The 71,204-nt window shown below is 47.8% G+C and overlaps 17 non-coding genes and 1 pseudogene across 17 annotated transcripts; all 18 read right to left on the reverse strand.

Annotated features, from left to right (window-relative positions):
* Positions 1-30,291: 30,291 nt before the first annotated feature.
* On the reverse strand, positions 30,292-30,454 carry LOC135027082 (U1 spliceosomal RNA). Its single transcript, XR_010223620.1, has one exon. It is a non-coding gene; the product is annotated as a U1 spliceosomal RNA (small nuclear RNA).
* A 152-nt stretch (positions 30,455-30,606) lies between these two features.
* On the reverse strand, positions 30,607-30,770 carry LOC135027069 (U1 spliceosomal RNA). Its single transcript, XR_010223607.1, has one exon. It is a non-coding gene; the product is annotated as a U1 spliceosomal RNA (small nuclear RNA).
* A 671-nt stretch (positions 30,771-31,441) lies between these two features.
* LOC135027075 (U1 spliceosomal RNA) lies at positions 31,442-31,598 on the reverse strand. The gene has a single exon (XR_010223613.1). It is a non-coding gene; the product is annotated as a U1 spliceosomal RNA (small nuclear RNA).
* A 152-nt stretch (positions 31,599-31,750) lies between these two features.
* Positions 31,751-31,914, reverse strand: LOC135027066 (U1 spliceosomal RNA). Its single transcript, XR_010223605.1, has one exon. It is a non-coding gene; the product is annotated as a U1 spliceosomal RNA (small nuclear RNA).
* Positions 31,915-32,586: 672 nt separating this feature from the next.
* On the reverse strand, positions 32,587-32,749 carry LOC135027087 (U1 spliceosomal RNA). Its single transcript, XR_010223624.1, has one exon. It is a non-coding gene; the product is annotated as a U1 spliceosomal RNA (small nuclear RNA).
* A 152-nt stretch (positions 32,750-32,901) lies between these two features.
* On the reverse strand, positions 32,902-33,065 carry LOC135027073 (U1 spliceosomal RNA). Its single transcript, XR_010223611.1, has one exon. It is a non-coding gene; the product is annotated as a U1 spliceosomal RNA (small nuclear RNA).
* Positions 33,066-33,736: 671 nt separating this feature from the next.
* Positions 33,737-33,899, reverse strand: LOC135027079 (U1 spliceosomal RNA). The gene has a single exon (XR_010223617.1). It is a non-coding gene; the product is annotated as a U1 spliceosomal RNA (small nuclear RNA).
* A 152-nt stretch (positions 33,900-34,051) lies between these two features.
* On the reverse strand, positions 34,052-34,215 carry LOC135027054 (U1 spliceosomal RNA). The gene has a single exon (XR_010223593.1). It is a non-coding gene; the product is annotated as a U1 spliceosomal RNA (small nuclear RNA).
* A 671-nt stretch (positions 34,216-34,886) lies between these two features.
* LOC135027084 (U1 spliceosomal RNA) lies at positions 34,887-35,049 on the reverse strand. The gene has a single exon (XR_010223621.1). It is a non-coding gene; the product is annotated as a U1 spliceosomal RNA (small nuclear RNA).
* A 152-nt stretch (positions 35,050-35,201) lies between these two features.
* Positions 35,202-35,365, reverse strand: LOC135027055 (U1 spliceosomal RNA). Its single transcript, XR_010223594.1, has one exon. It is a non-coding gene; the product is annotated as a U1 spliceosomal RNA (small nuclear RNA).
* Positions 35,366-36,036: 671 nt separating this feature from the next.
* LOC135027085 (U1 spliceosomal RNA) lies at positions 36,037-36,199 on the reverse strand. Its single transcript, XR_010223622.1, has one exon. It is a non-coding gene; the product is annotated as a U1 spliceosomal RNA (small nuclear RNA).
* Positions 36,200-36,351: 152 nt separating this feature from the next.
* LOC135027064 (U1 spliceosomal RNA) lies at positions 36,352-36,515 on the reverse strand. Its single transcript, XR_010223603.1, has one exon. It is a non-coding gene; the product is annotated as a U1 spliceosomal RNA (small nuclear RNA).
* A 671-nt stretch (positions 36,516-37,186) lies between these two features.
* Positions 37,187-37,349, reverse strand: LOC135027077 (U1 spliceosomal RNA). Its single transcript, XR_010223615.1, has one exon. It is a non-coding gene; the product is annotated as a U1 spliceosomal RNA (small nuclear RNA).
* Positions 37,350-37,501: 152 nt separating this feature from the next.
* On the reverse strand, positions 37,502-37,665 carry LOC135027059 (U1 spliceosomal RNA). The gene has a single exon (XR_010223598.1). It is a non-coding gene; the product is annotated as a U1 spliceosomal RNA (small nuclear RNA).
* Positions 37,666-38,336: 671 nt separating this feature from the next.
* LOC135027092 (U1 spliceosomal RNA) lies at positions 38,337-38,499 on the reverse strand. Its single transcript, XR_010223629.1, has one exon. It is a non-coding gene; the product is annotated as a U1 spliceosomal RNA (small nuclear RNA).
* Positions 38,500-38,651: 152 nt separating this feature from the next.
* Positions 38,652-38,815, reverse strand: LOC135027062 (U1 spliceosomal RNA). Its single transcript, XR_010223601.1, has one exon. It is a non-coding gene; the product is annotated as a U1 spliceosomal RNA (small nuclear RNA).
* A 673-nt stretch (positions 38,816-39,488) lies between these two features.
* Positions 39,489-39,624, reverse strand: LOC135027094 (U1 spliceosomal RNA; annotated as a pseudogene).
* Positions 39,625-39,776: 152 nt separating this feature from the next.
* LOC135027071 (U1 spliceosomal RNA) lies at positions 39,777-39,940 on the reverse strand. Its single transcript, XR_010223609.1, has one exon. It is a non-coding gene; the product is annotated as a U1 spliceosomal RNA (small nuclear RNA).
* Between the last annotated feature and the right edge of the window lie 31,264 nt (positions 39,941-71,204).

Raw genomic sequence — 71,204 nt, forward strand, 5'->3', positions numbered from 1 at the left:
TCCGGACCAGATGTCAGCATCAGCAGTCGCTCCAGACTGCCCTGCATCACCGCCAGCGGGTGGGCTCGGAATTCTGAGCCTTTTCCTCGCACCCCCAGTTGCGGGAGAATGTGAAGGAGGAGATGTTGACAGGTCGCGTTCCGCTTGACTTGACAATTTTCTCACCAGCAGGTCTTTCAACCCCAGCAGACTTGTGTCTGCCGGAAAGAGAGATCCAAGGTAGGCTTTAAATCTAGGATCGAGCATGGTGGCCAAAATGTAGTGCTCTGATTTCAACAGATTGACCACCCGTGAATCCTTGTTAAGGGAATTAAGGGCTCCATCCACAAGTCCCACATGCCTAGCGGAATCGCTCCGTGTTAGCTCCTCCTTCAATGTCTCCAGCTTCTTCTGCAAAAGCCTGATGAGGGGAATGACCTGACTCAGGCTGGCAGTGTCTGAACTGACTTCACGTGTGGCAAGTTCAAAGGGCATCAGAACCTTGCACAACATTGAAATCATTCTCCACTGCGCTTGAGACAGGTGCATTCCACCTCCTATATCGTGCTCAATTGTATAGGCTTGAATGGCCTTTTGCTGCTCCTCCAACCTCTGAAGCATATAGAGGGTTGAATTCCACCTCGTTACCACTTCTTGCTTCAGATGATGGCAGGGCAGGTTCAGTAGTTTTTGGTGGTGCTCCAGTCTTCTGTACGTGGTGCCTTTACGCCGAAAGTGTCCCGCAATTCTTCTGGCCACCGACAGCATCTCTTGCACGCCCCTGTCGTTTTTAAAAAAATTCTGCACCACCAAATTCAAGGTATGTGCAAAACATGGGACGTGCTGGAATTTGCCCATATTTAATGCACACACAATATTTCTGGCGTTGTCCGATGCCACAAATCCACAGGAGAGTCCAATTGGGGTAAGCCATTCCGCGATGATCTTCCTCAGTTGCCGTAAGAGGTTTTCAGCTGTGTGCGTATTCTGGAAACCGGTGATACAAAGCGTAGCCTGCCTAGGAAAGAGTTGGCGTTTGCGAGATGCTGCTACTGGTGCCACCGCTGCTGTTCTTGCGGCGGGAGTCCATACATCTACCCAGTGGGCTGTCACAGTCATATAGTCCTGACCCTGCCCTGCTCCACTTGTCCACATGTCCGTGGTTAAGTGGACATTGGGTACAGCTGCATTTTTTAGGACACTGGTGACTCTTTTTCTGAGGTCTGTGTACATTTTCGTTATCGCCTGCCTAGAGAAATGGAACCTAGATGGTATTTGGTACCGGGGACACAGTACCTCCAACAAGTCTCTAGTTGGCTCTGCAGTAATGATGGATACCGGAACCACGTTTCTCACCACCCAGGATGCCAAGGCATCAGTTATCCGCTTTGCAGTAGGATGACTGCTGTGATATTTCATCTTCCTCGCAAAGGACTGTTGAACAGTCAATTGCTTACTGGAAGTAGTACAAGTGGGCTTACGACTTCCCCTCTGGGATGACCATCGACTCCCAGCAGCAACAACAGCAGCGCCAGCAGCAGTAGGCGTTACACGCAAGGATGCATCGGAGGAATCCCAGGCAGGAGAGGAATCGTCAGAATTGCCAGTGACATGGCCTGCAGGACTATTGGCATTCCTGGGGAAGGAGGAAATTGACACTGAGGGAGTTGGTGGGGTGGTTTGCGTGAGCTTGGTTACAAGAGGAAGGGATTTACTGGTCAGTGGACTGCTTCCGCTGTCGGCCAAAGTTTTTGAACTTGTCACTGACTTATTATGAATGCGCTGCAGGTGACGTATAAGGGAGGATGTTCCGAGGTGGTTAACGTCCTTACCCCTACTTATTACAGCTTGACAAAGGGAACACACGGCTTGACAAATGTTGTCCGCATTTCTGGTGAAATACTTCCACACCGAAGAGCTGATTTTTTTGGTATTTTCACCAGGCATGTCAACGGCCATATTCCTCCCACGGACAACAGGTGTCTCCCCGGGTGCCTGACTTAAACAAACCACCTCACCATCAGAATCCTCCTGGTCAATTTCCTCCCCAGCGCCAGCAACACCCATATCCTCCTCATCCTGGTGTACTTCAACACTGACATCTTTAATCTGACTATCAGGAACTGGACTGCGGGTGCTCCTTCCAGCACTTGCAGGGGGCGTGCAAATGGTGGAAGGCGCATGCTCTTCATGTCCAGTGTTGGGAAGGTCAGGCATCGCAACCGACACAATTGGACTCTCCTTGTGGATTTGGGATTTCGAAGAACGCACAGTTCTTTGCTGTGCTTTTTCCAGCTTGAGTCTTTTCATTTTTCTAGCGAGAGGCTGAGTGCTTCCATCCTCATGTGAAGCTGAACCACTAGCCATGAACATAGGCCAGGGCCTCAGCCGTTCCTTGCCACTCCGTGTGGTAAATGGCATATTGGCAAGTTTACGCTTCTCCTCCGACAATTTTATTTTAGGTTTTGGAGTCCTTTTTTTACTGATATTTGGTGTTTTGGATTTGACATACTCTGTACTATGACATTGGGCATCGGCCTTGGCAGACGACGTTGCTGGCATTTCATCGTCTCGGCCATGACTAGTGGCAGCAGCTTCAGCACGAGGTGGAAGTGGATCTTGATCTTTCCCTAATTTTGGAACCTCAACATTTTTGTTCTCCATATTTTAATAGGCACAACTAAAAGGCACCTCAGGTAAACAATGGAGATGGATGGATACTAGTATACAATTATGGATGGACTGCCGAGTGCCGACACAGAGGTAGCTACAGCCGTGGACTACCGTACTGTACTGTGTCTGCTGCTAATATAGACTGGTTGATAAAGAGATGTAGTATGTATGTATAAAGAAGAAAGAAAAAAAAACCACGGGTAGGTGGTATACAATTATGGACGGACTGCCGAGTGCCGACACAGAGGTAGCTACAGCCGTGGACTACCGTACTGTGTCTGCTGCTAATATAGACTGGTTGATAAAGAGATGTAGTATGTATGTATAAAGAAGAAAGAAAAAAAAACCACGGGTAGGTGGTATACAATTATGGACGGACTGCCGAGTGCCGACACAGAGGTAGCTACAGCCGTGGACTACCGTACTGTACTGTGTCTGCTGCTAATATAGACTGGATGATAATGAGATGTAGTATGTATAAAGAAGCAAGAAAAAAAAACCACGGGTAGGTGGTATACAATTATGGATGGACTGCCGAGTGCCGACACAGAGGTAGCTACAGCCGTGGACTACCATACTGTACTGTGTCTGCTGCTAATATAGACTGGATGATAAAGAGATGTAGTATGTATAAAGAAGAAAGAAAAAAAAACCACGGGTAGGTGGTATACAATTATGGATGGACTGCCGAGTGCCGACACAGAGGTAGCTACAGCCGTGGACTACCGTACTGTACTGTGTCTGCTGCTAATATAGACTGGATGATAATGAGATGTAGTATGTATATAGAAGAAAGAAAAAAAAACCACGGGTAGGTGGTATACAATTATGGATGGACTGCCGAGTGCCGACACAGAGGTAGCTACAGCCGTGGACTACCGTACTGTACTGTGTCTGCTGCTAATACAGACTGGATGATAATGAGATGTAGTATGTATAAAGAAGAAAAAAAAAACCACGGGTAGGTGGTATACAATTATGGATGGACTGCCGAGTGCCGACACAGAGGTAGCTACAGCCGTGGACTACCGTACTGTACTGTGTCTGCTGCTAATATAGACTGGATGATAATGAGATGTAGTATGCATAAAGAAGAAAGAAAAAAAAACCACGGGTAGGTTTTATACAATTATGGATGGACTGCCGAGTGCCGACACAGAGGTAGCTACAGCCGTGGACTACCGTACTGTACTGTGTCTGCTGCTAATATAGACTGGATGATAATGAGATGTAGTATGTATATAGAAGAAAGAAAAAAAAACCACGGGTAGGTGGTAAACAATTATGGATGGACTGCCGAGTGCCGACACAGAGGTAGCTACAGCCGTGGACTACCGTACTGTACTGTGTCTGCTGCTAATATAGACTGGATGATAATGAGATGTAGTATGTATAAAGAAGAAAAAAAAAAACACGGGTAGGTGGTATACAATTATGGATGGACTGCCGAGTGCCGACACAGAGGTAGCTACAGCCGTGGACTACCGTACTGTACTGTGTCTGCTGCTAATATAGACTGGATGATAATGAGATGTAGTATGTATAAAGAAGAAAGAAAAAAAAAACCACGGGTAGGTGGTATACAATTATGGACGGACTGCCGAGTGCCGACACAGAGGTAGCTACAGCCGTGGACTACCGTACTGTACTGTGTCTGCTGCTAATATAGACTGGTTGATAATGAGATGTAGTATGTATAAAGAAGAAAGAAAAAAAAAAAAAACCACGGGTAGGTGGTATACAATTATGGATGCACTGCCGAGTGCCGACACAGAGGTAGCTACAGCCGTGGACTACCGTACTGTACTGTGTCTGCTGCTAATATAGACTGGATGATAATGAGATGTAGTATGTATAAAGAAGAAAAAAAAAACCACGGGTAGGTGGTATACAATTATGGATGGACTGCCGAGTGCCGACACAGAGGTAGCTACAGCCGTGGACTACCGTACTGTACTGTGTCTGCTGCTAATATAGACTGGATGATAATGAGATGTAGTATGTATAAAGAAGAAAGAAAAAAAAAACCACGGGTAGGTGGTATACAATTATGGATGGACTGCCGAGTGCCGACACAGAGGTAGCTACAGCCGTGAACTACCGTACTGTGTCTGCTGCGACTGGATGATAAATAATGATATAAAAATATATATATATCACTACTGCAGCCGGACAGGTATATATTATATAATGACGGACCTGCTGGACACTGTCTGTCAGCAGAATGAGTTTTTTATAGAATAAAAAAACACCACACAAGTCACACGACGAGTGTTTAACTTTTTCAGGCAATCACAATATAGTATACTATACTGGTGGTCAGTGTGGTCAGGTCACTGGTCAGTCACACTGGCAGTGGCACTCCTGCAGCAAAAGTGTGCACTGTTTAATTTTAATAATATGTACTCCTGGCTCCTGCTATAACCTATAACTGCTCCCCAGTCTCCCCCACAATTAAGCTGTGTGAGCACAGTCAGATATTATACATAGATGATGCAGCACACTGGGCTGAGCACAGATATGGTATGTGACTGAGTCACTGTGTATCGTTTTTTTCAGGCAGAGAACGGATTATATTAAATAAAACTGCACTGGTGGTCACTGGTCAGTGGTCAGTCACTAGTAAACTCTGCACTCTCTAGTACTCCTAAGCTCCAGTAAATCAAGTGTCTCTGTCTCAATCTCACTCTCTCTCTTCTAATCTAAATGGAGAGGACGCCAGCCACGTCCTCTCCCTATCAATCTCAATGCACGTGTGAAAATGGCGGCGACGCGCGGCTCCTTATATAGAATCCGAGTCTCGCGATAGAATCCGAGCCTCGCGAGAATCCGACAGCGTCATGATTACGTTCGGGTTAACCGAGCAAGGCGGGAAGATCCGAGTCGCTCGGATCCGTGTAAAAAAAGCTGAAGTTCGGGCGGGTTCGGATTCCGAGGAACCGAACCCGATCATCTCTAGTTAGCGCATGTATGTATAGATGTATATATACACACACATACGATAGATAGATAGATAGATAGATAGATAGATAGATAGATAGATAGATAGATAGATAGATATTATAAGGGCACGGTCGTGCCCTTATATTAAGGCTGAATCGAACAAACGGAATTCTCCCATAGGGAACTTCTGAGATGGGGGCATGGTGTTTGAGGGGCTACACCTCAAAACTGATTGGACGTACTGAGCTGAAATTTGGCATGGGCGTGTAGAATCGTCACCCGGTGCTGCATGCCAAATTTCAGGGCAAAATAATAAAAAATGAGGAATTGGGAGTAACCTAAATTTCCAACTGTCAGTTTTTTTCTGTGACTTCCTTTGTGGCTTTTTGACACCGTTTTCCTATAGAGTGAATTAGATATTTTTTGGGAAGGCATAACTCCGGATAGAGGACGAATTAAGACTTGGGGTTTGTTTTACTAGATAGAGTATGCCCCAGTCTAGTGCCTTTTGGGGTTGTGGTTTTTCAGAAAGTTATAGGGTTTTTTTAATTAAGAGAAATATGCCCCATTATAGAGATAGGGCTTTTCAATTTGTTGTGGCTGCGCAGTGGCAGCCAGGAGAGCGAGAGTGAGTGAGGGAAGGGGTCTCGTGCAGGCTGAGGTTATAAAAGTAGCTGCTGGCGGCGGGAGGAGAGCCAGCGGTTCCTGGGTGTGTGCACCTGCGGTCCCTTACAGACTGCAGCGACCCATTAGTACTGTGGAGGAGAGGGGTAGCGGCATAGCAGCCGCAGGCTTACCGAAAGTGCTCACTACTGAGCAATATGGTCCCCTTACCCGAAGTGGGAGCCGCAGCGGGAGGAATAGCTGGAGTTGCGCCGCAGGAGAAAGTCAGAGGACATCCAGAAGAGACATCCGGTGCAGCGCTGACTCCTGACTGACAGCGCTTGCCTACTGAGCGGTGTGGTACCCCCACACCTGAAGCGGGTGCGGGAGCGGCAGCCGGAGAAGACAGCTGTGCTGCACGGAAGAAGTCAGGCAGCAGCAGCACCAGCGGGCTGAGGTGGGGAGGATCAGTATGGTCCCTTACGTGCGGCTCACATTCAGATCCATCCAGCTCCCTTCCCCTCCTCCCCTGCACCCTTAGCAGCCTGCCCCCACATCTCATTCACCCACCGCCGCAGACTCCTCCCCCACACGGTTATTATAATAAGGCCACCCCCCTACCCCCTTCCCTCCCTGCTGTGTGTCCAGCCACCCCCCCCCCCCTCACCTGCTGTGTGTCCGCCCCCCCCTCACCTGCTGTGTGTCCAGCCCCCCCCTCACCTGCTGTGTGTCCGGCCTACCCCCCCCTCCCTGCTGTGTGTCCAGCCACCCCCCCCTCACCTGCTGTGCGTCCGGCCTACCCCCCCCCCTGCTGTGTGTCCAGCCCCCCCCCTCCCTGCTGTGTCCGGCCTACCCCCCCCCTCCCTGCTGTTTGTCCGGCCTACCCCCCCCCTCCCTGCTGTGTGTCCAGACCCCCCCCCTCACCTGCTGTGTGTCCAGCCACGCCCCCCCCCCTCACCTGCTGTGTGTCCGGCCTACCCCCCCCTCCCTGCTGTTTGTCCGGCCACCCTCCCCTCCCCTGCTGTGTGTCCGGCGGCCTACCCCCCCCCTCCCTGCTGTGTGTCCGGCCTACCCCCCCTCACCTGCTGTGTGTCCAGCCCCCCCCCTCACCTGCTGTGTGTCCAGCCCCCCCCTCCTCCCCTGCTGTGTGTCTGGCCTAACCCCCCCCCCTCCCTGCTGTTTGTCCGGCCACCCTCCCCTCCCCTGCTGTGTGTCCGGCCACCCTCCCCTCCCCTGCTGTGTGTCCGGCCACCCTCCCCTCCCCTGCTGTGTCCGGCCTACCCCCCCTCCCCTGCTGCGTGTCAAGCCCCCCCCCTCACCTGCTGCGTGTCCAGCCCCCCCCTCACCTGCTGTGTGTCCACCCCCCCCCCTCACCTGCTGTGTGTCCAGCCCCCCCCCTCACCTGCTGTGTGTCCAGCCCCCCCCTCACCTGCTGTGTGTCCAGCCCCCCCCCCTCACCTGCTGTGTGTCCAGCCCCCCCCCCCTCCCCTGCTGTGTGTCCAGCCACCCCCCCTCCCCTGCTGTGTGTCCGGCCTACCCCCCCCCTCCCTGCTGTTTGTCCGGCCACCCTCCCCTCCCCTGCTGTGTGTCCTGCCCCCCCCCCTCCCCTGCTGTGTGTCCGGCCTACCCTCCCCCCCCCCTCCCCTCCCCTGCTGTTTGTCTGGCCACCATCCCCTCCCCTCCCCTGCTGTGTGTTCGGCAACTCCCCCCTCTTCCCGCTGTGTTCGGCCACCCCCTACCCCCTCCCCTCCCTGCCGTGTGTCCGGTCACCCTCCCCTCTCTGCTGTGTGTCCAGCCACCACCCCCCCCCCTCTCTGCTGTGTGTCCGGCCACCCCCCCCAGACACGCAGCGCCTGACACACACAGACATGCAACGCCTGACACGCATACGCATATGCAGCGCCTGACACACACGCACACACACAGCACCTGACACACACACACACACACACACACAGCACCTGACACACACGCACACACACAGCACCTGACACACACAGCACCTGACACTCACACGGACCTGACACACGCGCACACACACTCACACGCAGCACCTGACACACACGCAGCACCTGACACACAGACGGACCTGACACACACGCACACACTCACACGCGGCGCCTGACGCACATAGACATGCGGCGCCTGACGCACACGCGGCGCCTGACTCACACGCGGCGCCTGACGCACACGCGGCGCCTGACGCACACGCGGCGCCTGACAGACACGCGGCGCCTGACAGACACGCAGCGCCTGACACACACAGACACGCAGCGCCTGACACACACAGACACGCAGCGCCTGACGCACAGGCAGCGCCTGACACACACGCACACGCACAGGCAGCGCCTGACACACGCAGCGCCTGACACACACACGCACCTGACACTCACATGCTCCTGACACACGCAGCACCTGACATACTCACACGCAGCACCTGACACACACGCAGACACGCAGCATCTGACACACACACACACACGCAGCACCTGACACACACACGCAGCACCTGACACACAAACACGCAGACACGCAGCGCCTGACACACACGCAGACACGCAGCGCCTGACACACACGCAGACACGCAGCGCCTGACACACACGCAGACACGCAGCGCCTGACACACACGCAGCGCCTGACACACACGCAGAGCCTGACACACACGCAGCGCCTGACACACACGCAGACACGCAGCGCCTGACACACACGCAGACACGCAGCGCCTGACACACACGCAGCGCCTGACACACACGCAGACACGCAGCGCCTGACACACACGCAGACACGCAGCGCCTGACACACACGCAGCGCCTGACACACACGCAGCGCCTGACACACACGCAGCGCCTGACACACACGCAGACACGCAGCGCCTGACAGACACGCAGCGCCTGACACACACGCAGACACGCAGCGCCTGACACACACGCAGACACGCAGCGCCTGACACACACGCAGACACGCAGCACCTGACACACACGCAGACACGCAGCACCTGACAGACACGCACACACACACACACACAGCACCTGACACAGATATGCAGCGCCTGACACACACACGCAGACATACAGCGCCTGACACACACACACGCAGACATGCAGCACCTGACACACACATGCAGCACCTGACAGACACACCCACCCACAGACATGCAGCACCTGACACACCCACACACACACACATGCATCACCTGACACACCCACACACACAGACATGCATCACCTGACACACCCACACACATATACAGACATGCAGCACCTGACACACACACACACACACACACACACAGACATGCAGCGCCTGACACACACACACACATACAGACATGCAGCACCTGACACACACACACACACACATACAAACATGCAGCACCTGACACACACACACACACACACACACGCAGCACCTGACACACATATATACATGTGGCATTTAACGCACACACGCACAGCACCTGACACACAATCATATACACTCAGAGCACCTAACACACACATACACTCGCAGCACCTCACACACACTCGTATACACACGCAGCACCTGCCACTCACACATATATACACATGCAGCACCTGCCACTCCCACATACATGAACAGCACCTGACACACACATACACGCGCAGCACCTGACAGTCACACACATACAGATGCAACAGCTGACACAAACACATACACGCTCAACACCTGAAACCCACGTGGCAGCTGACGCATACAAATGCAGCACCTGAAATACACACATATACACGTGCAGCACCTGAGACACACACATACACGTACAGCACCTGAGACACACACACACACACATGTATGTACACGCGCGGCTCCAGGCACACACATACGTACGTACACACGCGGCACTTGACACACACACGTACACGCGCGGCACCTGACACACACACACGTACGTACGTACGTACGTACGTACGTACGTACGTACGTACATGTGTGGCACCTGACACACACACGTATGCACACGTGTGGCTCCTGACACACACGCGCGTTGCTCCTGACACACACACATGTACGTACACGCTTGGCTCCTGACACACACACGTATGTATACGCGCGGCACCTGAAACCTACACGTATGTACGTATACGCGCGGCTCCTGACACCCTCACGCATGTACACGCGTGGCTCCTGGCACACACACACACACACACGTACATGCGCGGCACCTGACACATACACGCGTGTACGTACACACATGCACAGCACCTGACATACACACATGTAGGTACGCGCCACCTGACACACACACACACACACACACACACGTACACGCACGACACCTGACACACACGTACGTACGTACGTACGTACGTACGCGCACGGCACCTGACACACACGTACATACTAGTGATGAGTGGGTTCGGTTCGTCGGAATCCGGACCCCCCGAACTTCACCCATTTTACATGGGTCCGAGGCAGGTTCGAACCTTCCCGCCTTGCTCGGCTAACCCGAGCGCGCCCGAACGTCATCATCCCGCTGTCGGATTCCCGCGAGATTCGGATGTCTGCATTCGTGGAAAGGGGTCCCATGTGTAAACATGGGACCCCTTTCAGTCCGTCTGGTCCGGGTGTTCGGTTTGTTGTTTTGCCAAGTACGTGGATTTAATCTGGAACCTGGATCAGGTGAGTATAATTATCTTTCTCTGACGTCCTAGTGGATGCTGGGACTCCGTCAGGACCATGGGGAATAGCGGCTCCGCAGGAGACAGGGCACAAAATTTAAAAGTTTGACCACTAGGTGGTGTGTACTGGCTCCTCCCCCTATGACCCTCCTCCAAGCCTCAGTTAGGTTTTTGTGCCCGTCTGAGCAGGGTGCAATCTAGGTGGCTCTCATAAAGAGCTGCTTAGAGTAAAAGTTTTGATAGGTTTCTTATTTTCAGTGAGTCCTGCTGGCAACAGGCTCACTGCAACGAGGGACCTAGGGGAGAAGAAGTGAACTCACCTGCGTGCAGGATGGATTTGCTTCTTAGGCTACTGGACACTAGCTCCAGAGGGACGATCACAGGTACAGCCTGGATGGGTCACCGGAGCCGCGCCGCCGACCCCCTTGCAGATGCCGAAGTAAGAAGAGGTCCAGAAACCGGCGGCTGAAGGCTTTTCAGTCTTCATGAGGTAGCGCACAGCACTGCAGCTGTGCGCCATTGCGCTCAGGCACACTTCACACCAGCGGTCACTGAGGGTGCAGGGCGCTGGGGGGGGCGCCCTGGGCAGCAATGAGATTACCTTTCTGGCTAAAAAGAATACATCACATATAGTCCCTGAGGCTATATGGATGTATTTCACCCCTGCCAGGTATCAGATAAACCGGGAGAAGAGCCCGCCAAAATAGGGGGCGGGGCCTATCTCCTCAGCACACAGCGCCATTTTCCTACACAGCTCCGCTGCTAGGAAGGCTCCCAGGCTCTCCCCTGCACTGCACTACAGAAACAGGGTAAAAAACAGAGAGGGGGGGCATTTTTTGGCGATATTATATATATTTAAGCAGCTATAAGGAAACAACACTTATATAAGGTTGTTCCTATATAATTATAGCGCTTTGGTGTGTGCTGGCAAACTCTCCCTCTGTCTCCCCAAAGGGCTAGTGGGGTCCTGTCTTCTATCAGAGCATTCCCTGTGTGTCTGCTGTGTGTCGGTACGTGTGTGTCGACATGTATGAGGACGATGTTGGTGTGGAGGCGGAGCAATTGCCGGTAATGGTGATGTCACCCCCTAGGGAGTCGACACCGGAATGGATGGCTTTGTTTATGGAATTACGTGATAATGTCAGCACGCTGCAAAAGTCGGTTGACGACATGAGACGGCCGACAAACCAATTAGTACCTGTACAGGCGTCTCAAACACCGTCAGGGGCTGTAAAACGCCCTTTGCCTCAGTCGGTCGACACAGACCCAGACACGGACACCGAATCTAGTGTCGACGGTGAAGAAACGAACGTATTTTCCAGTAGGGCCACACGTTATATGATCACGGCAATGAAGGAGGCTTTGCATATCTCTGATACTGCAAGTACCACAAAAAGGGGTATTATGTGGGGTCTGAAAAAACTACCTGTAGTTTTTCCTGAATCAGAGGAATTGAATGACGTGTGTGATGAAGCGTGGGTTACCCCTGATAAAAAACTGCTAATTTCAAAGAAGTTATTGGCATTATACCCTTTCCCGCCAGAGGTTAGGGCGCGCTGGGAAACACCCCCTAGGGTGGACAAGGTGCTCACACGTTTATCCAAACAAGTGGCGTTACCGTCTCCTGATACGGCCGCCCTCAAGGATCCAGCTGATAGGAGGCTGGAAAATACTCTAAAAAGTATATACACACATACTGGTGTTATACTGCGACCAGCAATCGCCTCAGCCTGGATGTGCAGTGCTGGGGTGGCTTGGTCGGATTCCCTGACTGAAAATATTGATACCCTGGATAGGGACAGTATTTTATTGACTATAGAACAATTAAAGGATGCATTCCTTTATATGCGAGATACACAGAGAGATATCTGCACTCTGGCATCAAGAGTAAGTGCGATGTCCATATCTGCCAGAAGAAGTCTATGGACACGACAGTGGTCAGGCGATGCGGATTCCAAACGGCATATGGAAGTATTGCCGTATAAAGGGGAGGAATTATTTGGGGTCGGTCTATCGGATTTGGTAGCCACGGCAACAGCCGGGTAGTCCACCTTTTTACCTCAAGTCCCCTCCCAACAGAAAAAGACGCAGTCTTTTCAGCCGCAGTCCTTTCGTTCCTATAAGAACAAGCGAGCAAAAGGACATTCATATTTGCCCCGAGGCAAAGGAAAGGGTAAGAGACTGCACCAAGCAGCCCCTTCCCAGGAGCAGAAGTCCTCCCCGGCTTCTGCAAAGGCCTCAGCATGACGCTGGGACCTTACAAGCGGACTCAGGGGCGGTGGGGGGTCGCCTCAAGAATTTCAGCGCACAGTGGGCTCACTCGCAGGTGGACCCCTGGATCCTGCAGGTAGTATCTCAGGGTTACAGGTTGGAATTCGAGAAGTCTCCCCCTCGCCGGTTCCTAAAGTCTGCTTTGCCAACGTCTCCCTCCGACAGGGCGACGGTATTGGAAGCCATTCACAAGCTGTATTCTCAGCAGGTGATAGTCAAGGTACCCCTTCTACAACAGGGAAAGGGGTATTACTCCACGCTATTTGTGGTACCGAAGCCGGACGGCTCGGTAAGACCTATTTTAAATCTGAAATCTCTGAACCTGTACATACAAAAATTCAAGTTCAAGATGGAGTCACTCAGAGCAGTGATAGCGAATCTGGAAGAAGGGGATTTTATGGTGTCCTTGGACATCAAGGATGCTTACCTTCATGTCCCAATTTGCCCTTCACACCAAGGGTACCTCAGGTTCATGGTACAAAACTGTCATTATCAGTTTCAAACGCTGCCGTTTGGATTGTCCACGGCACCCAGGGTCTTTACCAAGGTGATGGCCGAAATTATGATCCTTCTTCGAAGAGAAGGCGTATTAATTATCCCTTACTTGGACGATCTCCTGATAAGGGCAAGATCCAGAGAACAGCTGGAGGTCGGAGTAGCACTAACTCAAGTAGTGCTCCAACCGCACGGGTGGATTCTGAATTTTCCAAAATCCCAACTGATCCCGACGACACGTCTGCTGTTCCTAGGGATGATTCTGGACACTGTTCAGAAAAAGGTATTTCTTCCAGAGGAGAAAGCCAGGGAGTTATCCGAACTAGTCAGGAACCTCCTAAAACCAGGGACAGTGTCTGTGCATCAATGCACAAGAGTCCTGGGAAAAATGGTGGCTTCTTACGAAGCGATTCCATTCGGCAGATTCCATGCACGAATTTTTCAGTGGGATCTGCTAGACAAATGGTCCGGATCGCATCTGCAGATGCATCAGCGGATAAAATTGTCGACAAGGACAAGGGTCTCTCTGCTATGGTGGTTGCAGAGTGCTCATCTGTTGGAGGGCCGCAGATTCGGCATACAGAACTGGGTCCTAGTGACCACGGATGCCAGCCTGAGAGGCTGGGGAGCGGTCACACAAGGAAGAAACTTCCAGGGCGTGTGGTCAAGCCTGGAAACGTCTCTTCACATAAATATACTGGAACTAAGAGCAATCTACAATGCTCTAAGCCTGGCAAAACCTCTGCTTCAGGGTCAGCCGGTGTTGATCCAGTCGGACAACATCACGGCAGTCGCCCACGTAAACAAACAAAAAACTGGACAGGTATTGCGCCAGGTCAAGAGATCCTCAGGCAATAGCTGTGGACGCTCTGGTAACACCATGGGTGTACCAGTCAGTGTATGTGTTTCCTCCTCTGCCTCTCATACCCAAGGTACTGAGAATTATACGGCAAAGGGGAGTAAGAACGATACTAGTGGCTCCGGACTGGCCAAGAAGGACTTGGTACCCGGAACTTCAGGAGATGCTCACGGAAGATCCGTGGCCTCTACCTCTAAGAAGGGATCTGCTTCAGCAGGGACCGTGTCTATTCCAAGACTTACCGCGGCTGCGTTTGACGGCATGGCGGTTGAACGCCGGATCCTAAAGGAAAAAGGCATTCCGGAAGAGGTCATCCCTACCCTGGTCAAAGCCAGGAAGGAGGTGACTGCACAACATTATCACCGCATTTGGAGAAAATATGTTGCATGGTGTGAGGCCAGGAAGGCCCCGACAGAGGAATTTCAACTGGGTCGATTCCTACATTTCCTGCAAACAGGATTATCTATGGGCCTCAAATTAGGGTCCATTAAGGTTCAAATTTCGGCCCTGTCGATTTTCTTCCAGAAAGAATTGGCTTCAGTTCCTGAAGTCCAGACTTTTGTAAAAGGAGTACTACATATACAGCCCCCGGTTGTGCCCCCAGTGGCACCGTGGGATCTCAATGTAGTTTTGGATTTTCTCAAATCCCATTGGTTTGAGCCACTCAAATCGGTAGATTTGAAATATCTTACATGGAAAGTAACCATGCTACTGGCTCTGGCTTCAGCCAGGAGAGTGTCAGAATTGGCGGCTTTGTCGTATAAAAGCCCATATCTGATTTTCCATTCGGACAGGGCAGAATTGAGGACGCGTCCTCATTTTCTGCCTAAGGTGGTATCAGCGTTTCACCTGAACCAGCCTATTGTGGTGCCTGCGGCTACTAGCGATTTGGAGGATTCCAAGTTGCTGGACGTTGTCAGAGCATTGAAAATATATATTTCAAGGACGGCTGGAGTCAGAAAATCTGACTCGCTGTTTATACTATATGCACCCAACAAGCTGGGTGCTCCTGCTTCGAAGCAGACGATTGCTCGTTGGATTTGTAGCACAATTCAACTGGCACATTCTGTGGCAGGCCTGCCACAGCCTAAATCTGTCAATGCCCACTCCACAAGGAAGGTGGGCTCATCTTGGGCGGCTGCCCGAGGGGTCTCGGCATTACAACTCTGCCGAGCAGCTACGTGGTCAGGGGAGAACACGTTTGTAAAATTCTACAAATTTGATACCCTGGCTAAGGAGGACCTGGAGTTCTCTCATTCGGTGCTGCAGAGTCATCCACACTCTCCCGCCCGTTTGGGAGCTTTGGTATAATCCCCATGGTCCTGACGGAGTCCCAGCATCCACTAGGACGTCAGAGAAAATAAGATTTTACTTACCGATAAATCTATTTCTCATAGTCCGTAGTGGATGCTGGGCGCCCATCCCAAGTGCGGATTGTCTGCAATACTTGTACATAGTTATTGTTACAAAAAAATCGGGTTGTTTATTGTTGTGAGCCATCTTTTCAGAGGCTCCTACGTTATCATACTGTTAACTGGGTTCAGATCACAAGTTGTACGGTGTGATTGGTGTGGCTGGTATGAGTCTTACCCGGGATTCAAAATCCTTCCTTATTGTGTACGCTCGTCCGGGCACAGTATCCTAACTGAGGCTTGGAGGAGGGTCATAGGGGGAGGAGCCAGTACACACCACCTAGTGGTCAAACTTTTAAATTTTGTGCCCTGTCTCCTGCGGAGCCGCTATTCCCCATGGTCCTGACGGAGTCCCAGCATCCACTACGGACTATGAGAAATAGATTTATCGGTAAGTAAAATCTTATTTTTATTTTCAGGTACCCGTGGATTCTACTTGGAGAAGAGGACCGACTGCTTCGTGTCAACATAGGTAAGTATGTGTGTGTCGGCAGGTGTGAAATAAAGTTATACTTTCACGGTGTCTGTGTCCTGTTTTTATTTGGGTATTTTTTCCCCAGTAGAACTACAGGTACCAGCGGGCCCGTTTTTCTCCCGCATGCTGGTACTTGTGGTTCTCAAAGTACCAGATTGCGAGGGAGGCTTGCTGGGACTTGTAGTACTACTGGAAAAAACAATATTCTTTCAATTTTCTCAAGGCTATCAGCCTCCCATCCGCAGCCCTTGGATGGGGGGGACAGCCCCGGGCTTCACCCCTGGCCCTTGGGTGGCTGGGGGGGGACCCCTTGATTGAAGGGGTCCCCACTCCCCCAGGGTACCCCGGCCAGGGGTGACTAGTTGGATATTTAATGCCACGGCCGCAGGGCACTGTATAAAAGTGACCCCCGGCTGTGGCATTATCTGTCCAGCTAGTGGAGCCCGATGCTGGTGTAAAAATAATGGGGGACCCTACTCTTTTTGTCCCCCGTATTTTTTGCACCAGCACCAGGCGCAGAGCCCGGAGCTGGTTTTAAAAATACGGGGGATCCCCTGTCCGTTTTCCCCCCGGATTTTTAGAACCAGGACCGGCTCGAAGAGCCCGAGGCTGGTTATGCTTTGGAGGGGGGACCGCACGCAATTTTTCTTTTCCGGGTTTTTCACATTCCATTTAAAAAAATAATAATAATAATAATCTTTTAAAAAATATATAAATAATACTTGTGCCTCCAAAAAAGACAAACCAAGTACCTAATCCCTTCTAATATAAATAGATATGCTATTACCCCAAAAAAAACATGTTTTAAATTTTTTTTATTAGATTCCGCCTGCAAAGTGTGGCGGATTGAAAATGACGAATTTACTGTTTAAAAGCACTGTTGTCGAATTTACAAACTTCAATTGAATATACTTTTGTTGAATTGCCGCATTTGTACCATTGCAGAAAAGTCGAATTTGTCAAATGTCGAATTTTGAAAGGATGCAAGAATAGGCCCCGCCCCCTTCTTCACATCAGCCGTCCCCTTCTACCCCTGTACCTTGCTCTCTCCTGTCTGTGCTCTCTCCCGTCTGTAGGACTAGGCCCCGCCCCCTTCTTACCCTCCAGTGACTGCTCTCTCCTGACAAGTGGACCAGGCCTGCCCCCTACACGCTGCTGGTGTCTTCATTGTTACTTGGTCTGGAGCTCCGTTGGGGAGAGAACTCACGTGAGCTCATTAAGAATGAGGAACTGGGATGTTTTAATTTTATTGTGAGTAGTGTAGTGTGGTGATGTAGTATGTTGTATGGGGGGTATAGTGTAACTATGAAGTGCAGCATATGGGAGGGCTATAGCATAGTGATGTAGTGTGGCATATGGGGGGTGGTAGCGCATAGGCGTGCGTACAGGGGGTGCCTGGTGCGCACAGGCACTCCCTAATGTCCAGCACCGCTGCACGCCACGCTTGCTGTGGCACAGTGATCGCTGAGTGTGTGATCGGTGGAGCCTAGCCTGTAACTCATTTCCGTACCTCCCACCACCACCGCTGCGCCCGCCCCCCCTCTGCCTGCTGCTAATACTATGCTGAGTGCATTCGTCGGCGGCCTCACTGGGGGGACTGGTGTCACCTTGCAATGTGACGTGGTGATGTCCGCCTATGCTCTCCTCCCGCCCACCCGTGCTTTCCTCCCGCTGCGGTCTCTCAGTCCTAGTTTGCCGCGGCTGCCACACCACTGGCAGTGTTCCTCTAGGGGGGACTGGGAGCCGCCGGCAGACACATTCTGCTGAGACTTACTTGTCAGTGCGGGTTCCGGATGGCAGGCGGCGGGTGGGAGGGCAGACGGGGAGCAGGTGTAACAAGGAGTGTGTGGGTAACTAATTCACAATACTTCCGCTCAACGTGGCACTGCTGGTCTTTCATCTCCCATGTCTCTTCACCAGGTGGCGGGCGGCCCGGAAATTAAGTGATGTGTTGTGCAGCAGTCAGTGTGAAGTGACTGTGAGTAACACTGATGGTGCTGATGATGCTGCTGCAGAATCGGGAAGCAATTAATTCATAAATATAATGTACTCTATCAGTGTATTATACATACATAAACATGTACATACGTGTATTTGTGTATACATGTATATACATGAGTGTGTGTGCATATATATATATATATATACAGCCAGTTCCCAGGAACAAAAGTCCTCCCCCGCTTCCGCTAAGTCCACAGCATGACGCTGGGGCTCCACTGGTGGAGCCAGGTGCGGTGGGGGCCCGTCTCAAGTGCTTCAGCAATCAGTGGGCTTGCTCACAGGTGGATCCCTGGATTCTACAAGTAGTGTCTCAGGGATTCAAGCTGGAATTCGAGACGTCTCCCCCTCTCCGTTTCCTAAAATCTGCCTTGCCAACATCTCCCTTGGACAGGGAGGCTGTGATAGAGGCAAATTCACAAGCTGTATTTGCAGCAGGTGATAGTCAAGGTACCTCTCCTTTCAAAAATCCACTTCATTTTCTTTACCCTATTATTAAAATGGTAATTGACAAAAACAAACTACATTGTCACCAGAAGAGCAATACAAAATGTACAAGTGATATATTAAAATCATCTTTCCAGCTTGAATTTCAATGATGCATTGGGTCAACAAATTTGTGAGAAACATCTTCACCCTTAAATAAAGATTTTCTTAATTCCTTACCTGTGTGCTAATTAGATATCACCTTGTTTTCACATTAAACAGACTTCCACATGAGAAAGCAGCAAGAAAGCAGTGGCGTTAATGTTTCCTGGTGTCAACTTGTATTATTTCAGTAGACATTGAAATGAGGATGCATCTTGCTGCCTTTCCAATGAAGCAAGTTTAATTTAGTAATAGGTGAAAAACCATCCTTACAAAGGTGTTAATCAGAGACTTGGCTTTGTGGACACTTTTCAGAGAACAAATTTGTTAGCATAAAAATAAAGCCAGAAAATGAAGAGCTGTTTAATCACTCGATTGGATTTTTCTGCCAGCATATTTTTTTTCTCTGCAACCCACTGCTAAATTGTGCTTCCTAGCTGTTTTTTATAAAATCACTGAATCAAATCTAACTCTGATTACATCAGAGAAGGCCATGTACCCTACACCATAAGAGGGGGTTTGAAATTTTGACTTGTCTACTTAAATATCACCAAAATCTGATCACAAGTTTAATTACGTCCCTGGGTGGGATTGAACCACCAACCTTTTGGTTAATAGCCGAACACACTAACCGATTGCGCCACAGAGACACTTTGCAAAAAGTGCATACTGACAAAGGCTAATAAGCATACATCTAGAACGTTTCCTAGAAAAACATTAAAAAATCAATAATCTGGAGAGTTTTTGTAAGATGTTTCTTCCATCAACCAACGAATAAACACATTGGTACTTTCCCATGATGAGTGAGTGCTTCAGGATCTATTGCACTTACATGTGCAGCAGAGTACTGCAATGGAAGCATGCTGGACCCATAACCCAGAGGTAGGCAGATTGAAACTATCCTTTGCTATATGCATTTTTTTTGTTAATTTAAGTAATCAAAACTGGGATTGATATTTTTGCTCTTTTATTTTTACTTAAAGTACAATAACTTTTACCATTTTAATTTGTTTTAATAGTATATTGACAGTATAGTTTTCTTTCAAAAATCCACTTAATTTTCTTTACCCTGTTATTAAAATGGTAATTGACAAAAAAAACTACATTGTCACCAGAAGAGCAATACAAAATGTACAAGTGATATATTAAATCATCTTTCCAGCTTGAATTTCAATGATGCATTGGGGCAACAATTTTGTGAGAAACATCTTCACCCTTAAATAAAGATTTTCGTAATTCCTTACCTGTGTGCTAATTAGATATCACCTTGTTTTCACATTAAACAGACTTCCACATGAGAAAGCAGCAAGGATGCAGTGGCGTTAATGTTTCCTGGTGTCAACCTGTATTATTTCAGTAGACATTGAAATGAGGATGCATCTTGCTGCCTTTCCAATGAAGCAAGTTTAATTTAGTAATAGGTGAAAAACCATCCCTACAAAGGTGTTAATCAGAGACTTGGCTTTGTGGACACTTTTCAGAGAACAAATTTGTTAGCATAAAAATAAAGCAAGAAAATTAAGAGCTGTTTAATCACGCAATTTGATTTTTTTGCCAGCATATTTCTTTTTCTCTGCAACCCACTGCTAAATTGTGCTTCCTAGATGTTTTTATAAAATCACTGAATCAAATCTAACTCTGATTACATCAGAGAAGGCCAGGTACCCTACACCATAACAGGGGGTATGAAATTTGACTTGTCTACTTAAAGATCACCAAAATCTGATAACAAGGTCAATTACGTCCCTGGGTGGGATTGAACCACCAACCTTTTGGTTAATAGCCGTACACACTAACTGATTGCACCACAGAGACACTTTGCAAAAGTACATACTGACAAAGGCTAATAAGCATTCATCTAAAACGTTTCCTAGAAAAACTTAAAAAAGTCAATAATCTGGAGAGTTTTTGTAAGTTGTTTCTTCTATCAACCAACGAAGAAACACATTGGTACTTTCCCATGATGAGTGAGTGCTTCAGGATCTCTTGCACTTACATGTGCAGCAGAGTACTGCAATGGAAGCATGCTGGGCCCATAACCCAGAGGTAGGCAGATTGAAACTATCCTCTGCTATATGCATTTTTTTGTTTGTTAATTAAAGTAATCCAAAACTGGGATTGATATTTTGGCTCTTTTATTTTTACTTAAAGTACAATAACTTTTACCATTTTAATTTGTTTTAATAGTATATTGACAGTATTGTTTTCTTTCAAAAATCCACTTAATTTTCTTTACCCTATTATTAAAATGGTAATTGACAAAAACAAACTACATTGTCACCAGAAGAGCAATACAAAATGTACAAGTGATATATTAAAATCATCTTTCCAGCTTGAATTTCAATGATGCATTGGGGCAACGATTTTGTGAGAAACATCTTCACCCTTAAATAAAGATTTTCTTAATTCCTTACCTGTGTGCTAATTAGATATCACCTTGTTTTCACATTAAACAGACTTCCACATGAGAAAGCAGCAAGGATGCAGTGGCGTTAATGTTTCCTGGTGTCAACCTGTATTATTTCTGTAGACATTGAAATGAGGATGCATCTTGCTGCCTTTCCAATGAAGCAAGTTTAATTTAGTAATAGGTGAAAAACCATCCTTACAAAGGTGTTAATCAGAGACTTGGCTTTGTGGACCCTTTTCAGAGAACAAATTTGTTAGCATAAAAATAAAGCCAGAAAATAAAGAGCTGTTTAATCACTCAATTGGATTTTTCTGCCAGCATATTTTTTTTCTCTGCAACCCACTGCTAAATTGTGCTTCCTAGCTGTTTTTATAAAATCACTGAATCAAATCTAACTCTGATTACATCAGAGAAGGCCAGGTACCCTACACAATAAGAGGGGGTTTGAAATTTTGACTTGTCTACTTAAATATCACCAAAATCTGATCACAAGGTCAATTACGTTCCTGGGTGGGATTGAACCACCAACCTTTTGGTTAATAGCCTTACACACTAACCAATTGCACCACAGAGACACTTTGCTAAAAGTACATACTGACAAAGGCTAATAAGCATTCATCAAGAACGTTTCCTAGAAAAACTTTAAAAAGTCAATAATCTGGAGAGTTTTTGTAAGATGTTTCTTCCATCAACCAATGAAGAAACACATTGGTACTTTCCCATGATGAGTGAGTGCTTCAGGATCTCTTGCACTTACATGTGCAGCAGAGTACTGCAATGGAAGCATGCTGGGCCCATAACCCAGAGATAGGCAGATTGAAACTATCCTTTGCTATATGCATTTTTTTTGTTAATTAAAGTAATCCAAAACTGGGATTGATATTTTTGCTCTTTTATTTTTACTTAAAGTACAATAACTTTTACCATTTTAATTTGTTTTAATAGTATATTGACAGTATTGTTTTCTTTCAAAAATCCACTTAATTTTCTTTACCCTATTATTAAAATGGTAATTGACAAAAACAAACTACATTGTCACCAGAAGAGCAATACAAAATGTACAAGTGATATATTAAAATCATCTTTCCAGCTTGAATTTCAATGATGCATTGGGGCAACGATTTTGTGAGAAACATCTTCACCCTTAAATAAAGATTTTCTTAATTCCTTACCTGTGTGCTAATTAGATATCACCTTGTTTTCACATTAAACAGACTTCCACATGAGAAAGCAGCAAGGATGCAGTGGCGTTAATGTTTCCTGGTGTCAACCTGTATTATTTCAGTAGACATTGAAATGAGGATGCATCTTGCTGCCTTTCCAATGAAGCAAGTTTAATTTAGTAATAGGTGAAAAACCATCCCTACAAAGGTGTTAATCAGAGACTTGGCTTTGTGGACACTTTTCAGAGAACAAATTTGTTAGCATAAAAATAAAGCCAGAAAATGAAGAGCTGTTTAATCACTCAATTGGATTTTTTTGCCAGCATATTTCTTTTTCTCTGCAACCCACTGCTAAATTGTGCTTCCTAGCTGTTTTTTATAAAATCACTGAATCAAATCTAACTCTGATTACATCAGAGAAGGCCAGGTACCCTACACAATAACAGGGGGTTTGAAATTTTGACTTGTCTACTTAAAGATCACCAAAATCTGATCACAAGGTCAATTACGTCCCTGGGTGTGATTGAACCACCAACCTTTTGGTTAGTAGCCGTACACACTAACTGATTGCGCCACAGAGACACTTTGCAGAAGTAAATACTGACAAAGGCTAATAAGCATTCATCTAAAACGTTTCCTAGAAAAACTTTAAAAAGTCAATAATCTGGAGAGTTTTTGTAAGATGTTTCTTCCATCAACCAACGAAGAAACACATTGGTACTTTCCCATGATGAGTGAGTGCTTCAGGATCTCTTGCGCTTACATGTGCAGCAGAGTACTGCAATGGAAGCATGCTGGGCCCATAACCCAGAGGTAGGCAGATTGAAACTATCCTTTGCTATATGCATTTTTTTTTGTTAATTAAAGTAATCCAAAACTGGGATTGATATTTTTGCTCTTTTATTTTTACTTAAAGTACAATAACTTTTACCATTTTAATTTGTTTTAATAGTATATTGACAGTATTGTTTTCTTTCAAAAATCCACTTAATTTTCTTTACCCTATTATTAAAATGGTAATTGACAAAAACAAACTACATTGTCACCAGAAGAGCAATACAAAATGTACAAGTGATATATTAAAATCATCTTTCTCTATCGTCCTAGTGGATGCTGGGGACTCCGTCAGGACCATGGGGATTAGCGGCTCCGCAGGAGACAGGGCACAAAAATAAAGCTTTAGGATCAGGTGGTGTGTACTGGCTCCTCCCCCTATGACCCTCCTCCAAGCCTCAGTTAGGTTTTTGTGCCCGTCCGAGCAGGGTGCAATCTAGGTGGCTCTCCTAAAGAGCTGCTTAGAAAAAGTTTTTTAGGTTTTTTATTTTCAGTAAGTCCTGCTGGCAACAGGCTCACTGCATCGAGGGACTTAGGGGAGAGAAGTGAACTCACCTGCGTGCAGGATGGATTGGCTTCTTAGGCTACTGGACACCATTAGCTCCAGAGGGAGTCGGAACACAGGTCTCACCCTGGGGTTCGTCCTGGAGCCGCGCCGCCGACCCCCCTTGCAGATGCCGAAGTTGGAAGAGGTCCAGAAGCAGGCGGCAGAAGACTTTTCAGTCTTCCTGAGGTAGCGCACAGCACTGCAGCTGTGCGCCATTGCTGTCAGCACACTTCACACAGCGGTCACGGAGGGTGCAGGGCGTTGGGGGGGCGCCCTGGGCACCAATGTATAATACCTTTTTTATGGCTAAAAATACATCACATATAGCCCTTGAGGCTATATGGATGTATTTAACCCCTGCCAGATCTTACAGTCTCCGGAGAAGAGCCCGCCGAAATAGGGGGCGGGGCTTATTCTCCTCAGCACACAGCGCCATTTTCCTGCTCAGCTCCGCTGTGAGGAAGGCTCCCAGGACTCTCCCCTGCACTGTACTACAGAAACAGGGTAAAACAGAGAGGGGGGGCACTTTTTTGGCGATATTACTATATTTAAGCTGCTATAAGGATACAACACTTATATAGGGTTGTTCCCATATATATTATAGCGCTTGGGTGTGTGCTGGCAAACTCTCCCTCTGTCTCCCCAAAGGGCTAGTGGGGTCCTGTCTTCAATAGAGCATTCCCTGTGTGTCTGCTGTGTGTCGGTACGTGTGTGTCGACATGTATGAGGACGATGTTGGTGTGGAGGCAGAGCAATTGCCGGTAATGGTGATGTCACCCCCTAGGGAGTCGACACCGGAATGGATGGCTTTGTTTATGGAATTACGTGATAATGTCAGCACATTACAAAAATCAGTTGACGACATGAGACGGCCGTCAAACCAGTTGGTACCTGCCCAGGCGTCTCAGACACCGTCAGGGGCTGTAAAACGCCCTTTACCTCAGTCGGTCGACACAGACCCAGACACGGACACTGAATCTAGTGTCGACGGTGAAGAAACAAACGTATTTTCCAGTAGGGCCACACGTTATATGATCACGGCAATGAAGGAGGCTTTGCATATCTCTGATACTACTAGTACCACAAAAAGGGGTATTATGTGGGGGTGAAAAAACTACCTGTAGTTTTTCCTGAATCAGAGGAATTGAATGATGTATGTGATGAAGCGTGGGTTAACCCAGATAGAAAAGGGCTAATTTCAAAAAAGTTATTGGCATTATACCCTTTCCCGCCAGAGGTTAGGGCGCGCTGGGAAACACCCCCTAAGGTGGATAAGGCGCTCACACGCTTATCAAAACAAGTGGCGTTACCGTCTCCTGATACGGCCGCCCTCAAGGATCCAGCTGATAGGAGGCTGGAAACTACTCTAAAAAGTATATACACACATACTGGTGTTATACTGCGACCAGCCATCGCCTCAGCCTGGATGTGCAGTGCTGGAGTGGTCTGGACGGATTCCCTGACTGAAAATATTGATACCCTGGATAGGGACAGTATTTTACAGACTTTAGAGCAATTAAAGGATGCTTTTCTTTATATGCGAGATGCTCAGAGGGATATTTGCACTCTGGCATCGAGAGTAAGTGCGATGTCCATATCTGCCAGAAGAAGTTTATGGACACGACAGTGGTCAGGTGAGGCGGATTCCAAACGGCATATGGAAGTATTGCCGTATAAAGGGGAGGAATTATTTGGCGTCGGTCTATCGGATTTGGTGGCCACGGCAACTGCCGGGAAATCCACTTTTTTATCTCAGACCCCCTCCCAACAGAAAAAGACACCGTCTTTTCAGCCGCAGTCCTTTCGGTCCTATAAGAACAAGCGGGCAAAAGGACAGTCATATCTGCCCCGAGGCAGAGGAAAGGGTAAGAGAGGGCAGCAAGCAGCTCCTTCCCAGGAACAGAAGCCCTCCGCGGGTTCTGCAAAGCCCTCAGCATGACGCTGGGGCTTTACAAGCGGACTCAGGAACGGTGGGGGGTCGACTCAAGAATTTCAGCGCGCAGTGGGCTTGCTCACAGGTGGACCCCTGGATCCTGCAGGTAGTATCTCAGGGTTACAGGTTGGAATTCGAGAAGTCTCCCCCTCACCGGTTCCTAAAGTCGGCTTTGCCAACGTCTCCCTCAGACAGGGCGACGGTATTGGAAGCCATTCACAAGCTGTTTTCTCAGCAGGTGATAGTCAAGGTACCCCTCCTACAACAGGGAAAGGGGTATTACTCCACGCTATTTGTGGTACCGAAGCCGGACGGCTCGGTAAGACCTATTCTAAATCTGAAATCTTTGAACCTGTACATACAAAAATTCAAGTTCAAGATGGAATCACTCAGAGCAGTGATAGCGAATCTGGAAGAAGGGGACTTTATGGTGTCCCTGGACATAAAAGATGCTTACCTGCATGTCCCAATTTGCCCTTCACATCAAGGGTACCTCAGGTTCGTGGTGCAAAACTGTCATTATCAGTTTCAGACGCTGCCGTTTGGATTGTCCACGGCACCTCGGGTCTTTACCAAGGTAATTGCCGAAATGATGATTCTTCTGCGAAGAAGAGGCGTATTAATTATCCCTTACTTGGACAATCTCCTGATAAGGGCAAGGTCCAGAGAACAGCTAGAGGACGGAGTAGCACTAACCCAAGTAGTCCTGCAACAACACGGGTGGATTCTGAATTTTCCAAAATCTCAGTTGACCCCGACAACACGTCTGCTGTTCCTGGGAATGATTCTGGACACGGTTCAGAAAAAGGTGTTTCTTCTGGAGGAGAAAGCCAAGGAGTTATCCGAACTTGTCAGGAACCTCCTAAAACCAGGAAAAGTGTCTGTGCATCAATGCACAAGAGTCCTGGGAAAGATGGTGGCTTCTTACGAAGCAATCCCATTCGGCAGATTCCACGCACGAACTTTTCAGTGGGATCTGCTGGACAAATGGTCCGGGTCGCATCTGCAGATGCATCAGCGGATAACCTTATCGCCACGGACAAGGGTGTCTCTTCTGTGGTGGTTGCAGAGTGCTCATCTGTTAGAAGGCCGCAGATTCGGCATACAGGACTGGGTCCTGGTGACCACGGATGCCAGTCTGAGAGGCTGGGGAGCGGTCACACAGGGAAGAAACTTCCAGGGAGTATGGTCAAGCCTGGAGATGTCTCTTCACATAAATATACTGGAGCTAAGAGCGATTTACAATGCTCTAAGCCTGGCAAAACCCCTGCTTCAGGGTCAGCCGGTGTTGATCCAGTCGGACAACATCAAGGCAGTCGCCCACGTAAACAGACAGGGCGGCACAAGAAGCAGGAGAGCAATGGCAGAAGCTGCAAGGATTCTTCGCTGGGCGGAAGATCATGTGATAGCACTGTCAGCAGTGTTCATTCCGGGAGTGAACAACTGGGAAGCAGACATCCTCAGCAGACACTATCTACACCCGGGAGAGTGGGGACTTCATCCAGAAGTATTCCACATGATTGTGAACCGTTGGGAAAAACCAAAGGTGGATATGATGGCGTCTCGCCTCAACAAAAAACTGGACAGGTATTGCGCCAGGTCAAGAGACCCTCAGGCAATAGCTGTGGACGCTCTGGTAACACCGTGGGTGTTCCAGTCAGTGTATGTGTTTCCTCCTCTGCCTCTCATACCCAAAGTACTGAGAATTATACGGCAAAGGGGAGTGAGAACGATACTCGTGGCTCCGGATTGGCCAAGAAGAACTTGGTACCCGGAACTTCAGGAGATGCTCACGGAAAATCCGTGGCCTCTACCTCTAAGACGGGACCTGATTCAGCAGGGACCGTGTCTATTCCAAGACTTACCGCGGCTGCGTTTGACGGCGTGGCGGTTGAACGCCGAATTCTAAGGGAAAAAGGCATTCCGGAAGAGGTCATTCCTACACTGGTTAAAGCCAGGAAGGAGGTGACTGCACAACATTATCACCGCATTTGGAGAAAATATGTTGCGTGGTGCGAGGCCAGGAAGGCCCCCACGGAGGAATTTCAATTGGGTCGATTCCTACATTTCCTGCAAACAGGATTGTCTATGGGCATCAAGTTGGGGTCCATTAAGGTTCAAATTTCGGCCCTGTCGATTTTCTTCCAGAAAGAATTGGCTTCAGTTCCTGAAGTCCAGACTTTTGTAAAAGGAGTACTACATATACAGCCCCCGGTTGTGCCCCCAGTGGCTCCGTGGGACCTTAATGTAGTTCTGGATTTTCTCAAATCACATTGGTTTGAGCCACTCAAATCGTCGGATTTGAAATATCTTACATGGAAGGTAACCATGCTACTGGCCCTGGCTTCAGCCAGGAGAGTGTCAGAATTGGCGGCTTTATCGTATAAAAGCCCATATCTGATTTTCCATTCGGACAGGGCAGAACTGCGGACGCGTCCTCATTTTCTGCCTAAGGTGGTGTCAGCGTTTCACCTGAACCAGCCTATTGTGGTGCCTGCGGCTACTAGCGATTTGGAGGATTCCAAGTTGCTGGACGTTGTCAGGGCATTGAAAATATATATTTCAAGGACGGCTGGAGTCAGAAAATCTGACTCGCTGTTTATACTGTATGCACCCAACAAGCTGGGTGCTCCTGCTTCGAAGCAGACGATTGCTCGTTGGATTTGTAGCACAATTCAACTTGCACATTCTGTGGCAGGCCTGCCACAGCCTAAATCTGTCAAGGCCCATTCCACAAGGAAGGTGGGCTCATCCTGGGCGGCTGCCCGAGGGGTCTCGGCATTACAACTCTGCCGAGCAGCTACGTGGTCGGGGGAGAACACGTTTGTAAAATTCTACAAATTTGATACCCTGGCTAAAGAGGACCTGGAGTTCTCTCATTCGGTGCTGCAGAGTCATCCGCACTCTCCCGCCCGTTTGGGAGCTTTGGTATAATCCCCATGGTCCTGACGGAGTCCCCAGCATCCACTAGGACGTTAGAGAAAATAAGATTTTACTTACCGATAAATCTATTTCTCGTAGTCCGTAGTGGATGCTGGGCGCCCATCCCAAGTGCGGATTGTCTGCAATACTTGTACATAGTTATTGTTACAGAAAAATCGGGTTGTTCTTGTTGTGAGCCGTCTGTTCAGAGGCTCCTACGTTGTCATACTGTTAACTGGGTTCAGATCACAAGTTGTACGGTGTGATTGGTGTGGCTGGTATGAGTCTTACCCGGGATTCAAAATCCTTCCTTATTGTGTACGCTCGTCCGGGCACAGTATCCTAACTGAGGCTTGGAGGAGGGTCATAGGGGGAGGAGCCAGTACACACCACCTGATCCTAAAGCTTTATTTTTGTGCCCTATCTCCTGCGGAGCCGCTAATCCCCATGGTCCTGACGGAGTCCCCAGCATCCACTACGGACTACGAGAAATAGATTTATCGGTAAGTAAAATCTTATTTTCCAGCTTGAATTTCAATGATGCATTGGGGCAACGATTTTGTGAGAAACATCTTCACCCTTAAATAAAGATTTTCTTAATTCCTTACCTGTGTGCTAATTAGATATCACCTTGTTTTCACATTAAACAGACTTCCACATGAGAAAGCAGCAAGGATGCAGTGGCGTTAATGTTTCCTGGTGTCAACCTGTATTATTTCAGTAGACATTGAAATGAGGATGCATCTTGCTGCCTTTCCAATGAAGCAAGTTTAATTTAGTAATAGGTGAAAAACCATCCCTACAAAGGTGTTAATCAGAGACTTGGCTTTGTGGACACTTTTCAGAGAACAAATTTGTTAACATAAAAATAAAGCCAGAAAATGAAGAGCTGTTTAATCGCTCAATTGGATTTTTTTGCCAGCATATTTCTTTTTTTCTGCAACCCACTGCTAAATTGTGCTTCCTAGCTGTTTTTATAAAATCACTGAATCAAATCTAACTCTGATTACATCAGAGAAGGCCAGGTACCCTACACCACAAGAGGGGGTTTGAAATTTTGACTTGTCTACTTAAAGATCACCAAAATCTGATCACAAGGTAAATTACGTCCCTGGGTGGGATTGAACCACCAACCTTTTGGATAATAACCGAACACGCTAACTGATTGCGCCACAGAGACACTTTGCAAACGTACATTCTGACAAACGCTAATAAGCATTCATCTAGAACGTTTCCTAGAAAAACTTTAAAAAGTCAATAATCTGGAGAGTTTTTGTAAGATGTTTCTTCCATCAATCAACGAAGAACATTCAAGCTGATTTCTTGCAGCAGCTGGGCACTGTAACAGCTCCAGAGCTGCTCTGTAAGGCAACTAAAAGGGTGTGGGCCCTGCAGCACTACCTGTAGTTCGCATTGTGCGTTGGAAGGCACAAAGTAAGCAGACGGGAGAAGTCAGGATAGTGCGCAAGGGCATAGAAGGGAGCGGCTCAAGAAAAGAGAAGTGGAAACAGACAGCAAACTAGGCTGGAGAGAGACCTGAGACAAAGAGATCTGAATTATACGAGAGCCGACCAGGGGAAACACAAATTATGCAGTCGAGTTTCCCACATTTGGGGAAATCGCTGGAGCAGCACACACAGAGTGCAATGGGTGAGCCTTGCCCTGGGAGAAGCACCTTCATGATCATAGTATCTCACCTGGCAGGTAAGTAGGAGTTGGGCAAGAGCTGAGGAGGGTCGCTGCTCGGGCACCCCCCTGTCAAGTGAAGGAGATCCAACTGAGGCAGCACAAGAGAACTCTCGAAAGAAGAACAAGGCTAGAGGAAGATCTGAGACACAGAAATCTGGCTTTTACCAGAGCTGACCAGAGGAAAGCACAAACACAGTCCCCCACTACCACAAATAATGCAGTCGAGTTTCCCACATTTGGGGAAATCACAGTGGTCAGCATACCCAGAATGCAATGAATGAACCTCACCCTGGGAGAACAATCTTCATGACCATGGTATCTCCTATGCAAAATAAGTATGATTTGGGATAGGGCTGGGGAGGGCCGCTGCTGAGGCACATCTCTGTCAAGTAAAGGAGATTCAACTGAGGCAGCACAAGGGAACTCTCATCTGGGGACAACAACTGCAGGGAGAACACATATTTTCAGATGAACATGGGAGGGCAGAAGGCTGCCTAATACTGAAGCACCCCCAAACAACAAACCAAATGCAACAACTAGTACAAGCATTCCTGGGGGAAGGCCTGCAGCAGATGGATTTGCATATGGTGATGTCATCCAAGCAGTGGGTCAAAGTTGGCTTCAACCCTCGTCTGCATATGAAAAGAGAAAAGGGGCGTGCAGGGCATGGCGGCCTTTTGCGGCGCTTGCATGACCCCTAGTTCGCATTAAACACCTCCACCCTACTTCGGTGTGGGGCTCATGTTGGCTATGCCCCAGCCCCTGAAGCATTCAAGCTGATTACTTGCAGCAGCTGGGCACTGTAATAGCTCCAGAGCTGCTCTGTAAGGCAAGTAAAAGGGTGTGGGCCCTGCAGCACTACCTGTAGTTCGCATTGTGCGTTGGAAGGCACAAAGTAAGCAGATGGGAGAAGTCAAGATAGTGCGCAAGGGCATAGAAGGGAGCGGCTCAAGAAAAGAGAAGTTGAAACAGACAGCAAACTAGGCTGGAGAGAGACCTGAGACAAAGAGATCTGACGAGAGCTGACCAGGGGAAACACAAATTATGCAGTCAAGTTTCCCACATTTGGGGAAATCGCAGGAGCAGCACACCCAGAGTGCAATGGGTGAGCCTTGCCCTGGGAGAAGCACCTTCATGATCATAGTATCTCACCTGGCAGGTAAGTAGGAGTTGGGCTTGAGCTGGGGAGGGTCGCTGCTCGGGCACCCCCCTGTCAAGTGAAGGAGATCCAACTGAGGCAGCACAAGGGAACTCTCGAAAGAAGAACAAGGCTAGAGGAATATCTGAGACAAAGAAATCTGACTTTTACCAGAGCTGACCAGAGGAAAGCACAAACACAGTCCCCCACTACCACAAATAATGCAGTCGAGTTTCCCACATTTGGGGAAATCATAGGAGTCAGCATACCCAGAATGCAATGAATGAACCTCACCCTGGGAGAACAATCTTCATGACCATGGTATCTCCTATGCAAAATAAGTATGATTTGGGATAGAGCTGGGGAGGGCCGCTGCTCAGGCACATCTCTGTCAAGTAAAGGAGATTCAACTGAGGCAGCACAAGGGAACTCTCATCTGGGGACAACAACTGCTGGGAGAACACATATTTTCAGATGAACATGGGAGGGCAGAAGGCTGCCTAATACTGAAGCACCCCCAAACAACAAACCAAAATGCAACAACTAGTACAAGCATTCCTGGGGGAAGGCCTACAGCAGATGGATTTGCATATGGTGATGTCATCCAAGCAGTGGGTCAAAGTTGGCTTCAACCCTCATCTGCATATGAAAAGAGAAAAGGGGCGTGCAGGGCATGGCGGCCTTTTGCGGCGCTTGGATGACCCCTAGTTCGCATTAAACACCTCCACCCTCCTTCGGTGTGGGGCTCATGTTGGCTATGCCCCAGCCCCTGAAGCATTCAAGCTGATTTCTTGCAGCAGCTGGGCACTGTAACAGCTCCAGAGCTGCTCTGTAAGGCAAGTAAAAGGGTGTGGGCCCTGCAGCACTACCAGTAGTTCGCATTGTGCGTTGGAAGGCACAAAGTAAGCAGACGGGAGAAGTCAGGATAGTGCGCAAGGGCATAGAAGGGAGCGGCTCAAGAAAAGAGAAGTGGAAACAGACAGCAAACTAGGCTGGAGAGAGACCTGAGACAAAGAGATCTGAATTATACGAGAGCCGACCAGGGGAAACACAAATTATGCAGTCAAGTTTCCCACATTTGGGGAAATCACAGGGGCAGCACACCCAGAGTGCAATGGGTGAGCCTTGCCCTGGGAGAAGCACCTACATGATCATAGTATCTCACCTGGCAGGTAAGTAGGAGTTGGGCTAGAGCTGGGGAGGGTCGCTGCTCGGGCACCCCCCTGTCAAGTGAAGGAGATCCAACTGAGGCAGCACAAGGGAACTCTCGAAAGAAGAACAAGGCTAGAGGAAGATCTGAGACAAAGAAATCTGACTTTTACCAGAGCTGACCAGAGGAAAGCACAAACACAGTCCCCCACTACCACAAATAATGCAGTCAAGTTTCCCACATTTGGGGAAATCACAGGGGTCATCATACCCAGAATGCAATGAATGAACCTCACCCTGGGAGAACAATCTTCATGACCATGGTATCTCCTATGCAAAATAAGTATGATTTGGGATAGGGCTGGGGAGGGCCGCTGCTCAGGCACATCTCTGTCAAGTAAAGGCGATTCAACTGAGGCAGCACAAGGGAACTCTCATCTGGGGACAACAACTGCAGGGAGAACACATATTTTCAGATGAACATGGGAGGGCAGAAGGCTGCCTAATACTGAAGCACCCCCAAACAACAAACCAAATGCAACAACTAGTGCAAGCATTCCTGGGGGAAGGCCTGCAGCAGATGGATTTGCATATGGTGATGTCATCCAAGCAGTGGGTCAAAGTTGGCTTCAACCCTCGTCTGCATATGAAAAGAAAAAAGGGATGTGCAGGGCATGGCGTCCTTTTGTGGCACTTGGATGACCCCTAATTTACATTAAACATCTCCACCCTCCTTCGGTGTGGGGCTCATGTTGGCTATGCCCCAGCCCCTGAAGCATTCAAGATGATTTCTTGCAGCAGCTGGGCACTGTAACAGCTCCAGAGCTGTTCTGTAAAGCATGTAAAAGGGTGTGGGCCCTGCAGCACTACCTGTAGTATGCATTGTGCGTTGGAAGGCACAAAGTAAGCAGACGGGAGAGGTCAGGATAGTGCGCAAGGGCATAGAAGGGAGCGGCTCAAGAAAAGAGAAGTGGAAACAGACAGCAAACTAGGCTGGAGAAAGACCTGAGACAAAGACATCTGAATTATACGAGAGCCGACCAGAGGAAACACAAATTATGCAGTCAAGATTCCCACATTTGGGGAAATCGCAGGAGCAGCACACCCAGAGTGCAATGGGTGAGCCTTGCCCTGGGAGAAGCACCTTCATGATCATAGTATCTCACCTGGCAGGTAAGTAGGAGTTGGGCTAGAGCTGGGGAGGGTCGCTGCTCGGGCACCCCCCTGTCAAGTGAAGGAGATCCAACTGAGGCAGCACAAGGGAACTCTCGAAAGAAGAACAAGGCTAGAGGAAGATCTGAGACAAAGAAATCTGACTTTTACCAGAGCTGAGCAGAGGAAAGCACAAACACAGTCCCCCACTACCACAAATAATGCAGTCGAGTTTCCCACATTTGGGGAAATCACAGGGGTCAGCATACCCAGAATGCAATGAATGAACCTCACCCTGGGAGAACAATCTTCATGACCATGGTATCTCCTATGCAAAATAAGTATGATTTGGGATAGGGCTGGGGAGGGCCGCTGCTCAGGCACATCTCTGTCAAGTAAAGGAGATTCAACTGAGGCAGCACAAGGGAACTCTCATCTGGGGACAACAACTGCAGGGAGAACACATATTTTCAGATGAACATGGGAGGGCAGAAGGCTGCCTAATACTGAAGCACCCCCAAACAACAAACCAAATGCAACAACTAGTGCAAGCATTCCTGGGGGAAGGCCTGCAGCAGATTGATTTGCATATGGTAATGCCATCCAAGCAGTGGGTCAAAGTTGGCTTCAACCCTTGTCTGCATATGAAAAGAGAAAAGGGGCGTGCAGGGCATGGCGTCCTTTTGTGGCGCTTGAATGACCCCTAACTCGCATTAAACACCTCCACCCTCCTTCGGTGTGGGGCTCATGTTGGCTATGCCCCAGCCCCTGAAGCATTCAAGCTGATTTCTTGCAGCAGCTGGGCACTGTAACAGCTCCAGAGCTGCTCTGTAAGGCAAGTAAAAGGGTGTGGGCCCTGCAGCACTACCTGTAGTTTGCATTGTGCATTGGAAGGCACAAAGTAAGCAGACGGGAGAAGTCAGGATAGTGCGCAAGGGCATAGAAGGGAGCGGCTCAAGAAAAGAGAAGTGGAAACAGACAGCAAACTAGGCTGGAGAAAGACCTGAGACAAAGAGATCTGAATTATATGAGAGCCGACCAGAGGAAACACAAATTATGCAGTCAAGTGTCCCACATTTGGGGAAATCGCAGGAGCAGCACACCCAGAGTGCAATGGGTGAGCCTTGCCCTGGGAGAAGCACCTTCCTGATCATAGTATCTCACCTGGCAGGTAAATAGGAGTTGGGCTAGAGCTAGGGAGGGTCGCTGCTCGTGCACCCCCCTGTCAAGTGAAGGAGATCCAACTGAGGCAGCACAAGGGAACTCTCGAAAGAAGAACAAGGCTAGAGGAAGATCTGAGACAAAGAAATCTGACTTTTACCAGAGCTAACCAGAGGAAAGCACAAACACAGTCCCCCACTACCACAAATAATGCAGTCGAGTTTCCCACATTTGGGGAAATCACAGGGGTCAGCATACCCAGAATGCAATGAATGAACCTCACCCTGGGAGAACAATCTTCATGACCATGGTATCTCCTATGCAAAATAAGTATGATTTGGGATAGGGCTGGGGAGGGCCGCTGCTCAGGCACATCTCTGTCAAGTAAAGGAGATTCAACTGAGGCAGCACAAGGGAACTCTCATCTGGGGACAACAACTGCAGGGAGAACACATATTTTCAGATGAACATGGGAGGGCAGAAGGCTGCCTAATACTGAAGCACCCCCAAACAACAAACCAAATGCAACAACTAGTGCAAGCATTCCTGGGGGAAGGCCTGCAGCAGATTGATTTGCATATGGTAATGCCATCCAAGCAGTAGGTCAAAGTTGGCTTCAACCCTCGTCTGCATATGAAAAGAGAAAAGGGGCGTGCAGGGCATGGCGTCCTTTTGTGGCGCTTGGATGACCCCTAACTCGCATTAAACACCTCCACCCTCCTTCGGTGTGGGGCTCATGTTGGCTATGCCCCAGCCCCTGAAGCATTCAAGCTGATTTCTTGCAGCAGCTGGGCACTGTAACAGCTCCAGAGCTGCTCTGTAAGGCAAGTAAAAGGGTGTGGGCCCTGCAGCACTACCTGTAGTTTGCATTGTGCATTGGAAGGCACAAAGTAAGCAGACGGGAGAAGTCAGGATAGTGCGCAAGGGCATAGAAGGGAGCGGCTCAAGAAAAGAGAAGTGGAAACAGACAGCAAACTAGGCTGGAGAAAGACCTGAGACAAAGAGATCTGAATTATATGAGAGCCGACCAGAGGAAACACAAATTATGCAGTCAAGTGTCCCACATTTGGGGAAATCGCAGGAGCAGCACACCCAGAGTGCAATGGGTGAGCCTTGCCCTGGGAGAAGCACCTTCCTGATCATAGTATCTCACCTGGCAGGTAAATAGGAGTTGGGCTAGAGCTAGGGAGGGTCGCTGCTCGTGCACCCCCCTGTCAAGTGAAGGAGATCCAACTGAGGCAGCACAAGGGAACTCTCGAAAGAAGAACAAGGCTAGAGGAAGATCTGAGACAAAGAAATCTGACTTTTACCAGAGCTGACCAGAGGAAAGCACAAACACAGTCCCCCACTACCACAAATAATGCAGTCGAGTTTCCCACATTTGGGGAAATCACAGGGGTCAGCATACCCAGAATGCAATGAATGAACCTCACCCTGGGAGAACAATCTTCATGACCATGGTATCTCCTATGCAAAATAAGAATGATTTGGGATAGGGCTGGGGAGGGCCGCTGCTCAGGCACATCTCTGTCAAGTAAAGGAGATTCAACTGAGGAGGCACAAGGGAACTCTCATCTGGGGACAACAACTGCAGGGAGAACACATATTTTCAGATGAACATGGGAGGGCAGAAGGCTGCCTAATACTGAAGCACCCCCAAACAACAAACCAAATGCAACAACTAGTGCAAGCATTCCTGGGGGAAGGCCTGCAGCAGATTGATTTGCATATGGTAATGCCATCCAAGCAGTGGGTCAAAGTTGGCTTCAACCCTCATCTGCATATGAAAAGAGAAAAGGGGCGTGCAGGGCATGGCGGCCTTTTGCGGCGCTTGGATGACCCCTAATTCGCATTAAACACCTCCACCCTCCTTCGGTGTGGGGCTCATGTTGGCTATGCCCCAGCCCCTGAAGCATTCAAGCTGATTTCTTGCAGCAGCTGGGCACTGTAACAGCTCCAGAGCTGCTCTGTTAGGCAAGTAAAAGGGTGTGGGCCCTGCAGCACTACCTGTAGTTCGCATTGTGCGTTGGAAGGCACAAAGTAAGCAGACGGGAGAAGTCAGGATAGTGCGCAAGGGCATAAAAGGGAGCGGCTCAAGAAAAGAGAAGTGGAAACAGACAGCAAACTAGGCTGGAGAGAGACCTGAGACAAAGAGATCTGAATTATACGAGAGCCGACCAGAGGAAACACAAATTATGCAGTCAAGTGTCCCACATTTGGGGAAATCGCAGGAGCAGCACACCCAGAGTGCAATGGGTGAGCCTTGCCCTGGGAGAAGCACCTTCCTGATCATAGTATCTCACCTGGCAGGTAAGTAGGAGTTGGGCTAGAGCTGGGGAGGGTCGCTGCTCGGGCACCCCCCTGTCAAGTGAAGGAGATCCAACTGAGGCAGCACAAGGGAACTCTCGAAAGAAGAACAAGGCTAGAGGAAGATCTGAGACAAAGAAATCTGACTTTTACCAGAGTTGACCAGAAGAAAGCACAAACACAGTCCCCCACTACCACAAATAATGCAGTCGAGTTTCCCACATTTGGGGAAATCACAGGGGTCAGCATACCCAGAATGCAATGAATGAACCTCACCCTGGGAGAACAATCTTCATGACCATGGTATCTCCTATGCAAAATAAGTATGATTTGGGATAGGGCTGGGGAGGGCCGCTGCTCAGGCACATCTCTGTCAAGTAAAGGAGATTCAACTGAGGCAGCACAAGGGAACTCTCATCTGTGGACAACAACTGCAGGGAGAACACATATTTTCAGATGAACATGGGAGGGCAGAAGGCTGCCTAATACTGAAGCACCCCCAAACAACAAACCAAATGCAACAACTAGTGCAAGCATTCCTGGGGGAAGGCCTGCAGCAGATGGATTTGCATATGGTGATGTCATCCAAGCAGTGGGTCAAAGTTGGCTTCAACCCTCGTCTGCATATGAAAAGAAAAAAGGGATGTGCATCGCATGGCGTCCTTTTGTGGCGCTTGGATGACCCTTAATTCGCATTAAACATCTCCACCCTCCTTCGGTGTGGGGCTCATGTTGGCTATGCCCCAGCCCCTGAAGCATTCAAGATGATTTCTTGCAGCAGCTGGGCACTGTAACAGCTCCAGAGCTGCTCTGTGAGGCAAGTAAAAGGGTGTGGGCCCTGCAGCACTACCTGTAGTTTGCATTGTGTGTTGGAAGGCACAAAGTAAGCAGACGGGAGAAGTCAGGATAGTGCGCAAGGGCATAGAAGGGAGCGGCTCAAGAAAAGAGAAGTGGAAACAGACAGCAAACTAGGCTGGAGAGAGACCTGAGACAAAGAGATCTGAATTATACGAGAGACGACCAGGGGAAACACAAATTATGCAGTCAAGTTTCCCACATTTGGGGAAATCACAGGGGCAGCACACCCAGAGTGCAATGGGTGAGCCTTGCCCTGGGAGAAGCACCTACATAATCATAGTATCTCACCTGGCAGGTAAGTAGGAGTTGGGCTAGAGCTGGGGAGGGTCGCTGCTCGGGTACCCCCCTGTCAAGTGAAGGAGATCCAACTGAGGCAGCACAAGGCAACTCTCGAAAGAGGAACAAGGCTAGAGGAAGATCTGAGACAAAGAAATCTGATTATTACCAGAGTTGACCTGAAGAAAGCACAAACACAGTCCCCCACTACCACAAATAATGCAGTCGAGTTTCCCACATTTGGGGAAATCACAGGGGTCAGCATACCCAGAATGCAATGAATGAACCTCACCCTGGGAGAACAATCTTCATGACCATGGTATCTCCTATGCAAAATAAGTATGATTTGGGATAGGGCTGGGGAGGGCCACTGCTCAGGCACATCTCTGTCAAGTAAAGGAGATTCAACTGAGGCAGCACAAGGGAACTCTCATCTGGGGACAACAACTGCAGGGAGAACACATATTTTCAGATGAACATGGGAGGGCAGAAGGCTGCCTAATACTGAAGCACCCCCAAACAACAAACCAAATGCAACAACTAGTGCAAGCATTCCTGGGGGAAGGCCTGCAGCAGATGGATTTGCATATGGTGATGTCATCCAAGCAGTGGGTCAAAGTTGGCTTTAACCCTCGTCTGCATATGAAAAGAAAAAAGGGATGTGCATGGCATGGCGTCCTTTTGTGGCGCTTGGATGAACCCTCCTTCGGTGTGGGGCTCATGTTGGCTATGCCCCAGCCCCTGAAGCATTCAAGATGATTTCTTGCAGCAGCTGGGCACTGTAACAGCTCCAGAGCTGCTCTGTAAGGCAAGTAAAAGGGTGTGGGCCCTGCAGCACTACCTGTAGTTTGCATTGTGCATTGGAAGGCACAAAGTAAGCAGACGGGAGAAGTCAGGATAGTGCGCAAGGGCATAGAAGGGAGCGGCTCAAGAAAAGAGAAGTGGAAACAGACAGCAAACTAGGCTGGAGAGAGACCTGAGACAAAGAGATCTGAATTATACGAGAGCCGACAAGGGGAAACACAAATTATGCAGTCAAGTTTCCCACATTTGGGGAAATCAAAGGGGCAGCACACCCAGAGTGCAATGGGTGAGGCTTGCCCTGGGAGAAGCACCTACATGATCATAGTATCTCACCTGGCAGGTAAGTAGGAGTTGGGCTAGAGCTGGGGAGGGTCGCTGCTCGGGCACCCCCCTGTCAAGTGAAGGAGATCCAACTGAGGCAGCACAAGGGAACTCTCGAAAGAAGAACAAGGCTAGAGGAAGATCTGAGACAAAGAAATCTGACTTTTACCAGAGCTGACCAGAGGAAAGCACAAACACAGTCCCCCACTACCACAAATAATGCAGTCGAGTTTCCCACATTTGGGGAAATCACAGGGGTCATCATACCCAGAATGCAATGAATGAACCTCACCCTGGGAGAACAATCTTCATGACCATGATATCTCCTATGCAAAATAAGTATGATTTGGGATAGGGCTGGGGAGGGCCGCTGCTCAGGCACATCTCTGTCAAGTAAAGGCGATTCAACTGAGGCAGCACAAGGGAACTCTCATCTGGGGACAACAACTGCAGGGAGAACACATATTTTCAGATGAACATGGGAGGGCAGAAGGCTGCCTAATACTGAAGCACCCCCAAACAACAAACCAAATGCAACAACTAGTGCAAGCATTCCTGGGGGAAGGCCTGCAGCAGATGGATTTGCATATGGTGATGTCATCCAAGCAGTGGGTCAAAGTTGGCTTCAACCCTCATCTGCATATGAAAAGAGAAAAGGGGTATGCAGGGCATGGCGGCCTTTTGCGGCGCTTGGATGACCCTTAGTTCGCATTAAACACCCCCACCCTCCTTCGGTGTGGGGCTCATGTTGGCAATGCCCCAGCCCCTAAAGCATTCCAGCTGATTTCTTGCAGCAGCTGGGCACTGTAACAGCTCCAGAGCTGCTCTGTAAGGCAACTAAAAGGGTGTGGGCCCTGCAGAACTACCTGTAGTTCGCATTGTGCGTTGGAAGGCACAAAGTAAGCAGACGGGAGAAGTCAGGATAGTGCGCAAGGGCATAGAAGGGAGCGGCTCAAGAAAAGAGAAGTGGAAACAGACAGCAAACTAGGCTGGAGAGAGACCTGAGACAAAGAGATCTGAATTATACAAGAGCCGACCAGAGGAAACACAAATTATGCAGTCAAGTGTCCCACATTTGGGGAAATCGCAGGAGCAGCACACCCAGAGTGCAATGGGTGAGCCTTGCCCTGGGAGAAGCGTGTACATTTTCGGTATCGCCTGCCTAGAGAAATGGAACCTAGATGGCATTTGGTACCGGGGACACAGTACCTCAATCAAGTCTCTAGTTGCCTCTGAATTAACGATGGATACCGGAACCACGTTTCTCACCACCCAGGCTGACAAGACCTGAGTTATCCGCTTTGCAGCAGGATGACTGCTGTGATATTTCATCTTCCTCGCAAAGGACTGTTGGACAGTCAATTGCCTACTGGAAGTAGTACAAGTGGTCTTCCGACTTCCCCTCTGGGATGACGATCGACTCCCAGCAGCAACAACAGCAGCGCCAGCAGCAGTAGGCGTTACACTCAAGGATGCATCGGAGGAATCCCAGGCAGGAGAGGACTCGTCAGACTTGCCAGTGACATGGCCTGCAGGACTATTGGCTCTCCTGTCTAAGGAGGAAATTGACACTGAGGGAGTTGGTGGTGTGGTTTGCAGGAGCTTGGTTACAAGAGGAAGGGATTTAGTGGTCAGTGGACTGCTTCCGCTGTCATCCAAAGTTTTTGAACTTGTCACTGACTTATGATTAATGCGCTGCAGGTGACGTATAAGGGAGGATGTTCTGAGGTGGTTAACGTCCTTACCCCTACTTATTACAGCTTGACAAAGGCAACACACGGCTTGACACCTGTTGTCCGCATTTGTGTACAGGATGCATACCTTCATGTCCAAATTTATCCATCTCATCAGTCGTACCTCAGATTTGCGGTACAGGACTGTCATTGCCAATTTCAGACGTTGCTGTTTGGTCTCTCCACGGCCCAGAGAATTTTCACCAAGGTAATGGTGGAAATGATGGTTCTCCTGCGCAAGCAATGTGTCACAATTATCCCGTACTTGAGCGATCTCATAAAAGCGAGATCAAGAGAGCAGTTGCTGAACAGTGTATCACTTTCACTGAAAGTGTTACAGCAACACGGCTGGATTTTCAATATCCCAAAGTCGCAGTTGGTTCCTACGACTCGTCTGTCTTTCTTGGGCATGATTCTGGACACAGACCAGAAGAGGGTTTATCTCCCGATAGAAAAGGCCCAGGAACTCATGACTCTTGTCAGGAACCTATTGAAACCAAAACTTGTGTCAGTGCATCACTGCACTCGAGTCCTGGGAAAGATGGTGGCATCATACAAAGCCATTCCATTCGGCAGGTTCCATGCGAGGACTTTCCAATGGGACCTACTGGACAAGTGGTCTGGGTCACATTTACAGATGCATTGGTTGATCACCCTGTCCCCCAGGGTCAGGGTATCACTCCTGTGGTGGCTGCAGAGTGCTCACCTTCTCGAGTGACGCAGATTTGGCATTCAGGACTGGATCCTGGTGACCACAGATGCAAGCCTCCAAGGTTGGGGAGCAGTCACACAGGGAAGAAATTTCCAAGGTCTTTGGTCAAGTCAAGAGACTTGTCTTCACATCAACATCCTGAAACTAGGGGCCATATACAATGCCCTACGTCAAGCGGAGACCTTACTTTGCGACCAACCGGTTCTGATCCAGTCAGACAACGTCACCGCAGTGGCTCATGTAAACCGCCAAGGCGGCACAAGGAGCAGAGTGGCGATGGCACAAGCTACCTTTGCATTTTTCTCCCAAACGAAGGACACTAGAATGAAAATTTTAAAGCCTCCTGTTAGTGCTTCATCTACACGGTATAGCCCTGAATTTTCCAATGCGTAGCTCTTTGCAAAAGAGAGATATTGGCAAGGAAAAGCTGTCTTGTACCTTTGCATTTTTCTCCCAAACGAAGGACACTAAAAAGAAAATTTTAAAGCCTCCTGTTAGGCCATCATCTACACGACATAGCCCTGAATTTTCCAATGCGTAGCTCTTTGCAAAAGAGAGATATTGGCAAGGAAAAGCTGTCTTGTACCTTTGCATTTTTCTCCCAAACGAAGGACACTAGAAAGAAAATTTTAAAGCCTCCTGTTAGGCCATCATCTACACGGCATAGCCCTGAATTTTCCAATGTGCAGCTCTTTGCAAAAGAGAGATATTGGCAAGGAAAAGCTGTCTTGTACCTTTGCATTTTTCTCCCAAACGAAGGAAACTAGAATGAAAATTTTAAAGCCTCCTGTTAGTGCTTCATCTACACGGTATAGCCCTGAATTTTCCAATACGTAGCTCTTTGCAAAAGAGAGATATTGGCAAGGAAAAGCTGTCTTTCAACTCTTCCACAACTGAAAAACAGATAGTGTTCCCAAGCCTTCCATCCTGTAATATCTTCAGTCTCTCGTCAATGAAGAAAACAATCCCTCCAGCAGACTCTTCAACCACGATACAAGATCACAGCCAAAAGGGCGAGAAGCAACTACACTTGCGTTTAACCAAAATGGCTAAAACTTAGTGGAGGAAAGTGCAGTGCACCAAAACATAAGCTGACACAATCATGGAGAATGCGCCAGCATATATGCTCTTCTATCTATATTTTGCAAACCTGCTCTTGTCCCCTCCAGCTGCTCCATGTAGATTTGACGCCTGGCAAGGTGCATAACCCACTGACAAGCAGGCACACTCCTGCATGAGTTTTCACTCTCACTAGCAGGATGATACACATTCATTTGCATGTGCTCCACCTCTGACACACCGCCCACCCAACCACCCAGTCACCAGAGCCACCCACAAGCCAACTGGCTCCGTGATTTAATTTGCACAGTGCAGTCATCCAGGCAGCATGTCCTTCTCAATGGAATAATCTCTGGTTCCATGGAATCTTCCGCATTGGAATGCTGCGGAACAAAAAGGATTTAAACATTCAGCTTGCTAGCATTCAATGTACCTGCGGCTTGGCTCTAGCACATGGGTCTTCATCCTGTGGCCCTCCAGCTGCTGTGAAACTACACATCCCAGCATGCCCTGCCACAGTTTTGCTATTAAGGTATGCTAAAACTGAGGCAGGGCATGCTGGTATATGTAGTTCCACAGCAGCTGGAGGGTCGCAGGTTGAAGACCCATATTCTAGCATGCCTGTTCTATGATGCATGTTCCGTGATGTCACAATCAGCTTGGAATGGGGTGTCTAGCATGCATTTGCTGACAGCCACTTGAGGGAGACACACATCAGGAGATGCAGCATATCGGAGGTCTTCGATGCCTTTCCAGCAAATGCACACCACCAGCTGCTGGTCTGGACACAAAACAATACCCACAATTGAAGGCTCAAAATGCCCAACTACAGGATTAATGTAAGTAGTGAATTTAGGAATGAATTTAGAAGTAGGAAATTAAGTTAGTTCACAAGTACATTCAAATTCCGATCTAAAGTCTAGGTAGGCCTCACGTCCTGGCAGCCCCCAGCATTTAAAAATGCCTTGATTAGAGGTAGGGAATTAAATGTAGATAAGAAGTAGACACAAAATAACACTCCACAGAGCAATTATCAGGTGTCTTTATCAATTGTTGCATTTAAAAAATCAAGCAATTAGGGAACACAATGTTGCGACAATGTAACCCTATTTGCAAAATAGTACTAAATAAGTTTGTCGATGTAAGACATTTGCAAAGGCGCAAACAAAACACGCTGGAAAATGCAACTGAATCTGTTTTTGGAGGTTAGAATAGATGCAGGATCAAGTAGCTCAATGGGTAGGGTGTTTGATTAGAATTCAACAGGCTATAGATTTGAATCCTGGGTATGATAGTTTGAGGTGTTATTTAATAAAGTATGTTTATATATTAGTCACACATGGCTTACTTGTACAAATGGCATGTCACCAGTTAGTGCTGACTGCTGATACGCCATTTGCACAAACACGCCATGTGTGACTGTATATGCATTTAAGGAGGGCACCCCGGCAATACCACAAACCATTGAGTGTCAAGTATACTAGATATATCTTCATATCTCATGTGCTTTCTCTGAGACCAATCTTGTTATGCCCCTTCCCCACAAGGCATGCGCCTTTTGTCCATATTGCAAAAATGGGGAGGGGAGGGGGGGGGGCATATAATTCTCTGTCACAGGGCACCAAAAAGTCTAGTTATGGCTCTGGTATGCATTATGTAATCTGGCAGACCATATCTCCAACACTGGCTGGTTGGAATAGAAATCCGGTTATCTATGTGAGCAAATGACCATCAACGATTTACTCTCAAACACTAGAAAATGGACAAACATGGTCCCCTAAACAAATTGGTTAAATTTTGGGTTTAACCAATTTGTGTAATGACCATTTTTGACCACTTTTCTAGTGTTTGGGAGCAAATGGTTAATTGACATTTGCTACTATACATTACCAGATTTTCATTCCATCCATCCAGACTGGATAGATAGCCTGACAGATAATTGTGTAGTGTACGCCCAGGATAACTGTCAGTTGTGCTTTCTTTTATGACGGCACATAAATGGGTGGGCAGATCCAGAGCAAGCACTGCCCACTCATGCATAGTGGTCAACTGATGTGAAGTTCCAGGGGGCAATCTCAGTTATAAAGAAAAGTATCTGGAAATTGTCCCTAGTTTAAAAAAAAAATAAAAAAAAAAATGATCAACTCCATTTATTTAGTATGATATCCCAGCAGTCAGAACAACATACTTTATTAAATAACACATCTCAAACTACCATACCCAGGATTCAAACCTATAACCTGTTGAATTCTAATCAAACACCCTACCTATTGAGCTATTTGATCCTGCATAAAAATTGTGAACATTATATGAAGCTATTGGTACTTTGCAAAAAAAAAGTATCAGCATTACAACGCAGCAGATCCATGCAGTTTGCTGCAGCCACACACTACATGTATCTGCTCAGCCACAATGCTGATTATTTCTTCACAAAGTACAAGGTGAGCTCCAAACAGAATTCTCTAGCTTAGAATTATACCTTTCTATGCCAAACCTAGAAGTCGGGCCCCCCACCCTGGGATCCCCCAGAGGGAGGCCTGCACCGTCATGCGGCAGGCTTGTCCGTTTTGGAAGCAGGCTGATGGGCAGCCCAGGCTTGCTTCAGTCTGGGCTTGGCAGGTATGGAAGCATGAGCTTGCTTTGGGTATGCCTGACCTTGGGTACGCTTTACCTGAGGGATGAAAGGGCCAAGGGAAAGTACTTTTAGCCTTCTGCGTGGTAGGAGTCATACGAGGTAGGCAAGCTGTTTTAGCAGTAGCCAGATCAGCTACAATCTTATTGAGGTCTTCTCCAAAGAGAGTGTCTCCCTTGAAAGGAAGCACCTCCAGGGTTTTCTTGGAATCCATATCCACCGACCAGGATCTCAACCAGCTGTATAAAGTATTACCTAGGAACTGGCTCTCCACTCCCCATTATCTGGTTATCATGGCTTCCTCCGCCAGTGTCCAGACTCGCTTGCTGAAGCTCGGCCACTTCTTCCTAGCAGCAGGCTCCTGGATCACTGGGCAGCAGAGGTGCTTGGGAGCCGGAAGGGGGCGGAGCAATCAGGCAGGCAGTTGCAGTGCTGCCCAGCTATCTGTGGTGTGAGAAGAAGCAGGGGCACCCCACCGCTGGCAGTGCTGCAGCTAGCGGTGGTGGCAGCGGCGAGGCTGCTGGGCTGGGTCTTGAAAAAGGTGGAAAGAAGGGTGTTACGGCATGGAATGTACAAACTGCGAGACCCTGCTGGTAGCGCCTTTGTCTATTTAGTAGGAAGGGCACGTAACAGCCGGGGGGCAATGGAGGAAGCCCCTTTAGGGCTGGAGCCCCTTCAGGGCTGGAGCCCGGCGGCAACTGACTCTGTTGTCTCTGGCAGTTCTGCCCCTGGACTAGAGGAATGGTCAAGAACATGGCAACATTTAATGCCAAAAAATGCAAAATCATACACGTCTCAAAAATGCAAAGGCTAACTATAATATTAAGGGCATTATAATGGCAAGAGGAAAGCTATCTAAGTATTACTATTTCAGGTGAGCAATGTAACAAAGCAATAGGAAAGGCAAGTCAGATGCTTGTTTGCATAGGTTAAAGAACCAGTAGCAGAAAAAAGTAATACAGGTTGAGTATCCCATATCCAAATATTCCGAAATACGGAATATTCCGAAATACAGACTTTTTTGAGTGAGACTGAGATAGTGAAACCTTTGTTTTTTGATGGCTCAGTGTACACAAACTTTGTTTAATACTCAAAGTTATTAAAAATATTGTATTAAATGAACTTCAGACTGTGTGTATAAGGTGTATATGACACATGAATGAATTCTGTGAATGTACACACACTTTGTTTAATGCACAAAGTTATAAAAAATATTGGCTAAAATGACCTTCAGGCTGTGTGTATAAGGTGTATATGAAACATAAATGCATTCTGTGCTTAGATTTAGGTCCCATCACCATAATATCTCGTTATGGTATGCAATTATTCCAAAATACAGAAAAATCCGATATCCAAAATTCCTCTGGTCCCAAGCATTTTGGATAAGGGATACTCAACCTGTAATGCCACTGTATAGGTCCTTGGTACAGCCACATTTAGAATCCTGTGTTCAGTTCCAGAAGCCATATCTCCAGAAGTCTGTAAATACATTAGGGCAACTAAAATTGTGCATGGCCTACATCACAAAACTTACCTGGAAATACTAAAAAATGTTGATGTGTATAGTTTGGAGAAGGGAAGAGGGAACATACAGTAATAGAAACATTTAAATATATAGGGAGGAATGTAATAGGGTGTGAGAATCAGAAAGTGAGAGATTTTGTGTTTTTTCCTGTTGTTTTTTTTTTTTTTTTTTATTGTTTGTTTTTTAAAGTGGCAATCCTTTACATGGCAAAACCAGGTTGATATTTGCCATGTAAAGGATTGCCACCGTGGGCATGTGTAGAAGGGGCACTGCTACTGTTGGCATTATGTGTGTAAGCTGCACTGATATGGTGGTTATGTGTATAAAGGGCACTGCGACTGTGGGTATTATTATTATTATTATTATTATTATTACATGCGGTGTAATGACAATAAGATAGTGCTACTGTGTGGCGTATTTTGATTTGGGGTGCTATTGTGTGGCCATGCCCCTTCCTTGTGATACCACACCTTCTTTTTTTAAGGAGCGCACTGTCCCTTTATTAAGTATTGGAGAGAGGGCCCAAATTAATAGTTTGCAGGGAGGCGCCAAACACCCTAGCACTGGCCCTTTGGTAGGGGACAGGATTTGCTTCTGCTTGTGCACATATGTTATGATTGCCAGCCAACAGCACTGGTTTTGCCTATAACACTAACTATAAATATTTTGAATTGGTCCTGGACCACCAATCCAAGGCACCCCTGCAAGTATCCTGAGGCACCCCAGGGTGCAGTTTGAGAACCACTGGTCTAGTGAGTACCCAGGATAATTATTGTAGCTGGTCTGCGGGTAACAGCTCTCAGATCCACTTCTAGAAAAAATGCAGCAATGTAATTTGAGTGACAAACTGCAGAGATGAACCCTTTCTGTGACTGCTGCACAGGGATCACATAAACTCTATTCATAGGGCTGACTTCACTTAGGGGAGATGTTCTCACCCCGCAAAGAAGTGCGAGTATATACCGCACTTACGGTACCATTGGATTTACAGATATTTTCTTTAGAGATGAGCGGGTTCGGTTTCTTTGAATCCGAACCCGCACGAACTTCACTTTTTTTTCCACGGGTCCGAGCGACTCGGATCTTCCCGCCTTGCTCGGTTAACCCGAGCGCGCCCGAACGTCATCATGACGCTGTCGGATTCTCGCGAGGCTCGGATTCTATCGCGAGACTCGGATTCTATATAAGGAGCCGCGCGTCGCCGCCATTTTCACTCGTGCATTGAGATTGATAGGGAGAGGACGTGTCTGGCGTCCTCTCCATTAGAATAGAGATAGATAGATTAGATAGAGAGAGATTGTGCAGAGTCGCAGACAGAGTTAGTTTACCACAGTCAGTGACCAGTGCAGTTGCTAGTTAACTTTTATTTAATATAATATATCCGTTCACTTCTCTCTGCTATATCCGTTCTCTGCCTGAAAAAAAAAACGATACACAGCACAGTCAGTCACACAGTGTGACTCAGTCTGTGTGCACTCAGCTCAGCCCAGTGTGCTGCACAGTCATCAATGTATAAATTAAAAGCTTATAATTAATTGTGGGGGAGACTGGGGAGCACTGCAGGTTGTTAGCAGGAGCCAGGAGTACAATTATATTAATTAACAGTGCACACTTTTGCTGCAGGAGTGGTGACCAGTGCCTGACCACCAGTATAGTATTGTTGTATACTACTAATATCTCTTTAAATATCAACCAGTCTATATTAGCAGCAGACACAGTACAGTGCGGTAGTTCACGGCTGTGGCTACCTCTGTGTCGGCACACGGCAGGCAGTCCGTCCGACCAGAATTGTATTATTTATTATTATATACCTACCACCTAACCGTGGTTTTTTTTTCATTCTTTATACCGTCATAGTGTCATCCTAATTGTTACGAGTATACTACTATCTCTTTATCAACCAGTGTACAGTGCGGTAGTTCACGGCTGTGGCTACCTCTGTGTCGGCACACGGCAGGCAGTCCGTCCGACCAGAATTGTATTATTTATTATTATATACCTACCACCTAACCGTGGTTTTTTTTTCATTCTTTATACCGTCATAGTGTCATCCTAATTGTTACGAGTATACTACTATCTCTTTATCAACCAGTGTACAGTGCGGTAGTTCACGGCTGTGGCTACCTCTGTGTCGGCACACGGCAGGCAGTCCGTCCGACCAGAATTGTATTATTTATTATTATATACCTACCACCTAACCGTGGTTTTTTTTTCATTCTTTATACCGTCATAGTGTCATCCTAATTGTTACGAGTATACTACTATCTCTTTATCAACCAGTGTACAGTGCGGTAGTTCACGGCTGTGGCTACCTCTGTGTCGGCACACGGCAGGCAGTCCGTCCGACCAGAATTGTATTATTTATTATTATATACCTACCACCTAACCGTGGTTTTTTTTTCATTCTTTATACCGTCATAGTGTCATCCTAATTGTTACGAGTATACTACTATCTCTTTATCAACCAGTGTACAGTGCGGTAGTTCACGGCTGTGGCTACCTCTGTGTCGGCACACGGCAGGCAGTCCGTCCGACCAGAATTGCATTATTTATTATTATATACCTACCACCTAACCGTGGTTTTTTTTTCATTCTTTATACCGTCATAGTGTCATCCTAATTGTTACGAGTATACTACTATCTCTTTATCAACCAGTGTACAGTGCGGTAGTTCACGGCTGTGGCTACCTCTGTGTCGGCACACGGCAGGCAGTCCGTCCGACCAGAATTGTATTATTTATTATTATATACCTACCACCTAACCGTGGTTTTTTTTTCATTCTTTATACCGTCATAGTGTCATCCTAATTGTTACGAGTATACTACTATCTCTTTATCAACCAGTGTACAGTGCGGTAGTTCACGGCTGTGGCTACCTCTGTGTCGGCACACGGCAGGCAGTCCGTCCGACCAGAATTGTATTATTTATTATTATATACCTACCACCTAACCGTGGTTTTTTTTTCATTCTTTATACCGTCATAGTGTCATCCTAATTGTTACGAGTATACTACTATCTCTTTATCAACCAGTGTACAGTGCGGTAGTTCACGGCTGTGGCTACCTCTGTGTCGGCAGTCGGCAGGCAGTCCGTCCATCCATAATTGTATTATTATTATAATATATACCACCTAACCGTGGTTTTTTTTTCATTCTTTATACCGTCGTCATAGTGTCATACTAGTTGTTACGAGTATACTACTATCTCTTTATCAACCAGTGTACAGTGCGGTAGTTCACGGCTGTGGCTACCTCTGTGTCGGCAGTCGGCAGGCAGTCCGTCCATCCATAATTGTATTATTATTATAATATATACCACCTAACCGTGGTTTTTTTTTCATTCTTTATACCGTCGTCATAGTGTCATACTAGTTGTTACGAGTATACTACTATCTCTTTATCAACCAGTGTACAGTGCGGTAGTTCACGGCTGTGGCTACCTCTGTGTCGGCAGTCGGCAGGCAGTCCGTCCATCCATAATTGTATTATTATTATAATATATACCACCTAACCGTGGTTTTTTTATACCACCTAACCGTGGCAGTCCGTCCATAATTGTATACTAGTATCCAATCCATCCATCTCCATTGTTTACCTGAGGTGCCTTTTAGTTCTGCCTATAAAATATGGAGAACAAAAAAGTTGAGGTTCCAAAATTAGGGAAAGATCAAGATCCACTTCCACCTCGTGCTGAAGCTGCTGCCACTAGTCATGGCCGAGACGATGAAATGCCAGCAACGTCGTCTGCCAAGGCCGATGCCCAATGTCATAGTACAGAGCATGTCAAATCCAAAACACCAAATATCAGAAAAAAAAGGACTCCAAAACCTAAAATAAAATTGTCGGAGGAGAAGCGTAAACTTGCCAATATGCCATTTACCACACGGAGTGGCAAGGAACGGCTGAGGCCCTGGCCTATGTTCATGGCTAGTGGTTCAGCTTCACATGAGGATGGAAGCACTCAGCCTCTCGCTAGAAAACTGAAAAGACTCAAGCTGGCAAAAGCACCGCAAAGAACTGTGCGTTCTTTGAAATCCCAAATCCACAAGGAGAGTCCAATTGTGTCGTTTGCGATGCCTGACCTTCCCAACACTGGACGTGAAGAGCATGCGCCTTCCACTATTTGCATGCCCCCTGCAAGTGCTGGAAGGAGCACCCGCAGTCCAGTTCCTGATAGTCAGATTGAAGATGTCAGTGTTGAAGTACACCAGGATGAGGAGGATATGGGTGTTGCTGGCGCTGGGGAGGAAATTGACCAGGAGGATTCTGATGGTGAGGTGGTTTGTTTAAGTCAGGCACCCGGGGAGACACCTGTTGTCCGTGGGAGGAATATGGCCGTTGACATGCCAGGTGAAAATACCAAAAAAATCAGCTCTTCGGTGTGGAGGTATTTCACCAGAAATGCGGACAACAGGTGTCAAGCCGTGTGTTCCCTTTGTCAAGCTGTAATAAGTAGGGGTAAGGACGTTAACCACCTCGGAACATCCTCCCTTATACGTCACCTGCAGCGCATTCATAATAAGTCAGTGACAAGTTCAAAAACTTTGGGTGACAGCGGAAGCAGTCCACTGACCAGTAAATCCCTTCCTCTTGTAACCAAGCTCACGCAAACCACCCCACCAACTCCCTCAGTGTCAATTTCCTCCTTCCCCAGGAATGCCAATAGTCCTGCAGGCCATGTCACTGGCAAGTCTGACGAGTCCTCTCCTGCCTGGGATTCCTCCGATGCATCCTTGCGTGTAACGCCTACTGCTGCTGGCGCTGCTGTTGTTGCCGCTGGGAGTCGATGGTCATCCCAGAGGGGAAGTCGTAAGCCCACTTGTACTACTTCCAGTAAGCAATTGACTGTTCAACAGTCCTTTGCGAGGAAGATGAAATATCACAGCAGTCATCCTACTGCAAAGCGGATAACTGAGGCCTTGGCATCCTGGGTGGTGAGAAACGTGGTTCCGGTATCCATCATTACTGCAGAGCCAACTAGAGACTTGTTGGAGGTACTGTGTCCCCGGTACCAAATACCATCTAGGTTCCATTTCTCTAGGCAGGCGATACCGAAAATGTACACAGACCTCAGAAAAAGAGTCACCAGTGTCCTAAAAAATGCAGCTGTACCCAATGTCCACTTAACCACGGACATGTGGACAAGTGGAGCAGGGCAGGGTCAGGACTATATGACTGTGACAGCCCACTGGGTAGATGTATGGACTCCCGCCGCAAGAACAGCAGCGGCGGCACCAGTAGCAGCATCTCGCAAACGCCAACTCTTTCCTAGGCAGGCTACGCTTTGTATCACCGCTTTCCAGAATACGCACACAGCTGAAAACCTCTTACGGCAACTGAGGAAGATCATCGCGGAATGGCTTACCCCAATTGGACTCTCCTGTGGATTTGTGGCATCGGACAACGCCAGCAATATTGTGTGTGCATTAAATCTGGGCCAATTCCAGCACGTCCCATGTTTTGCACATACCTTGAATTTGGTGGTGCAGAATTTTTTAAAAAACGACAGGGGCGTGCAAGAGATGCTGTCGGTGGCCAGAAGAATTGCGGGACACTTTCGGCGTACAGGCACCACGTACAGAAAACTGGAGCACCACCAAAAACTACTGAACCTGCCCTGCCATCATCTGAAGCAAGAAGTGGTAACGAGGTGGAATTCAACCCTCTATATGCTTCAGAGGTTGGAGGAGCAGCAAAAGGCCATTCAAGCCTATACAATTGAGCACGATATAGTAGGTGGAATGCACCTGTCTCAAGTGCAGTGGAGAATGATTTCAACGTTGTGCAAGGTTCTGATGCCCTTTGAACTTGCCACACGTGAAGTCAGTTCAGACACTGCCAGCCTGAGTCAGGTCATTCCCCTCATCAGGCTTTTGCAGAAGAAGCTGGAGGCATTGAAGGAGGAGCTAACACGGAGCGATTCCGCTAGGCATGTGGGACTTGTGGATGCAGCCCTTAATTCGCTTAACAAGGATTCACGGGTGGTCAATCTGTTGAAATCAGAGCACTACATTTTGGCCACCGTGCTCGATCCTAGATTTAAAGCCTACCTTGGATCTCTCTTTCCGGCAGACACAGGTCTGCTGGGGTTGAAAGACCTGCTGGTGACAAAATTGTCAAGTCAAGCGGAACGCGACCTGTCAACATCTCCTCCTTCACATTCTCCCGCAACTGGGGGTGCGAGGAAAAGGCTCAGAATTCCGAGCCCACCCGCTGGCGGTGATGCAGGGCAGTCTGGAGCGACTGCTGATGCTGACATCTGGTCCGGACTGAAGGACCTGACAACGATTACGGACATGTCGTCTACTGTCACTGCATATGATTCTCTCAACATTGATAGAATGGTGGAGGATTATATGAGTGACCGCATCCAAGTAGGCACGTCACACAGTCCGTACTTATACTGGCAGGAAAAAGAGGCAATTTGGAGGCCCTTGCACAAACTGGCTTTATTCTACCTAAGTTGCCCTCCCACAAGTGTGTACTCCGAAAGAGTGTTTAGTGCCGCCGCTCACCTTGTCAGCAATCGGCGTACGAGGTTACATCCAGAAAATGTGGAGAAGATGATGTTCATTAAAATGAATTATAATCAATTCCTCCGCGGAGACATTGACCAGCAGCAATTGCCTCCACAAAGTACACAGGGAGCTGAGATGGTGGATTCCAGTGGGGACGAATTGATAATCTGTGAGGAGGGGGATGTACACGGTGATATATCGGAGGGTGAAGATGAGGTGGACATCTTGCCTCTGTAGAGCCAGTTTGTGCAAGGAGAGATTAATTGCTTCTTTTTTGGGGGGGGTCCAAACCAACCCGTCATATCAGTCACAGTCGTGTGGCAGACCCTGTCACTGAAATGATGGGTTGGTTAAAGTGTGCATGTCCTGTTTTGTTTATACAACATAAGGGTGGGTGGGAGGGCCCAAGGATAATTCCATCTTGCACCTCTTTTTTCTTTTCTTTTTCTTTGCATCATGTGCTGATTGGGGAGGGTTTTTTGGAAGGGACATCCTGCGTGACACTGCAGTGCCACTCCTAGATGGGCCCGGTGTTTGTGTCGGCCACTAGGGTCGCTAATCTTACTCACACAGCTACCTCATTGCGCCTCTTTTTTTCTTTGCGTCATGTGCTGTTTGGGGAGGGTTTTTTGGAAGGGACATCCTGCGTGACACTGCAGTGCCACTCCTAGATGTGCCCGGTGTTTGTGTCGGCCACTAGGGTCGCTAATCTTACTCACACAGTCAGCTACCTCATTGCGCCTCTTTTTTTCTTTGCGTCATGTGCTGTTTGGGGAGGGTTTTTTGGAAGGGCCATCCTGCGTGACACTGCAGTGCCACTCCTAGATGGGCCCGGTGTTTGTGTCGGCCACTAGGGTCGCTTATCTTACTCACACAGCGACCTCGGTGCAAATTTTAGGACTAAAAATAATATTGTGAGGTGTGATGTGTTCAGAATAGGCTGAAAATGAGTGTAAATTATGTTTTTTGAGGTTAATAATACTTTGGGATCAAAATTACCCCCAAATTCTATGATTTAAGCTGTTTTTTAGGGTTTTTTTAAAAAAACACCCGAATCCAAAACACACCCGAATCCGACAAAAAAAATTCGGTGAGGTTTTGCCAAAACGCGGTCGAACCCAAAACACGGCCGCGGAACCGAACCCAAAACCAAAACACAAAACCCGAAAAATTTCCGGCGCTCATCTCTAATTTTCTTGCAATACACTATGGGGGTCATTCTAAGTTGATTGCTCGCTAGCAGTTTTTAGCAGCCATGCAAACGCATTGTCGCTGCCCACTGGAGAGTGTATATTCACTTTGGAGAAGTGCGAACACTTGAGCAGCAGAGCGCCTGCAAAATCGTTTCAAAATAAGACCAGCACTGTAGTTACACTTCGTGTGCATTGATTCTAACAACCGAGGGACGGCTTTTGATGTCACACACCCATCCAGCGAATGCCCAGCCACGTCTGCATTTCTTCTGCCACGCCTGCATTTTTCCAAGCACTCCCTGAAAACGGTCAGTTGACACCCAGAAACGCCCTCTTTCTGTCAATCTCCTTGTGGCCTGTTCTGTGATTGGAATAATCGCTAGAACTAGTGCAAAACCACAATGGACTTTGTACCCGTACGATGCGCATGCACATTACGGAGCATGTGCATGCACAGATTAGCCATTTTTTTTCAACTGATTGCTACGCAGCGAACAACGGCAGCAAGCGATCAACTCGGAATGACCCCCTATATACATAGAAACATGGATTTTTACTGCAGGAATTATGGTTAGTTTAGGGGTATCGGTTAGGGTCAACAGAGGTGTAGCTAGGGGTCCAAGCGCCCCTGGCAAAGTAAGGGACTGGCGCCCCCCCTTTCGATAAAGCATTGCAGTCCATTGGCGGTTACCATGTTGGAGCCACAGCAACTGACCCCCTCCCCCACACGCTGCCCTACATCATCGGCTGGGATTCACTGTTGGTGTGAAGCCACTGGGAACATTCTGGTAGCATTAGCAGCAGTCTGTGTCATAGATAGGGAAGGCAGAAGGTTAACTAGCTAATAGCAGTCTGTTGGCAGCAGAGGCTGGGCGGGGGGCTGAGAATGAGCCAACGCTGATCAGTGTCCAGTCTGCTCAGACAAAAGTATTTTGTGATCAGGGCTGGTTCTAGACCAAAGGAGCCAATGGCAAAAATTTCCTTTGGCACCCCCCCCCCCCCCACACACACACATACACACACACACACACACACACACACACACACACACACACCAAAAAAGAACATATCCCAGTTTAACATAACGCTATGTGGTGCAAGGTGTGGAGCTGGTCACTTGTATCAGACCTCTGACATTTGCCTTTTCACCCATATTGCATACTTTTTCTTGCAGGTTGTGTCTTAATTCAAGAAGTGTTCTAAGTACTAAGTGTTCTAAGTACAGCTTAGTATCTTTACTGACCCCTCTTTACCCCACACTACATAACTGACCCCTCTATACCCTACACTACATCACTGACCTTTCTATAACCATCACTGCATTACTGACCCCTCTATACAGTACACTGACCTCTATATACCTGCTAGTACATCCCTGATGCCTATATTCCCTAAGCTAAATCCCTGACGCCTCTATTCCCTACGCTACATCCCTGACGCCTCTATTCCCTATGCTACATCCCTGACGCCTCTATACCCTACGCTACATCCCTGATGCCTCTATTCCCTACGCTACATTCCTGATGCCTCTATAACCTACGCTACAACCCTGACGCCTCTATACCCTACGCTACATCCCTGACGCCTCTATACAGTACAATGCATTACTGATCCCTCTAGACCATACATCCTCATTACATCAGAGAGATAGTGAAACACTGGAAAAAATAAGGATAAAGTGGACTACAGAAACTGATGCTCTAAACAAAGGAGAGAGAGAGAAAAGCACAAGGGAAAGTGGGCAATCGGAACACCATAGAGAGAGGAGAGATAGAAATGCCTGAAAAAGTAAAGGGGGTTGGGTATGGCATCCGGCGCTCGGGATTCCAGCAGTCACATGATACCTAATCCTAACCCTCTGGGGGGGTGGCAGATAGGGCTAACCCTCAGGGGGTGGCAGCTAGGCTAGACTGTATGAACTCTAATTCCCCAACTGAAACCTCTCACAAACACACACTCCTAAATCTAGTACACACACATTTCCCCAGTACTGACAACTCTCATCACTTCCACACACTGACAACTCCCTCCTGCTCCTCTCCCCACTGACACTGACAGCTCCCTCACAGTCACACACATCCTCCACCCCCCACCCCCCCCCACACACACTGATAGCACACATGCACAAATCCCCCCCTCCTCGACACTAACTGTCACGGACTGCTTGGGCAGCAGGGGGCAGGCTCTGACTTGAAGTGCTGAAATTCAACAGCTCTCTCGAACTTGCAAGGCATGGCTGTGCAGCTGTCTCCAGCCATCTCCTTGCCCACTGTGTAATTTGTGGCGTTCTCTGATGTTCCCCGCTCTGCCTCTACAACCGGCACATAATGTACAGCAGTGGTGACTCCTGAGTATGGGCCTGGAGAACTCCGCCTACCGGGGGGTAGGGATTAATAATTTCAAAGGGGCAGAGCTAGGAGTGAAGCAGTGGACAGCAGTTGAGGGGCGTTTCAAACTGTAACAGGGTTGGGACAATTTCAGTATCCTTCCCTCACCGTCTAATTGGTCAGTCCCACGCTGATTGCCATAGCGCCCTTTCGAGACTGCAGAACTCTATCCCTTAGCCACGGTTGGCACAGCTGGATGGTGCCCCTGGCAAGTGCCATCCTGGCCAAGGGGTAGATACGCCCCTGAGGGTCAGGGCCAGAAACAGAAATCTCGGGGCCCAGTACACTGATATCTCTGGGGCCCCCTCAACCCCCCCTTAACTTGGCAGAGGGATCTTTAAAAAAAAATGGAGCCTTTGACTCGGACCGTCAGTGAGGCCGGCAGGTGGTTTTCATACTGGGCTATCCAGCTCTTCGGTGGCGGTGGCAGGGACATTCAGAAAAGGGCCAGCACAGCAACATGCATAATAATGGCAATACAGTATGGACCACAGGGACTGGACAAAGTGATGGGGTAAAAGGAGGGGGGAGGGTTTAGTTGGCCTGTTAATTGTTTTCCTGCTTAAATTGAGCAGTTGGTGGATACACTTTAAAAAGCAATATTGGCACTGTGGCCCCATTATTTCTGTTCTTAATACTTGGAGCCCTGAACAAGTGTCCCCTTTGTCCCCCATGTCACCGGGCCTGTTCAGGCGTTACCTATGGAGAAGCTGCGACATGACATCCTAGGACACAATACTGCACCATGCATCACCATTATATTTCAGTGTGCCTTGTCAATATTTAAATCTTGTTCTGTGTGACGTGAGTTGTAAATGGTTGAAAATCTCTGTGCTACAGTATCGTCACCATGTAGTTATAACAACACCGCAAAACCACCAAAAGACGTGTTTTGGTAGAGGGACTGCTGGAGGGGCCCATTGGGGCCCCCAGTTTGCTACCCCACCCCAGTATACCTGTGCTGTAGCCAGTGGAAGGGGCACTATCTTCCCGGTGATCTCTTCGGGAAGATGGTGCCGCACATAGAAAGCAAAGACTCTGGCTGCACTCTCCTGCCCTCGCTCTAAGCAAGGTGATCGGGCCACAAAAGGACCCCTGTCGGACCCCTGCCGGACCCCGGCCTGTGGGCCACAAAAGGATGCATTGGGGGCGGCATGCGGCCCATGGGTTTGACACCCCTGCCCTAGAGTATCAAAATTTGTTTCACGGCACCCCTAGGCCAAAGTTTTTTTTATTGAGAAATTCAGAAAAAATATAAAATTAAGTAAATTGTGTTTATAGCATGTCATCCTCAGGTTCAGTTATGTTGTGAGGCAATGGTTTTGCCAATTTAATAAAGTATAAATAATTTTAATTGGTCCTGGACCACCAAACTATGCTACCAGTGCAAGAACCCCAGTTTGGAAACTACTGCCATAAAATAAACCTTTTTTGTTTTTTTTAAACTACATGTAATACACCTTAGAGCTCAGTTCCTAAAAGGTTTTAAACCCCTGCATACAGTAAACTACACATATTTAAAAATCCTACACCGGGCACAAGTGCTCACGGGCCAATTTCATGGCAGTCTCGGATAGGAGGGCATTGTGGATTCACCAAGGGAATGCTGATGCTGACTCCAAGAAGAAAGGGAGTCTCTTCCCTATGAAGGTGAAGCCTTGTTTGGCGACGGCCTAGTTAATTTGATCTCGGCAGCTCCCGCAGGTAAGTCATCCTTCTTGCCCTATGTTCCCTCTCAACGGATGAAGACGCATCATTATCTGACGCAGTCATTTCGGCCCAATAGATATGCAAGAAGTTAAGATTCCCCTTTCTTTGCAGGTAGAGGAAGGAAAAGAGGGAAGAGGTCTGTAGCCTCTTCAAGATCGCAGGAGCAGAGATCGTCCTCTGCTTCTGCCAAATCCACTGCATGACGCTGGGGCTCTCTTGCAGGAGCCCGCACCAGTGGGGGGCACGTCTAAAACTCTTCAGTCAGTTCTGGATTCATTCGGACCTGGACTCGTGGGTTTTACAAATAGTGTCCCAAGGGTACAAACTGGGGTTTCAAGACGTTCCCCCTCACCGATTGTTCAAATCAGCCTTAGTCAGCAGGGAGAAGGTTTTTATTCAAGCCTCTTCGTGGTCCCGAAGCCGGACGGCTCAGTCAGACCAATCTGAAATCTGAAATCCCTTAATTTCTACCTAAAGAAATTCAATTTCAAGATGGAATCTCTCAGGGTAGTGATCTCCAGTCCGGGGGATAAAGGAGATTTCATGGTTTTGGTAGACATAAAGGATGCCTACTTATATGTTCCCATTTAGCCACTGCATCAAGCTACCTGAGGTTTGCAATTCAGGATTGTCATTACCAATTTCAGACGTTGCCGTTTGGTCTGTCCACGGCTCCGAGGATTTTCACCAGGGTGATGGCGGAAATGATGGTTCTCCTTCGCAAGCAAGGAGTCACAATTATCCCGTACTTGGATGATCTCCTGATAAAGGCGAGATCCAGGGACCAGTTGGTGCAAAACATCTACTCTCCCTGACAGTTCTTCAACAACATGGTTGGCTCCTAAACTTGCCAAAATCGCAGTTGGTCCCAATGACGCGGTTGTTGTTTTTGGGAGTGATACTGGACACAGAAGAGGTTTTCTTCTAGTGGAAAGGCTCTGGAGATCCAGAGTCTGGTCAAACAAATTCTGAAACCAGCAAGAGTGTTAATCCATCAATGCATTCAGTTGCTGGGGAAGATGGTTGCGGCCTACGAGGCCATTCAGTTTGGCAGGTTCCATGCCAGAGTGTTCCAGTGGGACCTGTTGGACAAGTGGTCCGGATCCCACCTACACATGCACCGGAGGATAATCCTGTCTTCCAAGACCAGAATCTCACTCCATTGGTGGCTGCACAGTTCTCACCACCTAGAGGGGCGATGGTTCGGGATCCAGGACGGGATCCTAGGGACCACGGATGCAACCCTCCGAGGCTGGAGAGCAGTCACACAGGGGGAAAACATCCAAGGAATATGGTCAAGTCTTCCTTGGATGTTTTCATCTCCACATAAATGTTCTGGAGTTAAGGGCCATTTAATAACTGCAGACACAGTACGCACTGGGACGGGTGCCCAGCATCCTCTACGGACTAAGAGAAAAGGATTTACCGGTAGGTATTAAAATCCTATTTTCTCTAACGTCCTAGAGGATGCTGTGGACTCCGTAAGGACCATGGGGATAGACGGGCTCCGCAGGAGACATGGGCACTTTAAGAAAGACTTTAGTTCTGGGTGTGCACTGGCTCCTCCCTCTATGCCCCTCCTCCAGAACTCAGTTTGATACTGTACCCAGTGGAGACTGGGTGCTTTTCAGGAGCTCTCCTGAGCTTTCTGACAGAAAGTATTTTGTTAGGCTTTTAATTTTCAGGGAGCACTGCTGGCAACAGACTCCCTCATCGAGGGACTGAGGGGAGAGAAGCAGCCCTACTCTCTGAGTTGCAAGGTCCTGCTTCTTAGGCTACTGGACACCGTTAGCTCCAGTGGGATTGGTACGCAGGATCTCACCCTCGCCGTCCGTCCCAGAGCCGCGCCGCCGTCCCCCTCGCAGAGCCGGAAGATAGAAGCCGGGTGAGTATGAGAAGAAAAGAAGACTTCAGAGGCGGCAGAAGACTTCATGATCTTCACTGAGTTAACGCACAGCACTGCAGCTGTGCGCCTTTGCTCCCATACACCTCACATACTCCGGTCACTGTAAGGGTGCAGGGCGCAGGGGGGGGCGCCCTGGGCAGCAATATAAACCTCTTTCGCAAAAATATAACATATATACAGCTGGGCACTTTATATATGTATAAGCCCCCACCAATTTTACAGTTTAAGCGGGACAGAAGCCCGCCTCCGAGGGGGCGGGGCTTCTCCCTCAGCACTCACCAGCGCCATTTTTTCTCCACAGCACCGCTGAGAGGAAGCTCCCCGGACTCTACCCTGCTTATACCACGTTAGACAAGAGGGTTGAAAAGAGGGGTGGGGGGGGCACATAATTCGCAAATTACATACAGCAGCACTACTGGGCAAACATTAAGTTACTGTTTTATTCCTGGGTTATATAGCGCTGGGGTGTGTGCTGGCATACTCTCTCTCTGTCTCTCCAAAGGGCCTTGTGGGGAAACTGTCTTCAGAAAAAGCATTCCCTGTGTGTGTAGTGTGTCGGTACACGTGTGTCGACATGTCTGAGGAAGAAGGCTATATTAGAGAGGAGCGGGAGCAAATGAATGTGGTGTCTCCGCCGACAGCTGATTGGATGGATATGTGGAATGTTTTAAATGCTAGTGTAAACTCATTGCACAAAAGATTAGACAAGGCAGAAGCTTTGGGACAGTCAGGGTTTCAACCCATGCCTGATCCTATGTTGCAGGGACTGTCAGGGTCTCATAAGCGCCCACTATCCCAGATTGTTGACACAGATACCGACACGGATTCTGACTCCAGTGTCGATTACGATGATGCAAAGTTACAGCCAAAATTGGCAAAATCCATTCGATTTATGATTATGGCAATAAATGATGTTTTGCACATCACAGAGGAACCCCCTGTCGCTGACAAGAGGGTACATATGTACAAGGGAAAGAAGCCTGAGGTAACCTTTCCCCCCTCACACGAGCTGAACGAGTTATGTGAAAAGGCTTGGGAATCTCCAGATAAAAGACTGCAGATTTCCAAAAGGATTCTTATGGCGTATCCTTTCCCATCAACGGATAGGTTACGATGGGAATCCTCCCCTAGGGTGGACAAAGCATTAGCACGCTTATCCAAGAAGGTAGCCCTCCCGTCCCAGGATACGGCTACCCTCAAAGAGTGTGCTGACCGCAAACAGGAGATTACCCTGAAGTCCATTTATACACATTCAGGTACCTTACTCAGACCGGCAATTGCGTCGGCCTGGGTGTGTAGTGCTGTAGCGGCATGGACAAATACCTTATCTGAGGGGATGGATAGCCTAGACAAGGATACTATTTTATTGACCCTGGGACATATAAGAGATGCTGTCCTATATATGTGTGTATGCAAACTACAGGTGGTGCTGCAGGGCCCACACCCTTTTACTTGTCTTGTAGAGCAGCTCTGAAGCTGTTACAGTGCCCAGCTGCTGCAAGAAATCAGCTTGAATGCTTCAGGGGCTTGGGCATGGCCAACATGAGCCCCACACCGAAGGAGGGTGGGGGTGTTTAATGCAAACTTGGGGTTATACAAGCGCCGCAAAAGGCCGCCATGCCCTGCATGCCCCTTTTCTCTTTTCATATACAGATGAGGGTTCCAGCCAACTTTGGCCCACTGCTTGGATGACATCACCGTATGCAAATCCGTCTGCTGCAGACCTTCCCCCAGGAATGCTTGCAATAGTTGTTGCATATGGTTTAATGTCTGAGGGTGCTTCAGTATTAGGCAGCCTTCCGCCCTCCCATGTTCATCTGAAAAGATGTGGTCTCCCTGCAGTTGTTGTCCCCAGACGAGAGTTCCCTTGTGCTTCCTCAGTTAAATCTCCTTAACTTGACGGGGGTGTGCCCGAGCAGCCGCCCTCCCCAGCCCTATCCCAACACATACTTATCTTGCATATGAGATCTCTTGATCATGAAGATAGTTCTCACAGGTTGAGGTTCATCCTGGCCCCGCTCCCCGCTGGAGAGCGCTGATGGGGACAGCAGCGGGGCTTCAGCAGAAGGGTGAGTATGTGTGGCCAGAGACCTCCCTTCCCATGTGCAGGCCTGCAGAGTCTGCCACGCAGGATGGGGCATGTGGCACTCTCCCTCCCAGGGGCTCTTCCAGATGTAGCTCCTCAGCAGTATTTTTCCCGGGCTGCGCGGCGCTCTCCCCGACTGGCATCCGCCCTGGAACACTGCCTTCCTCAACGCAACATCAGCAGGGGGCCCTGGCCTCATCACCATCCCAGGTCTTTCTCATGTATGTATCATGTATGTGTGTGTGATATATGTATGAATCATATATGTTTGTGATATATATATATATATATGTATGTATCTATCTATCGTATGTGTGTGTATATATATGTATCTATCTATCATGTATGTATGTATGTATCTATCTTGTATGTATGTGTTCTATCTATCTATCTATCTATCTATCTATCGTGTGTGTGATATATGTATGTATCTATCATGTATGTGTTATATGTATGTATCACACCTTCCTCTATACATATACATACATACATACACACTAGAGATGAGCGGGTTCGGTTTCTTTGAATCCGAACCCGCACGAACTTCACTTTTTTTTTCACGGGTCCGAGCGACTCGGATCTTCCCGCCTTGCTCGGTTAACCCGAGCGCGCCCGAACGTCATCATGACGCTGTCGGATTCTCGCGAGACTCGGATTCTATATAAGGAGCCGCGCGTCGCCGCCATTTTCACACGTGCATTGAGATTGATAGGGAGAGGACGTGGCTGGCGTCCTCTCCATTTAGATTAGATTTAGAAGAGAGAGAGAGAGAGAGATTGCTGTGATACTGTAGATTAGAAGAGAGTGCAGAGTGCAGACAGAGTTTAGTGACTGACGACCACAGTGACCAGTGACCACCAGAAACAGTGCAGTTGTTTGTTTTATTTAATATATCCGTTCTCTGCCTGAAAAAAACGATACACAGTCACACAGTGACTCAGTCTGTGTGCACTGCTCAGCCCAGTGTGCTGCACATCAATGTATTGTATATAAAGCTTATAATTGTGGGGGAGACTGGGGAGCACTGCAGGTTGTTATAGCAGGAGCCAGGAGTACATGATAAATAATATTATATTAAAATTAAACAGTGCACACTTTTGCTGCAGGAGTGCCACTGCCAGTGTGACTAGTGGTGACCAGTGCCTGACCACCAGTATATTAGTAGTATTGTATACTATCTCTTTATCAACCAGTCTATATTAGCAGCAGACACAGTACAGTGCGGTAGTTCACGGCTGTGGCTACCTCTGTGTCGGCACTCGGCAGGCAGTCCGTCCATCCATAATTGTATTATATACCACCTAACCGTGGTTTTTTTTTTCTTTCTTTATACCGTCGTCATAGTCATACTAGTTGTTACGAGTATACTACTATCTCTTTATCAACCAGTGTACAGTGCGGTAGTTCACGGCTGTGGCTACCTCTGTGTCGGCACTCGGCAGGCAGTCCGTCCAACCATAATTGTATTATATACCACCTAACCGTGGTTTTTTTTTCATTCTTTATACCGTCGTCATACTAGTTGTTACGAGTATACTACTATCTCTTTATCAACCAGTGTACAGTGCGGTAGTTCACGGCTGTGGCTACCTCTGTGTCGGCACTCGGCAGGCAGTCCGTCCAACCATAATTGTATTATATACCACCTAACCGTGGTTTTTTTTTCATTCTTTATACCGTCGTCATACTAGTTGTTACGAGTATACTACTATCTCTTTATCAACCAGTGTACAGTGCGGTAGTTCACGGCTGTGGCTACCTCTGTGTCGGCACTCGGCAGCCCGTCCATAATTGTATATACCAGTGACCTAACCGTGGTTTTTTTTTCTTTCTTTATACATACATACTAGTTACGAGTATACTATCTCTTTATCAACCAGCTATATATTAGCAGCAGACACAGTACAGTGCGGTAGTTCACGGCTGTGGCTACCTCTGTGTCGGCACTCCGCAGCCCGTCCATAATTGTATATACCAGTGACCTAACCGTGGTTTTTTTTTCTTTCTTTATACATACATACTAGTTACGAGTATACTATCTCTTTATCAACCAGTCTATATATTAGCAGCAGACACAGTACAGTGCGGTAGTTCACGGCTGTGGCTACCTCTGTGTCGGCACTCCGCAGCCCGTCCATAATTGTATATACCAGTGACCTAACCGTGGTTTTTTTTTCTTTCTTTATACATACATACTAGTTACGAGTATACTATCTCTTTATCAACCAGTCTATATATTAGCAGCAGACACAGTACAGTGCGGTAGTTCACGGCTGTGGCTACCTCTGTGTCGGCACTCGGCAGCCCGTCCATAATTGTATATACCAGTGACCTAACCGTGGTTTTTTTTTCTTTCTTTATACATACATACTAGTTACGAGTATACTATCTCTTTATCAACCAGTCTATATATTAGCAGCAGACACAGTACAGTGCGGTAGTTCACGGCTGTGGCTACCTCTGTGTCGGCACTCGGCAGCCCGTCCATAATTGTATATACCAGTGACCTAACCGTGGTTTTTTTTTCTTTCTTTATACATACATACTAGTTACGAGTATACTATCTCTTTATCAACCAGTCTATATATTAGCAGCAGACACAGTACAGTGCGGTAGTTCACGGCTGTGGCTACCTCTGTGTCGGCACTCGGCAGCCCGTCCATAATTGTATATACCACCTAACCGTGGTTTTTTTTCTTTCTTTATACATGATTGGGGAGGGTTTTTTTGGAAGGGACATCCTGCGTGACACTGCAGTGCCACTCCTAGATGGGCCCGGTGTTTGTGTCGGCCACTAGGGTCGCTAATCTTACTCACACAGTCAGCTACCTCATTGCGCCTCTTTTTTTCTTTGCGTCATGTGCTGTTTGGGGAGGGTTTTTTGGAAGGGCCATCCTGCGTGACACTGCAGTGCCACTCCTAGATGGGCCCGGTGTTTGTGTCGGCCACTAGGGTCGCTAATCTTACTCACACAGTCAGCTACCTCATTGCGCCTCTTTTTTTCTTTGCGTCATGTGCTGTTTGGGGAGGGTTTTTTGGAAGGGACATCCTGCGTGACACTGCAGTGCCACTCCTAGATGGGCCCGGTGTTTGTGTCGGCCACTAGGGTCGCTTATCTTACTCACACAGCGACCTCGGTGCAAATTTTAGGACTAAAAATAATATTGTGAGGTGTGAGGTATTCAGAATAGACTGAAAATGAGTGTAAATTATGGTTTTTGAGGTTAATAATACTTTGGGATCAAAATGACCCCCAAATTCTATGATTTAAGCTGTTTTTTAGTGTTTTTGGAAAAAAACACCCGAATCCAAAACACACCCGAATCCGACAAAAATAATTCGGTGAGGTTTTGCCAAAACGCGTTCGAACCCAAAACACGGCCGCGGAACCGAACCCAAAACCAAAACACAAAACCCGAAAAATTTCAGGCGCTCATCTCTAATACACACACCTATATCTGTACGTACACTGACATACACACACCAACATCTATACATAAACACGCTGACCCCTAAACGTACACCAACGTACCCACACCTGCATCTATACCTACACATGCTGACACGTGGACGTACACCGGCTTACCCACATGTGAATCTATACATACATGTGCTGACACCTGGACATACACTGATGTACCCACACCTAACATCTATACATACACATGCTAACACCTGGACGTATACAGACGTACCCACATTTGCATCCATGCATATATAGATGTAGGTGTGTGTACATCAGTGTACGTCCAGGTGTCAACGCGTGTATGTATAGATGCAGGTGTGGGTACGTCTGTGTATGTCCAGGTGTCAGAATGTGTATGTATAGATGCAGGTGTGGGAACGTCAGTGTAGGTTCAGGTGTCAGCGCGTGTATGTATAGATGCAGGTGCTTGTATGTCCAGATGTCAGTGCATGTATGTATAGATGCAAGTGTGGGTACGTCGGTGTATGTCCATTTGTCAGCGCGTGTATATATAGATGCAGGTGCTTGTATGTTGGTGTATGTCCAGGTGTCAGCATGTGTATGTATAGATGCAGGTGTGGGAATGTTGGTGTATGTCCAGGTGTCAGGGCGTGTATGTATGGATATTAGGTGTGGGTACATCAGTGTATGTCCAGGTGTTAGCGCATGTATGTATAGATGCAGGATAATAATCACACAGCGTGCCCCCCACCAACCACAAACCTCCCCCACCCCCCTGTATGACATAAACACCGCTAATTCCACTTACACACAATAATTTCAGTTTGCGACCAGGAGCCGGCAATGTATGTGCACCCAAATGAAGCCACTGTACATGCCCTGCAGGCTGCTATGTACTGCACAGGTGCAACAAATGTAAATGCCCTATCTTTAAAATGGGGCATATTTTACTAAATTAAAAAAACCTGTAACTTTCTGTAAAACCTTAACCCCAAAAGGCACTACACTAACATCGGGGTGTAGAGTTGGATCTTGATCCAAGGCACCAACAGGCTAAAGCTTTGACTGTTCCCAGGATGCCTTGCACCGCCTCCTCTATAACCCTGCCCAGTGGCGTAACTAGACCTTTGTGGGCCCCATAGCAAAATTCTGAATGGGCCCACCAGCACTCAACAAGAATGAGTGGCGTTTGGGGTCAGAAAAGTAGAGGGGAAGGGGTCTGACAGAGTAGGGGGCAGGACATGAATGAATAGAAACTGAGGTGTCCATTATATAAAGAAATACAGTATGTGTGTCTGTGTGTATATCACACACACACACATATAAGGGAAATTCAAATGCCCTCAATTATTGCGCCCATTACACTCTGGTTTAGGTGCACAAAGCACCTAAACCTGAATAAAGTAATGGGCGCGATCATGAAAAGACACCGTTTGGTTGCCCAAATGGGTCTCTTTGCACACATTTCAGCTTGTTTCCCCTGGGGGTAGCGAGCTGAAATAAACATGTCGCACCCGTTGGCAGCAACATTAGAATAGCTGCTGACGGGCACGATTGAGGGAGGAAAGGGACATTTGAATCCAGCCCATAGATGCAATGTGAATATGTAATTTGTACCTTCCTATCTTAAAATGTATATAGTAGTGTTTACACTAGAGGTCTTTCCGAACCCCCTAATCCTAACATTGTAATTTGCTTTAGGGCGCACCTCCAATTAGTCTAGTGTTTCGTATTTTCACATTAAATACTTTCTTGCATTGGTTGGTTAAAGATTAGATCGTATATTTTTCTAGATATAGCTGTGCATAGTCTACAAGGCTACATGCTTCTCCCCTAACTAGAGATGTGCAGCGGGCATTTTTCGTGTTTCATGTTTTGGTTTTGGTTTCGGATCTGCAGTTGTGTTTTGGATACGGACGCGTTTTGGCAAAACCACCCTTTCGGGTTTTGTATTCGGGTGATTTTTTTTTAAAACCTCAAACAGCTAAAATCATAGAATTTGGGGGTAATTTTGATCCTATAGTATTAAGCTCAATAACCATAATTTCTACTCCTTTCCAGTCTATTCTGAACACCTCACACCTCCCAATATTATTTTTAGTCCTAAAATTTGCACCAAGGTCCCTGGATGACTAAGCTAAGCGACCAAAGTGGGCAGCACCTCCCAATATTATTTTTAGTCCTAAAATTTGCACCAAGGTCCCTGGATGACTAAGCTAAGCGACCAAAGTGGGCAGCACAAACACCTGGCCCATCCAGGAGTGGCACTGCAGTGTCAGACAGGATGGCACTTAAAAAAATAGCCCCAAACAGCACATGATGCAAAGATAAATAAAAAAGAGGCGCAAGATGAAATTGTAGTGTGTCTCTCCTGCTCAGTGTCAGTTCTCAGTAGTATCCTCATCAGTGCTCAGTATCACTGCTCATTGTCTTGTGCTGCAATGTGGTGCTCAGTATACTAGAGTACATTACTAATAGTCCAGTGCTGCATCTTGCTGCTCAGTGTCAGTTCTAGTATCCTCATCAGTGCTCAGTATCACTGCTCATTGTCTTGTGCTGCATTGTGGTGCTCAGTATACTACAGAACATTACTAATAGTCCAGTGCTGCATCTGGCTGCTCAGTGTCAGTTCTAGTAATCTCATCAGTGCTCCGTATCACTACTCATTGTCTTGTGGTGCTCAGTATACTACAGTACATTACTAATACTCCAGTGTCTTGTGCCGCATATGGCTGCTGTAGGGTGCTGTGGTAGTGTCCTGTCACTGTGCATATGTCATCATTCCAGTCACAGTGATATCTGGTATCTATCTAGTGGTATCTAATTCCAGACATTACCACCGTCTAATTCCAGATATATTACTGGCATATAATTCCACACATTAAAAAATGGAGAACAAAAAGGTGGAGGGTAAAAATAAGATTTTACTTACCGATAAATCTATTTCTCATAGTCCGTAGTGGATGCTGGGGACTCCGTCAGGACCATGGGGAATAGCGGCTCCGCAGGAGACAGGGCACAAAAGCAAGCTTTTAGGATCACATGGTGTGTACTGGCTCCTCCCCCCATGACCCTCCTCAAAGCCTCAGTTAGGTACTGTGCCCGGACGAGCGTACACAATAAGGAAGGATCTTGAATCCCGGGTAAGACTCATACCAGCCACACCAATCACACCGTACAACTTGTGATTTGAACCCAGTTAACAGTATGATAACAATGAAGTAGCCTCTAAAAAGATGGCTCACAACAACAATAACCCGATTTTTTGTAACAATAACTATGTACAAGTAATGCAGACAATCCGCACTTGGGATGGGCGCCCAGCATCCACTACGGACTATGAGAAATAGATTTATCGGTAAGTAAAATCTTATTTTCTCTAACGTCCTAGTGGATGCTGGGTACTCCGTCAGGACCATGGGGATTATACCAAAGCTCCCAAACGGGCGGGAGAGTGCGGATGACTCTGCAGCACCGAATGAGAGAACTCCAGGTCCTCCTCAGCCAGGGTATCAAATTTGTAGAATTTTGCAAACGTGTTTGCCCCTGACCAAGTAGCTGCTCGGCAAAGTTGTAAAGCCGAGACCCCTCGGGCAGCCGCCCAAGATGAGCCCACCTTCCTTGTGGAATGGGCATTTACAGATTTTGGCTGTGGCAGGCCTGCCACAGAATGTGCAAGCTGAATTGTACTACAAATCCAACGAGCAATAGTCTGCTTAGAAGCAGGAGCACCCAGCTTTTTGGGTGCCTACAATATAAACAGCAAGTCAGACTTTCTGACTCCAGCCGTCCTGGAATTATATATATATATATATATATATATTTTTTCAGGGCCCTGACAACGTCTAGCAACTTGGAGTCCTCCAAGTCCCTAGTAGCCGCAGGCACCACAATAGGTTGTTTCAGGTGAAACGCTGACACCACCTTAGGAAGAAACTGGGGACGAGTCCGCAGTTCTGCCCTGTCCGAATGGAAAATTAAATATGGGCTTTTGTAAGACAAAGCCGCCAATTTTGACAATCGCCTGGCCGAGGCCAGGGCCAACAGCATGGTCACTTTCCATGTGAGATATTTCAAATCCACAGATTTGAGTGGTTCAAACCAATATGATTTGAGGAATCCCAACACTACGTTGAGATCCCACGGTGCCACTGGAGGCACACAAGGGCTGTATATGCAATACTCCCTTGACAAACGTCTGGACTTCAGGAACTGAAGCCAATTCTTTCTGGAAGAAAATCTATAGGGCCGAAACTTGAACCTTAATGGACCCCAATTTGAGGCTCATAGACACTCCTGTTTGCAGGAAGTGCAGAAATCGACCTAGTTGAAATTTTTTCGTGGGGCCTTCCTGGCCTCACCCACGCAACATATTTTTACCACATGTGGTGATAACGTTGTGCGGTCACCTCCTTCCTGGCTTTGACCAGGGTAGGTATGACCTCTTCCGGAATGCCTTTTCCCTTAGGATCCGGCGTTCAAACCGCCATGCCGTCAAACGCAGTCGCGGTAAGTCTTGGAACAGACAAGGTCCCTGCTGGAGCAGGTCCTTTCTTAAAGGCCGATGCCACGGTTCCTCTTGGAACAGACATGGTACTTGCTGAAAGCAAATCCCTTCTTAGCTCCCGAGGCCATTAGTCCCCTGTGAGCATCTCTTGAAGTTCCGGTTACCAAGTCCCTCTTGGCCAATCCGGAGCCACGAGTATAGTTCTTACTCCT

The sequence above is a fragment of the Pseudophryne corroboree genome, unplaced genomic scaffold, assembly GCF_028390025.1.
Source record: "Pseudophryne corroboree isolate aPseCor3 unplaced genomic scaffold, aPseCor3.hap2 scaffold_453, whole genome shotgun sequence".
NCBI lineage: Eukaryota > Metazoa > Chordata > Amphibia > Anura > Myobatrachidae > Pseudophryne > Pseudophryne corroboree.